Below are 72,089 nucleotides of genomic sequence, written 5' to 3'. Positions count from 1 at the left end.
AATGTAGTGTTGAGTTCCCTTACAACCAATACAAAGTAAGTTCCTTTTCATTTTCTACTTTTGATGAACTATCTAAAAATAAATATGCTTCATGTACTTTGAATTAATAAATATGTGATGTATCATTTTTTAACTAGTCTATAATTTATAATTATCACCATTTTATCATTTGTAGCAAAGTACTTCCATTAGATCTGCAAAAATTCATTAAAATGACTATTAATGGTTTTTTTTTCTATTTATAGCATTGTACTTTTAACAAAAAATATTGATTAAACTTTTGTTGCAACATGCGGGCTTAGAACCCTCGTAAATAACAATAATTAAGTCACATTCTTACTAAACATATAAATTAAAATATACCATTATTTTTAAAAATCACAACAATGTTAGGAACATAGAATATAGAAGTTTCCAGAAGTGATCAGTGAGCTTCAACGTCATCGATTTGGAAAAGCTAATCACAAAAAAAAAGATACATATAATGATGCATTCGAACTACAAAGTCTTTTGGTGGTCCTTTGAAATGTCACTAGACAAAAAAAGAAAATAATGTGATGGACATTGTATCAAAATCATTTCAATGCTCGATGCACCTTTATGTCAAATGTAAATCGCATAGTCAAGCTGTCTAGTTTAAAATCCAATCAAATGTGGCTTCTGTACGAAACTTCCATGTCGCATCACACGTATTGTTGTCTTTACATGACTTGCAATACTTGTTGCTTGACACTCACAAACCATGTACCGAAGCCAACTTATGATTCTGTGCAACTTCCAAGTTATCGCCTATGTTGTGTAAACCCTACTTTTTTATTGATTGTATGATGGCTTACGTGTGTGAATCATCATGTCATATAGCAAGTCGCCAAAACATGTACAAGGCACCAATTTATCAAAACGAAGAATAAAACTGGCAGGCAAAGGCAAATCTAGGATGTATATGTTGGAGTTATTAAAAAATATATGTTGGGGCATTAAGAAATATATCAAATAATTTTTTGGGGTCGGGTCAAAACAATTTTATACTGGTCACATAGCCTAAATGAAACCTTGATTTATCGTTAACAGAACACATAAAATTATTGTTCACATTACACAATAAGAACTAATCAAAGCTCACATTAAAGCTTGGGTTCAACATAAATGTTTATCATTAACAATATTCCGGTTATCTCCTTTGGTTTTTGAGACCGGTTAATTAATAGATATAAATATTTTAGACTTGAAATGCAAAAGGAAACTTGATGAACTGGACTTGCAGATTAAAAGATGGTATAGGTACAAGTTTTGATACTTACATAGAAGTATTTGTATTTTAGTTTCCTCCGATATCTCAAACTAAAAAGCGAAAACAATCGTCTTAGAGCAATGATAAGTAACAAGGACATTGCCATTCTCATCCTCAAAATTAATGCAAGATTTTTTTTTTCATGTATGAAATTATCCAACCAATGTTAATATATGAAAGTGTCATACTAAACGAATGACAAACTACTATAGCCATGAACATATTGCCTTGTTTGGTTCATGTAAGATATGTTTGTAGTGATAGCAAAAATTCATTAATGTCTTGTAGATTTACAATAACCGAAAAAATAGTTTTTGCAATATATGTAACTTTAATACATTTTTATAGTCGGAAAAACAAAATGGTACTTCGTTGTGTTTATCTGAAATGATCGTTTATAACATCCTCTTCCTATAGGATATGACTAAATATCATCGGAGCTCATCATTTGGTTCATTGTAGATGCATTTTAGTAATTAGGATATGTTTGACAAAACTAGTTGATAGTTGAAAGTTGTATCTTTTACTTTTGTAGAACTATTCGGCAAAAGCGACTTTAAGATTTTTAAACATATAAAATTAAATAAAGGCTCTTAAGACATATTTTAAATAGTTTTTGGATTACGAACTTTTTATTTTTGTTTAAAATAAAAGATTGAAACTCATAAAAACTTTCAAAATTAAATTTTTAAAAGGTAAAAGCTCCTAAATCTCTCAAAATCTAGCTAAGGAACATACCATTATTTTGGATTGTTCTTAAGTACCATTATTTTTTTTCCTTAGGTTTAAACACACCAAACTAGAAGATAGATTTGCAAAATGGAAAACCTTCCGTTTCATCGATTATGTTCAATTTATGGGTTTACAAAGACAAATGTTCCTTGGATTTACAAACAAAGTGAGTGATTATGACAAATTCTAGACTCCAAACACTCACATACACATATAAACATGTATTAATTCCACTTTATAAAAAAACAAAAAACATAACTCAATCTCATAGGGTGTGAAGTCAAAGAGAAATCGAAACACACACACACACAAATGATTTCAAAAATGAAAAACCATTGAACAATGCTTTCATGGAGAACAATGATTTTTACATAGAGGGACAACTAGAAAGAACCAAAAAAAAAAAAAAAAAAAAAAAAAAAAAAAAAAAACAGAGTTAATTTTTTATCACCGTCCCGATCATCACCGAACACCGTTTTCCATTTCAAAAGATAGAAATTTCATAATGTGGAGTGAAATCCCTAGAAGAAAACAAAAACCATCTAACACTATTCTCTACTAAAAATCCTCGTACAGTGAAATCCCCAAAAGAAAGGGATTATTTGTCAAATGACCAAAATATGTAATGGGTTTGAAATAATGACCAAGAAAAACTGGTTTTCAAAAAATGACCAAGGTTTCCTCAGAGGAGGCCTCTGTGGAATTCATTAATGCTCTGTGGATGTCAAATTACTCTGAGGAAGTGACGTTTCAGGGGCATAATAGTAAAACTACATAGGTAAAATAGAAAAGGGGGAGGGATTTGCGGTATTAAAGGGCAATGTTATTTGTGGAAGACGAGAGAGCTATGGAAATCGGAAATTTCAGGGAAGTCAATGATCGGAAATCCAAACTCCAAATCGATCGGAGATGGTGAGAAAATCGGGACAACAGGAGCAGCGGCTTAATGATGATGTTTTAGCAGATGGCTATAGTTAAAATTTGTATATTGAATCAATGATATGCGCTTAATAGGTGAAACCTCGTTAAATAAACAACAAAACATTTAACAAAGTCGTCAGAATCTTTGGTTATGTGAAGATTAGTTCTGCAGAGGGTTGCTACCTGAAGAACAGATCCGCAGAGGGCTGCTCTGCAGATCCACATGACCTCTGTGGAAATGTGTTTTTTTTTTAAATAATAATCCAAAAAATGTGTTTTTGAAAACGTGTTCAGTTCCACAGAGTGAAAGACAGTACCATAGAGGCCTTACACATTCCGTAGTGAAAGACAGTACCATAGAGGCCTTACACATTCCGTAGAGACCCACTCTGCGAATGTATAACGTCAGACGTCAGAATGTTGTCTCTTTGCACACGTGTCCAGTTCCACAGAAGAAAAGGCTATTTCCGCAGAGGTGTAACATTTCCGCATAGACGGGTTGTACGGAAACCTTGGTCATGTTTTGAAAACCAATTTTTCTCCGTTATTATTTTCAAACCCATTACATATTTTGGTCATTTGACAAATAATGCCCAGAGAAAATCCATTATGTCTTTTTCTCCTTGTGTGTTTTTTTGAGTTCGTCGTCGAGATGGTGTCCAGGGGATGAACTCATATTTGAACCTTTTGAGCTCAAGCTTCCAAATCATCATTAGATCTAGTAGAAAGAAAGACATGCGGTTTCAAGTTTACAAGGATTTATGTACAAACCGCTTTTATAAAAAATCGTTCTATTTTTGATGGACCTCCTATCCTTAATGAAGTGCTTGTATGGATAAAGAAAAGAAAAAAGAAGGGATTTACTTTCAAAGTCGAGCTTGAAAAGGCCTTTGACAACCTCAGTTAGGAGTTGGGAGTATCTGGAATCGATCTTACAACTAATGGATTTAGGGGTCAAATGAGGACAGTAGGTCCATGATGCTTATCATAAGCAAGAATCTTGGTTCTTATAAATGGGTCTGCAACCTTAGAATTAGGGGTGTTGATCGGGTAATTATTTCGGGTTTCGGGTAATTCGGGTTTTTCATGTTAAAAAAAATACCCGTTACCCTACCCAAATTAAATTCCGGTAATTCGGGTTTGGGTAATTCGGGTAGTGGGTTCGGGTATTACCGAAAATATATAATTTTTTTTGAATGACACCTGAAAAATAAATTTAATGAAATAAATATGTCGTTCTCTATTAGCATTGTTTATATAAACAAACGAGGCTTACACGAAGTTACATAAACTTTGAACATTGAGATTTTTTAGTCAATAATACTTGAGATATCAAGTAATCTTTAACAACTTAATCTAATCTAATAAGATGTTAAATAAAAAATACTTAGAGATCTTAGTTTAAAAGTTAAAATGTTTAAGATAATTATAGCCATAAGTTTTGCCATGTTCTGAAGTTTCGTCAAGATAATGAGTTTGTTAGTTGCAATAAAAATCATAATCTAGAAAATAGTTAAGTTTTAAAGAACATGGTGACATATAAACAATTGTTTTTAATATTGTTGGTGCCATACTGTCATAATAAAACAAAGTCATGTTTTACAATAATTATAGTTAGTTTAAGCGTGATCAAATATCTGCTACAGAGTACAAGCTCTACGAAAGAAAAAAAAAATTAATAATTCGGGTATACCCGAAACCCAACAAACGTACCCTATACCCGACTTGAAAAAAAATCGAGTTAACCGAATACCCGAAAAAATTAACCATATACCCGATTAACCCGACCCGATTTACCCGATACCCGAAAAATCGGACAGATAATTCGGGTACCGGGTATTTTCGACAGGGCTACTCGGAATTATGTATGGAACGTAGGGTTAGACAAAGAGACCCACTATCCCCATTTTTATTCATCACCCCTGGTGATAGATTACATATTGTGATGGAGATGGAAAAAGAAAAAGGTATTTTTGAAGTCGTCCAACTTCCTTGACAAGGTCCTGTTATATCGCATCTCTAGTATGCACTATGCGGACGATGTAATCTTCTTGGGTGCCCGGTTGATTGAAAACGCACAAAACCTAATCAGAATCCCAAGATGTTTAGAGCAGGTTGTTGAGAAATAGAAACAAATCTTGTTCAATCATAAACTTGAAAATGTGGTAATTAAAAGTCATAAACCTTGTTTGTTTGAAAGATATAGGATATAAATTGTTAGATATAAAAGATATGGCTACTAATGACAAGTTGTACAAAGCTGGAGGTTACGAAGCTATAAAAAAGGAAATAGGTGTGCTATTTCTATAAATTTATGATGAGGGTTTAATGGTCTTGTTTTCGTCTCACTTTATAAACTTTAAGGCTCTCACTATCTCTTTTTGTTTTCCTCTTCTTCTTGTGTTAGTTCTTTGTAACAAAAACTCTTTTAGACTTGTTTAATTCATAGTTAGTTTTTGTCTATATAGTTTTTCCTGTAATAGATTAATTTGAGTGATTGGAGTTATTAGGTCGAGAGATCGTATTGAGGTTTTAATGTAAAAGCATGAACTGATTCTTTATTGGGTTAATGTTGTGGTAACCCATCGAAGTATATGTTTTCATCCGATTTATTCACTAAAGTTATTTTATTAAATCATTATGAAACAAATGAAGCGGTCAGCCGGTTTCGACGCTGACTTGGTATTTAATTAAAGAAGGATAAACTTTATTTTATCTATGTTAGCAAGCCACGTACGTACGATTGAATGAGGCGTCAGATGTTAATATTAACAGGTTTTCTTCTCTCATACATATATACAATCCTTCATTTACATATGCTCAAACACTCATGATGCCTAAACCTAGAAAATTAAAACAAACACAAATGATACTAAACCTGGAAAATTAGAAAAAACTCTCACACACATCTGTTCAAGAACACACGCATACACACATCTTCATCTTCCCGTTTGATATCATCTTGCATCAGGTCCGATTTCTCATTTTTAGAACTCAAGAGCTCATTTCTAAAACATAAGAACACAATGAACTCAATAACTAATTTCTCGTTTCACACTATCGTTCACCTCCCACCGCTACTATCCACATCCATCTCCCACCACCCACATCAATCTCACACATCAATTTTTTCTCTTTGCATAACAATACAAGCTTGCACATGTTTGTTTTAGTAGATGCTATGATCCGTAAAAATGATGGAGAATGGTCAAGCAAGAAACACCTCAGATTCATTTTAGCCGAGCTAATAAAAATCTTCATATCCATGGATATCTCAAGTAACCTTTTTTTTTCTTTGGAGAAATACCAAGAACAATTGGTAGACTCAAAGCTTTGCATACTCTCAACGTATCAATAATGAGTTCAGATGCTCAATCCCACAAACTATAGGAAATTTGAGCATTGGAACAAATTGAACAGATTGAATGGAGAAATTCTATCGCTCTCACAAACCTTTCATTCAATTCTATATTTAATTTTTCATACAATCAATTTCAAGGACTCTTTTTAAAAAAAATTATCTTTCCTCTTTCTAAAAAACTTCAAGGAAGAATCCCAATAGGCTACCATTTTCAGAACTTCACGGAAGGATCATATAATGGAAACAATGGATTTAATCCTTCTAGACTAGTCTTGAGTCTACTCCGGCCACAATCCGATTGAACTCATTAATGTATTCAATCGTATCTCTGAGGCTGGAGGGAGTGGTAGCATGTGGTAACATGTGCTAAAACATTGACATGTTATATTTTTATAAACAAATAAACATAATATGATGATATGGAATGGTGATGTGATTAAAAGGTAAATATTTTTTTTCTTAATCAAATAAAAATTTGTTTAACTATTTAAATAAAACAAAATTATAAAAAAAGGTACAAGTTGTTAAAGTTGAAGTTACAAACATTTAAAGCCGAATTAATAAGATGGGACCACCTTTCTTCTCTTTCCTCTCGCCAAGCACATAACGAGCCACTACTATCACATGTCCTTAGCAAACCAAAGGGAGTGGTAGCGCGTTTTTAAAATGGGCTTGGCGAGCCACTCCCTTCAGCCTGACAACCGATGCCCAAGTTCCAAAATCGCTCTCGATTACTGTGGATTCAGGTGCAAACAAAGAGGAAAATGTAAGGGAGGCATGAAGAAAAAGATAAAGTGGAGGCTTGAAGAAGAAGAAGAGGGATAAGCATGACTACTCTAGGGTTCATGATTTATTTATTTCAATTTTCAAAAAGATTATATATATTTAATATCTAGTATATTAACTAGATTATGACTCGCGTTAAATGCGGGGAACATAAATTAAATACATATCACATTAATAGGTGACATTGTCTTAGGTGGAATTTTAATAAAAAAAATGTTAGTTAGATTCATTTTTAGAGTAAGATCACTCCTCCCCCGTTCCCTTCAAAACTAAGGAACAATAAAAGAGAAAGAGAGGACCAAGAAACCATGGACACTTTTCGAAAGGTTAAGTTAAACATTCCTTTCTTAGATGTTATTAAACAAATTCCCCGTTATGCAAAGTTCTTAAAAGAACTATGCATGACAAAAAATTTTTGAAAGGGAATGAGAGAGTAATTGTTAGTGAGAATGTGTGACATCCCCAATTTTCACGGTCAAATGAAACTTTTTCTATATGCTTATTTAAAACAGAGTATTCTTTAAAGAATATATTAGTGTGGAATTTTTCCTAAAACATTTTCATTGTAAGATAAAATTAATATCAAAACATTTTCGAACAAAATTTTTTCATTAATATTTAAAAACCTTGGATGTCGTAACCGATACAGAAAGCATAAGCATAAACTAATCATTATAGGCCTTACATTCTCTAAATCTCTCAGCAAATTTAAATCATTATTGTTGTGTCTTCATACCGCTACATGTGATACAAAGAAACTGAGTGGGTCGGGCTTGGGAGTCTGGTGAGCACATAGGGTTTTCAACCCACAATAATATAATTATATATTATTTGTGTATATATATACATATACATATACATATACATATACATATATATATATATATATATATATATATATATATATATATATATCACCAAATAATTAACTCGATTACCCATTCCTGTTATTTTCACACCATGATCCAAATATGATGATCTCAAGGGACCTACCCTAAAGGATCACTATTAGTAATGAGTAGACAATAATGCTTTGTAGATTCCATAACAATATATTTCAATAGGAATGGAGTACATGTATGAACAATTTTTCCTTTTTCGTGAAAAGGATGATCATTAACACCTACAGGTGGCGAGCCTGCTAGTGTTCCTCCAGACTGTCTAGAATAGTCAGTGGTCGTCATTTATTCTCCCATAGATAACTAGTCATAATAGTATAAAAGTACGATGCATGGCCTCTCACCATTATTATTTTCCCACAACCCTTCACTACCTAATACAATTTAAATATGATAAAATGAATACACAAGTAAAATCATATCATATTATTACATCCAACACAGATATCAAGAACATAGAGAATAAGCACATATAACATTTAATCATCTAAATACTTTATATTTATGTGTACAATGAAATTAACTAGGTACTCACTTGTTAAAAGTGGATGATTGGTGGTTAGGTCAGTGCTTCGCCTTACACCTTAATTTTTCCTTTCAAAAGACAGGATTTTCTAGTGAAACTTAGAAACTATGTGGTAGGACTTAGTTGCTGAATCTTTCTTCTAAAAATATTTTTCTAGCACTTCATCTCTCATCTTACTATACTAATACTACAGAAAGAGAAGTTGAATCGCGAGGGACCGAAATTCTCGGGGATGAGAAGAGAAAAGCTCTTGAAAGAGACTTGGTGTAAGAGTTATGAGAGCCTAGAGCCTCTTATTTATAGTAAATGGAGTTTGAAAAATCTCCTTTATAGTTACTTAAATGACTAAATAACCCTTTAGAATACTATTTTAAATATTTTTAATGATATTTGTACTACACTAATCTCAAAAGTATTCAATACTAGTCTTATATCGACCGCATTGTCGATACCTTTCTATATATATATATATATATATATATATATATATATATATATATATATATATATATATATATATATATATATATATTTGTGTGTGTATGTGTGTGTGTGTGTATATATATACACACACATTTATATAATATATGATTTATACTTTATTTTACTGTGTAATTATTCTATTATAGATTATAACTTCTGCATATGAACTCTTTTCTCGATGTTCTATATATCAACGGATTCATATTTTCGAGGACATCAACTTTCATTTGGATTGTTTTTGGCTAACAAGCAACCGATCTCCATTTCACTTTTTATGAAAAAAAAAATCATAACTTCCTCATACGAAGTCATATTTGAGTGTTATTTATATCTATGAGATCATCACCACGACTACTATAGCTTTTGTTAAGATTAGTTATCCTAAATAATCTTTTATTTTTTACACTTTATTTTATCGCTATAACGATAAATTCTATAATAAGATTTTATCCAAATATTATATATTTATAATATTTGTTCCCATAATGTGCATATATTAAATGGATATTTATATAGACCATAACGAATAACTATCATATTCGACGGTTTAATTATAAATAATTCACTTATTATATTTTAAGTTTCTAGCCCGAATATGCGGGTATTACAATTATCTCTAACTTAGGATGATTACTTCCCGAAATTATATAGCAGCAAAACAGTTATGAATAATGATTCATCAATCACCTCTCGATCCCACTGTTTTATAGACTAAATAATATTTAAGCTTTATTTATGGTAGCTTAACAGCCTATCTACCTAAGTCCATAACATTAACTTTATCTAAGGTCTCATCTAAGCTACCTCGTTACGATGAATTCCTCACACGACCATTTCTACATATCCAAAAATTTGACAAAGTTCATGAACATAACTGTTCCGTACTCTTTTCGGGTTTTGACTTTGTCAGACTATAACGGTTTTCACGTTATCATCATCGTAAGTATTCTTAAGAAGGTCATAGAAGGGTCTTAGACCAAAATCTTTACTAATTCTCGATAACGATTCTATGAAAACATTCTCTACAGACTAATTCACTACATATGTGATACCTTGGAAGGTATACTTTTATCGCTTGGTCAATTCGGACCCATAGAATATCATGTTTCTACATAATCATGGGACACTTGATGATGAGATTCTAAGGCAAGATCGTTCCATTTACCCATAGGCATAGGTAAAGGTCTTAAGTTCCCTCACGATATTTGATGTTGTTTTCTTACTTTCTAACAAAAACATCCATTCTACTATCTACATAACAGTAACTAAAGCTAATAACTCTTCTCCTAGCTTCTTGTGTTGCAACTTTCTTAGGTCTTGACGTTGAATCTGAAGTCGAGTTGCCATTCTCATTATTGCCTTAAGGGTTTGTTTTTCTTGTTTGGGTTTGAACCCCTATCTACTTCTACTCACAACTAATTAAATCCTAATTGGTTCGACTTATGTGATTTTTAGCTCTTTTTTCTTATTGGAAGAAACTTTCGGTTGTCATATTAATGACTTTAACATTCTTAACATAGTATTACTGCTTGTGTCTATAACGTGTGATATTCTCGCATAACATGATCATAGTCTAATCAAGATTTTGACAAGCACGAAGTCGTCCATTAATGCACACATATGTAAAATGGTTATAAGAGAATATTACTAATGTAATGGAAATATTAGCAATAACGACAGTTTCTAAACTCAGTATTATTTTCCCTCTTTTTTCTAGGACGATTAACCTTGTCGCGCTCAAACTGATCTTCTTGTAATGATCATTTCGATCATTTCTTGAAGCATTTAGGTATACTTACAAAACACACTTTTATGCACCTCATGTACTAGCTACAATGTTTGTATCTCCCCTGGCTTCCTGAACGAAAATCAATGGGTTTGAACCTATTTGTTGATGGTGGTGCTTCAACCTTCACTTGTTCTTTTATCCATCAATGGACCTTCAGTACTTATTCTCGAATCACAACTTGACTTTCATCAGAGACTACAGCTCCTTTCTAAATTTGGTCATAATCTCAACCCCTGATAAGGTCTTTACTTTGGCTATAGTAAGAAACTGAATGGCCATATTCTAATGACCTTCTATCGCATAGTGCAACGAACTAGATTCTTGTTTCTATGAGTTAAACATTAACATAGAAGAAACCTTCCTTCATGTTATAATGTGGTACCATCATATTATATCAAGTAGTATTTCTAGCTACTGTTTGCTTAATCCTAACGATGACAAAAATTCTTTCATTGATCACTTCAATCATATCTTTCTCGATCCTTGACTAAGATCGATATCTACACTGGACATTGTTTCTTAAACCAATTGACTCACTTATGCAGATGTAGTCACACTCGATCCTTCATGACTACTTGGTTTGAAACAAAAATCATTTTCCTAATCATCACCATAACGCAGGTAACGATAGAAAACAGGTAAAATTGACTCAACTACTGGTACCTTAATAACCTTGTGACTTTTCATGGTTCAAGTACGGATCATGTGCTTCCGTTAGTACATGCCTATACTACCTTTCACACATATGAATACTCGTCCCAAGAATTGCCTCGCAGTTCTCATGTCATTATACATGATAACCACAAAAAAATTTAACACATAAATGTGTCCAAATGGGAACATGCAACAAATTTTCCTAGACTCCACTAGGATTTTCGCGTCTTTATCAGGCGCTCTAACAACAACCATGTGTTTTACCAAACACGTACTAGAAACTCTTAGATTCCTCTTCAAGGATTCTTTTCGTGCATATGCTTGATCTGGAATATCTTACGCTTTTTCTTAGTTCTCTTTGAACTTTACTTCCAAATCTTTGTGTTCCTTCTAGAATAGTCCCTAGTCTGTAGGGTATACTATGTTTGAATTCTCTATGGTGGTATGGAGACAACGCCCTTCAACTATTTGTACCACATGTTGACATATGCAAGACATCATGCATATCGTCCTATCTTTGTACTTCATCATCCTTTTCTCTATAGGAGTAAATCCTAAAAGTCTACTTCTCAGCTGCATGTCTTTCATGTTTATTTCATATGACTCATCTCTAGGAAGTCTGCATTTTAGTAATATCTTAACATGTTATACTACCTTCTACTTAGATCTATGTCATCTCCTCACATTAGCATTTCTCCTTATGTGATACTACTGATGTATCGCCTCTTCAGCTAAATACCCTAACTTAAATATCATTGAAGTATTTATCACCATCTTTTGTACTTCTAACTCTGGGAGCAATCATTACATCAAACTGGTCGGGGGTAGAATCACCTAGCAGTAGGATAACTTCATGGTTCTTGCCAAAGTCCTGTCATCCCTCCACTTTTCAATGTACTTCAATCGTAGGATACCTTTCCGAAGGTACTATCACTTTTTCAAACACAATCTAAAGGTACAATACTACTCTATTGGTATTTATACACTATTTACAAAGTTATCGATGTCAAATATCGTAAGTCTTCTTATTTTATCAAAAACTTACATGCCAGTTCTAATACGATAATTAAATGTTGAGAAACATGTACACTTAAAATTTCTAAATCAATGTCGGCAATAGACCTCAAATTTCTTCAATTAATAGCAATCTAGGTAGGCAACCTAAAGCATGTTATAACGCATAACAAACACATATTAGCATATAAGACATTATTCCTAAAGTATTCTAATACACCTAATAGCAAGTAAGGTATACAACCTAAGGCTTGCTATAAAATAATTAGTACATAATATTAATGAAGGTATTTACACTAAAATATTCTAGTGCTTGTGTCCTCATTATTAATTTAGGTATACAACCTAAAATATTCTAGACACAACTTTCACCATCATCGCTTAATCTTTAATTTTAGGTCTAAAAATAATCAATGTTCCTACTTCACTTAACGTAATGATCTGATACCAACTGTGACATCCCCAATTTTCGCGGCCAAATAAAACTTTTTTTTTATTCTTATTTAAAACAAAGTATTCTTTAAAGAATCTATTAATGCGGATTTTGTCCCAAAATATTTTCGTTATAAGATGAAATTTAAATCAAAAAATTTTCAATGAAATGCTTTTCATTAATATTTTAAAAAAAACCTCGGATGTCGTAACTGATACAGAAAGAATAAGCATAAACTAGTCATTATAGGCCTTACACTCTTTAAATCTCTTAGCTCATTTAAATCACTATTCTTGTGCCTTTGTACCGCTACGTATGATATAAAAAAACTGAGGGGGTCAGGCTAGGGAGCCTGGTGAGCACATAGGATTTTCAACCTACAATAATATAATCATATCTTATATATATATATATATATATATATATATATATATATATATATATATATATATATCACACCAAATAATTAACCCGATTACCCATTCCCGTTATTCTTACACCCTGGTCCTAATATGATGTCTCAAGGGACCTATCCTAAAGGATCAGTATAAGTAATGAGTAAACAATAATGCTTCAAGATTCCATGGCTATATATGTCAATGATGATGTAGTACATGTATAAACATTCTTTCCTTTTCCCTGAAAAGCATGAGCGTTAACACCTACAGGTGGCGAGCATGCTAGTGTTCCACCAAACTATCTAGAATAGTCAACTATCGTCTTCTATACTCCCATAAATGAATGGTCCCAATAGTATAATGGTAAGATGCATGGCCTTTCACCATTATTATTTTCCCACAACCCTTCACTACCCACTATAATTTTAATATGATAAAATAAATACACATGTAAAATCATGTCATATTATTACATCCAACACAAATATCAAGTACACCGATAATAAGACAATATAACACTTAATCATCTAAATACTTTATGATTATGTGTACGATGAAAGTAACTATGCATTCACTTGTTAAAAGTATATGATTTGTGGTTAGGTCAGCGCTTCGCCTAACACCTTAGCTTTTCCTTTCAAAAGACAGGGTTTTCTAGCGAAACATAGAAACTCCATGGCAGAACTTCGTCGTTGAATCTTTATTCTAAAAAAGATTCTTCCAGTGCTTCAGCGCTCAACTTACTATACTAAAACTACAGAAAGAGAAGTTAAATCGCAAGGGGACGAAATGCATGTGGGTGAGAAGAGAAAAGCTCTTGAAAGAGACTTGGTGCGAGAATTAAGAGAGCCTAGAGCCTCATATTTACAGTGAATCAAGTTTCAAAAAGCTCCTTTATAGTTACTTAAATGACTAAATGACCCTTTATAATAGTATTTTAAATAGTTTTCACGATACTTATACTAAACTAATATCGAAAGTATTCAATATTAGTCTTATATCGACCGCATTGTCGATACCTTTCTAATGATATATAAATATGTGCGTGTCTCTCTGTCTCTCTCTCTCTCTCTCTCTCTCTCTCTCTATATATATATATATATATATATATATATATATATATATATATATATATATATGCTTTATACTTTATTTTACTACGTACTTATTCTATTATAAATCATAACTTCTTCATACGAACTCCATTCACGATGTTCTATATATCGAAAAATTCGTATTTTCGAGGACATCAACTTTCGTTTAGATTGTTTTGGCTAACAAGAAACCGATCTCCATTTCAATTTTCATGACACACGTTGTCGTGTAAGGCTGAACGCGAAACTTTGAAAAATCGTAACTTCCTCATACGAAGTTAGATTTGAGCATTCTTTATATCCACGGGATCATCATCACGACTACTACAACTTTTGTTAAGATTATTTTTCCGAAATAATCTTTTATTTTTTACACTTATTTTATTGCTTTAACTATAAATTCTATAATACGATTTTCTTCAAATATTATATACTTAAAATATTCGTTCACATAATGTGAATATATTAAATGGATATTTACATATCCCATAATGCATATAACGAATAACTATCCTATCCGACGGTTTAATTATAAATAACTATCACTTATCATTATTTAAGTGTCTAGCCCTAATTTTCGGGGGTTACAAAATGTTTGTAACGCCAAGTTTCTGGTATGTTCTTCTTAAGGTGTTAATGTTTAATTTTTTTGATTTTTAGTAACCGCAACGTGGTGAATGAATTCCCACGACGTGGCCATGGCCTGAGAATACACTAAAGTTAAGTGAGCGCCACGGCGTAGCAGCCTATTGGCCATGTCGTGACAGCCATTTAATGAGAAACTCAAATTTACAAGGTTTGTGCCCTTATTTAAGGAATGTGATGGCTAGGGTAGCCCACCCTCATCCTCTAACTCAAGCAAACCCTAGCCTCCATTGCTAAGTTTTGAGCTTGTGTGGTATTTGGTGGTGTCTTGAAGAATAAGAAGGTGACCCTTGAGCTTTTTTTCAGCAAGCAACTCTCCCCCATCCTCTTTGGGCACACCTTCTGGACTCTTGTAAGTCCTCAAGCCCAAGCTTTATGAATCCATCTGCTTAGATCGAGGTTTTCTTGAGATTTTCTTCATATTTAGGCTAACTGGAATTTTGGGATTCCATAAAGTTGCCAACTTTGTGGATCCTCAGAGTTCCGTTATAGTTAGAAGTGATGGATCTGAATTTTGGTAGAGTTTTGAACTCTTACATGTGATCTTGATCCCATTTTTACACCTTTTTGACCTAGCATGAGCTCTAGACATGCATTGGACATGCATGTCTATAACGCTATGATTTTTATGATCTTTTGGGAGTATGGAAGCATTCTGGAAAGTTTAAATGAGTGGGGAAAATGATTAAGAGCTTAATGGATTAAGTTTGTATGGACAGTTCCCACGGCGTGGAGGTTTAGTCGGGACGCTGTGGCGTTTGGCAGATTCACATCTATTTTGTCCTATTATCCCCACGACGTGGAATAAGCTTGTCCATGTCGTGGCGACTAGGTGTCGAATTTTGACCTTTGACCGTTGACTTTGATGATGTTTGACTTTAGGTCAAATTGAGGATTTTTGGGCTGTAGTTTGAGACTCGATCTGTGGTTGTTGTTTAGGTGACCCGTAGAGCCGGTATTTAGATCTGTGATCAGTTCGTCTATCTTCTAGACTTTGAGGTGAGTTTTCTCACTATACTCGTGGTCAAAGGCACTAATTTCGACCCATTAGTTTGTGTTATATATCCTTGTGTATAGGATGTTTCCATGCTATAGTGATCGGTTAAATTGGCAGATCTGTATGATTACCTATACTCGCTAGTAATTGTTTATTGTTTGCATATGTCGACATGGTGCGGTTAGGTTGAGGCGGTACTGCTTTGTGTTGTAAGCCAACAAACTCGAGTGCAATCCAGACATAATTTGAGGGTCGGGAGGGCAATCCAGTCTGATTTTATGGTCTCGGGAGCAATCCAATGATAATCTGAGGACTGAGAGGTTAATCAAGTCTTATGTTGTGGTCTCAGGGCACTCCATTCTTTTGTTGTGGGCCTAGTGTGCATGCATTATATATATATATATATATATATATATATATATATATATATATGTGTGTGTGTGTGTGTGTATGTATGTGCGTTATGGAGTGGGGTATTTTGGGGGAACTCAAGGCTTTGGCTTACAGTTGTTTATTTCAATGTTTCAGGTACTTCGGATGATCGGGGCAAGGCGAAGGCGTGATCATATACATCCTCATACAATTTTTTTGTTATGAGAGATTTACTTGATACTCCAATTTTCTTGGACGTGATTTGAAAAAAATGGTTGTTTATCTATGGATTTTTATGGAAATGTTTTTATAAAATTAAAAAATTTATCGTGGTTTTTGGGATGTTACAAGTTGGTATTAGAACCCTGGTTTGAGTGAATTGGATAAACACTCGTGTGATTCCAGACTCAAACTATGGAACTACAAAATATTTTTTTTATAATTAAATCTAAATTAAAAAAAGGTAAGGATGCTATGTGTACAATTAGTCAGAGTTCAAGGAAAGTATTCCCCAAGATACCCACACTTGTTTTGTGTATTGATGTTATGATAGAATTTCATGCTAGTTTGTAGGCTATGGGTCTTCAGGAATTGCATGATAGAATTGCTTGATTTAGCCTAGGAGAATTTCTTGATGTGCTATATGGAACTGACATTATATTTTAGTTTGTTATTGTGTGCATCATGGTTATACATAACTAAGATTTTATAGCCTGAGAATGTTTGATTTAGCCTTATTTTATGTTCCTTGGTTGGTTGTGGGCTTAGGGTGGAATCAATTATTAGATTGTTTATCGAATCCAGTGTTATGTATGATTAGCATATACAAGCTGGTTACAGAGTTGGTGGAAGTTTCGTGAGTGAGTATGGTTGTTAGGAGGGGTAATGTAAGGAATGATTAGCCACTCTTGGGAGAGTGAGTATAACATGTATGCGTATTGTAGTTGCTTGGGTTTTGTGGATGGGAGGTCCGTGGTGATACTTGATACAAATATGGGTAGGTATGGAAGGTAGTATGGGCCCGTACTACTGAAAGCACAGGACACGCACGTGTATCAAGGAAGTCACGAACTCCAAGGGTTTAGTGATCCAGTAGTGATGTGTTAGTATAAATTGTAACTTTTCTGATGTGTTTCGATTTATTTTCAATATGGCGATCAATAGAGGTTCGGGATCAGGAGCTGACGGTCCGGATAGACCACGATTAACAGACGATGAGATTCATGAGATGATCACCACTCAGATGACCATGTCAGTTAGGGAGGCGATCCCGAAGATGTTTGGGTCTTTCAAGACCGCCATGATCGACCTGTTTGGTGAGCATTATGTTGCCATCACTAAGGTTGTGGTTGCCATGTCCACTACAACCATTGTTGTTGCAGTAGTTCAGGGGAGAGGGATAGTGCAGTGCTAGGACTTCAACAACATGAAGCCCCTGGATTTCGACGGGGTCAAGGACCCGATCATTTCCATGAGGTGGATATCTGATGTGGAGGGTTGCTTCTTCACATGCTCGTGTCCAGAGGACCAGAAGGTCAAGTTTTCCTTGGACCTTCTTCATTTGGGGGCGGAGGATTGGTAGAATCTGGTGACTGGTGCTTATTTTCCCACAGAGAAGGCCACAGTAACTTGGGAGCAATTCACAGAGATGTTCTGTACTGAGTATGTCCCATTGGTGGAGAGGGAGAGGTTAGGCCATGAGTACCTGTCGCTGAAGCAGACAATAAAGTCGGTGACGGACATCACCAAAATGTTTACTGAGAGAGCCATTTTCCGCCCCGAGTATGCTGCTTCGGAGCAGGTTTATATGTCCTGCTACTTGTGCATGCTCAAGACGGAGATCCATGAGTTTGTGTCGACCCAGAGGTATAGTTCTCTCTCCGAGCTGCAGTCCTTCGCTCAGAGGAGGAAGATTGAGATTGAGACCCAATTGAAAGAGAAGAGGCAGACCCCAGTTTAGACACAGCCAAAAACAATGCATTTTAAGCCCGATGATTCACGATCCAGAGGTCAAATGATTCGTACTTATGGAAAGTACAGGAAGATGCATGAGGGGGTATGCCGATCAGCGGTAGGGTGCCACAATTACGGAATAGAGGGTCATTATATGAGGGATTGTCATTAGCAGGCTCTGCTGCCGAGCGATTGGATTTGTTACCACTGTGATCTGGTTGGCAGTGTGAAGGCCAAATGTCCCTTGCTCGCCACTAGACTAGTGCATGCATCGGCTCCAACCACTCTTCAGATCACGGACATACGTCATGGGAGGGTCGAGGCCCCGAAGGCCAGGGTCGTGCTTTTAAGCTTACAATAGAGGATCCATGGCAGCACCTGATGTCATTACTGGTACCTTCTTAGTGAATTCTCTTCCTGCTCTTGTAATTTTTTACTCGGGTGCAAGTTGTTCTTTTGTATCTCAGTCCTTCAGTAGGGATTTCAAAATGACCCTTGGGGATTTGGAGTGTCCATTATGAGTTTCCATAGCAAACGAACACAAGGTTTCTGATTCGAGTATTTTCGTGATTGTACCTTGGGAGATTTTCGGGGTGCCATACCCGATTGACTTGATTCTTATTCCTATGGGGGATGTGTGTGTGATCGTAGGAATGGACTAGCTGAGCAGATTTGGAGCCTTGATCGATTTCGAGAGGCAGCTAGTGGTAGTTCGAACCCTAAGTAATGAAGAACTGACCATTTGTGGTGAGGTTACCAACGTTGGATCAGACTTTTGTTTGGCTGCCAGGGCTAGAAAGTATCTCCAGCATGGTTGCGCGGGTTACCTCAGATATGTGGTTGACACTTGATATGAGGGGACAGTTTCGGTTTCAGATGTCCTAGTGGTCAGGGAGTTTCCAGGTGTTTTCCAAGATGATTTATCTGGTGTGCCTTATGTGAGGCAGGTGGAGTTCATGATCGATTTGATCCCTGGTGCGGCCCCGATTGCCAAGGCACCGTATCGCCTCGCACCATCAGAGATGCATGAGTTGTCCTCTCAGCCCCAGGAGCTGTCGGGAAAATAGTTTATCAGACCGAGTAGTTCACCCAGGGGAGCATCGATTCTATTTGATAAGAAGGAGGATGGATCTCACCGTATATGCATAGATTACCAGGTTTTGAACACGTTGACGGTGAAGAATTGTTACCCACTTCCTAGGATTGATGATCTTTTGAATCAGTTGTAGGGTGCATCTTGGTTCTCAAAGATTGATCTTAGGTCAAGTTACCATCAAATGAGGGTCAGAAAGGAGGATGTGGAGAAGACAATGGTCTGAACTCGTTATGGTCATTATGAGATCATCGTGATGCCATTTGGGCTCACCAATGCACTAGTAGCATTTATGGATTTGATGAACCGGGTATGCAAGTTGATGCTTGGCCGGTCGATTATTGTTTTTATTGATGATATTCTTCTCTACTCCAAGACTGGTGAGCAGGATGAGGAAAATCTATGGGAGTTTCTTAGGGTACTGAGGTAGGAGAAGCTTTATGCAAAGTTCTCCAAGTGTCAGTTCTGGTTATGAGAGTTCCAATTCTTACGACACCTCATCAATTAGAATGAGATTCTAATCGGTCCATCTAATATTGAGGTAGTTATGAAGTGGGAAGTCCTGAAGTCCCCATATGAGATCAGGAGTTTTCTAGGATTAGCAGGTTATTATCGGAGGTTCATCCAGGATTTTTCCAAGACTTTCATTCCTCTGACTCGCTTGAAAAAGAAGAGTTTAGATTTCCATTGGGGCCTGGGTAGTAGGCTACATTTGAGACTCTGAAGTGGACGTTATGTGAGGCCCCGGTCTTGACCCTTCCTGAGGGAGTTGAGGACTTTGTGGTATTTTTGTGATGCGTTAATCATGGGTTTGGGGGCGATACTTATGCAATGGGGTAGGGTCATTGCATATGCATCAAGGCAGTTGAAGTCTCATGAGGTTAGGTATCCGACGCTTGACTTAGAGTTGGGGGCCGTGTTTTTTTCCCTCAAGATTTGGCAACACTATCTCTATGGGGTCCGTTGTACCATATACACAGATCATAAGAGCTTGATATATCTTATGGAACAACTAAATCTGAACATGAGGCAATGCAGGTTGCTCGATGTAGTCTAACATTATGACTGCGAGATTCTTTATTGAAACATCCCAAAAATCATGACCAAAAATTTCGTTTTAATTATTACTAAAACCATAGTTATCAAAATCATCACATCAAATCTTAAGTCATCGTATCTCAAAACATCATAAACATCTGTCAAATATATATATATATATATATATATATATATATATATATATATATATATATATATATATATATATATATATATATATATCAGAGTAACATCCCATGCAAAAACATAATGGTCTGTGCAATGCAGTCATCCCGAGCTCTTCCGTTTGCTACCGGAAGTACCTGAAACCAAAACTGAAAACTATAAGCACGAAGACTAGTCAGTCTCCCCAAACTACCACATACCATACACATAAGCACATAATCACATATAAACATATTGTGGGCCCCGCCCCTTCATCGGGCCCCGCCCGGCATCGGACATAGTCCGACATAGGTCCCCGCCCGGCATCGGGCCCCGCCCGGCATCGAGCAAAGCTTGGTATACATAATAGCATATCAACAAATACACATAAAATATTCACATAACATAAACATATAAACATTCATCGGGCCCCGCCCGACATCGGACCGATATCTGGAAGCATACTAACATTCCTCGGGCATTTCCCGGCATCGGACCGTAATCCGGAAACATACAAATACAGACACATGCAAGAATCACGAAGACATCAAGCATATAAACATTCCTCGGACATCGCCCGACATCAGACTGATATCCGGAAAGCATATAAACATTCATCGGGCACCGCCCGACATCAGATCGAAATCCAGAAACATATAATCATACATACAGGCCGGCATTGGTGCCTTCGACCCGTTCCTATAGGTGAAAACTCACCTCGCAAAGCTGAATGCAGAATCTCACGGTAAGGAATCTCTAACGGCTCCTCCGACGACTCCCAGAGCTATCATTACCACAATAACACTTAGTCAATAACCAATAATCCTTCTTAGGGTAAAATGACCATTTTACCCCTGATCTAATTTGGCCCATGTCTAAGGCCCAAAACCATAACATGAAAGGCACAAATCTAGATAGCCTTCCTAAGCCCACTAGTGGCCCAAAATTGGGCCCAACTCCTCAAATGGACCTTCTCTTAATCCCAACATATTCTTAGCCCAAAATAACTGATTTCCAAAGCCCAAACGACGTAAAGCCCAAATCCAGTGAGTACGCGGGGCGTACTCCTCTGTACGCTAAGCGTACAGGCTGCATGGCTTGTACGCTGCATGTATGGGCTTGTACGCCCATCGTACTGCTCTGTTAAGCCACTTATACCATTAAGCATTTAATACTCTATTCCAAAGGATAAAATCACAGATCCAAGTCCTCTTCAACCTCTTAATCCATAAAGTCACAGACTTGGTGACTTTATATGTCCCACATGAACCCAAACTCAAAGTATAGCAATCTACTTCCATGAAAATGGCCATAACTCTTGCATGAACCCATTAAGACCTTCAAGATGGAAACATTCTATCGTAGGGACTCAAATAGCACCAAGGGTGGCAACCCTAAGCCGAGAAACGAATTTAGAAACATAAAGCCCCATTCTTGGGACCAAAAAGTCCAAAAGCTAAAACCTTAACTTATTAATCCATTAAGACATTATGACACTCTCATGGAAGGTACAGAAGGATCAAGATTACATTTTTATGGATCCTAAAAGATCCATAATGGATAAAGTTTCCAACTTTATCCATTAGAATGGTCCAAACCACCAAGATCTATCCTTTAAGCATCAAATGGGACCAAAAGTGCATCTTTTTCAACTTAATCCATTAAGTCTAAGTCTCCAACCTTCATATCTGAATCACAATGATGTTTAGATGGATAAAGTTTCCAACTTTATCCATAACAAGGTCACAAACTTTCAAGATATAAACTTTATGCACTAAAATGACCAAAAGCTAATAACATCCAAAACTAGCTAGATCTAACAAATGCATCATCAAGATTTAAACTTTATACCTCTAGAAGATAGATCAAGGTGAACAAAGTCCAGATCTACAAGCTCTAATGCAACCAACACTTCTACAAGAAGTTCCTTCTTTTCCAAGGTGCACCATGCATACTCTAAAGCACTCAAAATCACCTTCTTTTATCTCAAAAGGCTCATCTAAGATGAGGGTTTCATGAAAGGGGTGTTGGAGGGGTGGAGGCTGAGAATGGAGTGGGTTTGGGGGAGTTAAGGAGCTTAAATAGGGCTTAAACCACGAAAATAGGGTTTGGGCACTGATTGGGTACGCCCAGAGTACTCATGGTACGCCCAGCATACTCAGGATTCCATTAGTACGCCCAGCGTACACCTTTTTGTACCCCCAGCGTACTCAGCTTGGCCCAAAACCACCCAAACTTCAAACGGTCATAACTTCTTCGTTCTAACTCCGTTTTTCAACGTTCTTTATATCCACGGAAAGGTATTGAGGAGCTCTACAACCCTATATAATTAATTTTGACTTAAAACACATCAAACTAAAATCCAGAATTCATAAAAGAAGTCTGAAACACTACATTCCCATTTTACCCTTTGACTCCAAAGTGAAAACCAAACTATTGGGTCAGATATCTACATTACCCACATCCAAATGGGCCTAAATCTTAACTTTTCAAAGGCCCTAATCCCTTATGACAACTAATGATTGGGCCGCAGCCCCAAGCAATGAAGCAAATCCGAAACTGAGTGTTACAACGCTCCCTCACTTAAATTAGATTTCGTCCTCGAAATCGCTCCTTACCAATACTCATATCAAAACTACTGATCTGAGGAATGCAACCGATGATCCTGCGCGTAAAATAGCCTTCTCAAGTCAACCGAAACCCAAACCAAACTTCCATCCCGAAGAAAACTTCATACCCCCGCAAAACCACTTCTGCCTATCTGTAGTCTGAAATCCATAATCGTCTGTCTCCCTGACAGACTGACCACGCTGAAATGTTGTCATGCGAAAACCTTGTCGAACGACTGGCCAACCATAATACTTACAATCCTGATTATCTTGATGCAATCTATGAATACAATGCCACTAACCATAACAATCTGCAGATAAGTTCTACTTGACAAAAGGCTTAGATAATCCTTCGAGTAGAAGATTCATCCCTGCAACGGTTAGACTGAGACGAGAGTTGTGCAACAGAGTTAAATCAATTACTCTGAGATTATTTAACCCTACTGAAAGTGACTTAGCATTCCCAACCAACCAGTTACTCCACACACACACGTAACCCAAACCAGTAATACTTCCAAGCATATCTGGGTGCTAGCCTACCCCTTCGGTCTACTTCAACCGGATATTGTCGAGCATATCTAGGTGCTCAACCTACCCATTCGGTCTATTTTAACTGGATACTGCTGATCATATTTGGGTGCTCGACCTACCCCTTCGGCCTATTACAACCATATATTGTCGAGCATATCTGGATGCTCGACCTACCCCTCCGGTCTAAACCAACCGGATATTGCCCGAAACACTGGAACTGTCCGGAACAGCATGCTGCCTCCTGGCTGATTTCCATAATCCACCAAGACCTCCCTGGCCTCAATTCGTCTGCCAGTCATCTGATATATCGGATTCCCACCCGGCTGCTGCCAACGAACAACCTCACAGTCGCCCTACGCTACTTCCGAAAGAAATTTTGGCTAACATTAACTGCCCCAGCTATATCGCCACTCATGGCTCCATCAATCCTTCTGGTCCCTCCGATCCTAATAGCCTGACAACCTGTCACCACCAAATCCAATGCGAAAAGTGAATGCTACCAGAATAACTATAGTCTTACCTCATGCCCGGTCTCCAACGACCAACTTTTTCCTGGTTCCGATCATGTTGTGGCCTTTCCATGATCCTACGAACTGACCCACCCTGGCCTAACTTATCTAAAAGAATATGTAAATGCTACGGCTCATTCTGTAGTCTAACAACACTTTCCCACACTATCTGACCGTATGGTGAATGCTACGGCTGCCCTGCAGTCGTACAATACTTTCCACACTATCTGGACGCTAGTGAATGTTATGGCTATCCCGCAGTCTTACAGTACTTCCATACTATTTGTTCGCTAGTGAATGCTACGGCTATCTTGCAGTCTTACAACACTTTCCACGTTGTCTCGCTACTGGTGAATGTTACGGCTATCCTGCAGTCTTACAACACTTTCCACGCTGTCTCAATCGCTGATTACCAATCCGAACACATCCAACGTCGAGCACATACATGATCTAACATCCTAAACTGAACTCATGTCTTGACTAGAATCCCCAACCTGATTCCCTAAATCCTGATATCAAACATTCCGAGAATGCGATCTCATTATTGGCAAGTTTTCCGAACTTCCAACTCACACTATCCTCAATCCATACAGCCGCTTGGGCTGTCTTTCTTCCTGACAAGGATGCGAAACTTATCCCAGTTTCAAAACTGCTCCTGCTTCTGAATCCCTGGACGATTCTCCCCCACTATGATTCGAATAAATCCTCAAAGCACATAAGAATTGAAGGATTCCCGTTTCTTCTTTCCTTACACGATTGACACGCTGACTACCAATGCTTAACCTTGCTAGTGATCCATTACTAGCACATTCCAAAGACCGCACAATTACTGAAGACCAGATGAATGCTTTTCGAATCCTAACAATACTGATAACTCCAGATACCATGAAATGATACCGTACTCAAATCTTGGAGTCCGATTAACCGATGCTCAAAGCAAAACTTCAGTAATAGACCACTTCCCTTGGCGACCTCATGAGTCAATCTGAGCACAATGACTGAACCCATAGAAACCTGTCAAGGGTTTCAGTAGGGTGGATAACCACCCTAATGAACCCTGACTGCAGACCTTCCACATAATTCCCCTGAACTGATATCGACCATAACCAAGATAACATTGAACACTGCCATCCCGAAAAAGGGAAATAACCTTGTACTAACCACTAATAATTCACGGTATGCAATTGGAATATTACATCACTTGAAAATATAATCCAAACACAGGTAGAGAATAAACCTAGAGATACACTTACCCAAACCCTTGGAACGAAAAAGTCCATCGTGCAGTTTCCCGCACGTGCAACACTGACTTTGGCCCTGCTGGCCTCTCATCAGCTGATCAGAAGTCTTGGGTCTCTTCGCGGGACCCTCCAAAATATGCACATGATCTGACCTCCTATTCTCAAAGTGATCCAAATTAATCTCCTGCCCTCGGGCTCTAGATATCATATCATTCAGGGTCTCGCATCCTGAAATACTCACAAATTTCCTGCTATCATTGCGCATCATATCATGATACCTTACTTTCTTCATCTCCTCATCTGCTGTATACCGTGGTACCAATAAAGCCCTCTCCCGAAACTTGGCAGTAATCTCTGCCACAATTTCCGTAGTCTGGTGGAGGTCCTGGAACTCTCGTGCTAGCTGTTGCACCTCAATCACTGGCGGAAACTCGACCCTGAACCTGGTCGAGAAGTCACTCCATGTCATCGCATCAATAGCGGAATCATCTCCAATAGCGTGTCCAACTTCCTCCTACAATCACGTGCTCTGTCCATCAGGAGGCAGGAAGCAAGTCAGACCTTGTCCCCCTTATGGCAACGGCTGGAACAAAAGGCATACACCTTTTTGTACGCCCAGCGTACTCAGCTTGGCCCAAAACCACCCAAACTTCAAACGGTCATAACTTCTTCGTTCGAACTCCGTTTTCAACGTTCTTTATATCCACAGAAAGGTATTGAGGAGCTCTACAACCCTATCTAATTACTTTTGACTTAAAACACATCTAACTATAATAAATAATTCATAAAAGAAGTCTGAAACACTACATTCCCATTTTACCCTTTGACTCCACAGTGCAAACCGAACTATTGGGTCAGATATCTACGTTACCCACATCCAAATGGGCCTAAATCTTACATTTTCAAAGGCCCTAATCCTTATGAAAACTGATGACTGGGTCGCAACCCCAAGCAACGAAGCAAAACCGAAACCGAGTGTTACATCTATCATCTAGGGAAGGCCAATATGGTCGCTGACAATTTAAGTCGCAATGCGGCTAGTACTCCCATTCGAGAGCCCTGTTTGAGGATGTCCATTGACTCACCACTCTTGGATTTGACCAGGGAGGCTCAGGCTGAGGGAATCAGGAGGGAGAATTGTAAGAAGGAGAAGATCAAGGGTTAGATTGGTAGATTTTCCACTGATAGTTACAGGATTATGACCCAGTGTGGTAGGGTTTGGGTCCTAGTTTTTGGTGGGGTCCGACAGAAATTGATGGAGGAGGCACATAAGGCAGAACACCTGAGGCCGCATGGCAAGCTGCAGCCTTTGTAGGTACCCTTATGGAAATGGGAGCTGATCACCATGGATTTCATCACCAAGTTGTCGAAGAAGGCCAAGGGAATTGATTCAGTTTGGGTTATTGTTGATCGTCTGAACAAGAGCGCCCATTTTCTTTCCATTCGAGAGAGTTCTTTGGCTGAGAAATTGGTTGATGTATATGTAAGTGAGACCATTGCTCGCCACAGTGTGCCGATTTCTATCATATCTGATCATGATGTATGATAATGCACTTCATCATTGCTTATCACCCTCAGACTAATCGCCAAAGTGAGCAGAGTATTCAGACACTCGAGGATATGTTGAGGGCTTGTGTCATTGATTTTGGTGGGAGCTAGGACTCCTATCTTCCTTTAGCTAAGTTTTCCTACAACAACAGCTATCACTCTAGCATTGGTGCACCCATGTATGAGCTTCTTTATGGTAGGAAGTATCGTACTCTAGTTTTTTGGAGAAAGGTCGACTATAGAGTTATGGGGAGGACTGAGGTGGTTCTCCAAACGACAGAGCTTATTCAGAAGATCAAACAGAGGTTACAGATAGTACAGAGCCAACAAAAGAGTTACGCTGATAGACGACAGTCTGAGTTGGAGTTCTAGGTTGGGGACATGGTTTTGCTGAAGGTATCACCTTGGAAGGGTGTTATACGCTTTAGAAAGAGGGGCAAGTTGGGCCCCCGATTCATCAGACCTTTTCACATAGTGGCTAGGGTAAGCAATGGCTTACCGGTTGAATTTTCCAGAAGAGCTTAGTAAGATTCATATCGCCTTCCATGTTTCTCAGCTTCGGAAGTGCTTGGTTGATGATATGGCTATGGTTCCGTTAGATGACATTCAGTTCGACGAGCGCTTGAATTATGTGGAGAGGTCGGTGTCTATTCTGGATAAGAAGACGAAGGCCTTTAGCAACAAGGTGGTACCTCTAGTTAAGGTTCAGTCACAGAATCATAAGGGTTCCGAATGGACATGGGAGCTTGAGTCGGAGATGCGCGAGCACTACCCAGATCTGTTTTTAGCTGAGGATTTCAATGACGAAATCTAGTTCAAGTAGGGGAGAATTGTAACGCCAAGTTTCTGGTATGTTCTTTTCAAGGTGTTAATGTTTAAAGTTTTGGATTTTTAGTTTCCATGATGTGGTGAATGATTTCCTATGACGTGGCCATGGCCTGATAATACACGAAAGTTAAGTGGGTGCCACAACATGGCAGCCTATTGGCCACGTCGTGGAAACCATTTAATGAGAAACCCTAATTTTTAGGGTTTGTGCCCTATTTAAGGAATATGATGGCTAGGGTTGCCCACCCTCAGCCTCTAACTCTCTCTCTCTCTCTCTCTCTCACTCTCTCTCTTTCTCTCAACCTCAAAATAAAACCCTAACCTCCATTGCTAAATTTTGAGCTTTTGTGGTGTTTGGTGGTGTCTTGAAGAAGAAGAAGAAGGTGACCCTTGAGATTTTTTTCAACAAGAAACTCTCCCCATCCTCTTTGTGCACACCTTATGGACTCTTGTAAGTTCTCAAGTCCCAAGCTTTATGACTCCATGTGCTTAGATCGAGGTTTTCTTGTGTTTTTCTTTATATTTAGGCTAGTTGGAATGTTGGGATTCCATTAAGTTGCCAACTTTATGGATCCCCAGAGTCCCATTGTAGTTAGAAGTGATCGATCTGAAGGTTGGTAGAGTTTTAAATTATTGCATGTGATCTTGACCCCATTTTTACACATTTTTGACCTAGATTGAACTCAAGACATGCATTGGACATGCATGTTTATAAAGCTGTGATTTTTATGATCTTTTGGGAGTATGGAAGAATTCTAGAAAGTTTAAATGAGTGGGGAAAAGGATTAAGAGTTTAATGGATTAAGTTGGTCTGGACAATTCCCACGGCATGGAGGTTTAGTCACCACGCCGTGGCATTTGGCAAATTCGCGTCTATTTTGTCCTATTATCTCCACGACGTGGCATAAGCTTGTCCCTGTCTTGGTGACCGAATCTTGACTTTTAACCCTTGACTGTTGACTTTGACCAAATTTGACTTTATGTCCAATTGAGTATTTTTGGGATGTAGTTTGAGATTCGATCCTTGTTTGTCGTTTAGGTAACCCGTAGAGCCGTTATTTGGATCTGTGATCAATTCGGCTATCTTCTAGACTTCGAGGTGAGTTTTGTCACTATACTTGTGGGTTGAAGGCACCAATTTTAGCCCATTAGTTTGTGTTATATATCCTTGTTTATAGGATGTTGATATGCTATAGTGATCGGTTAGATTAATGGATCTGTATGATTACTTGTACTCGCTAGTTTTTGTTTATTGTTTGCATATGTCAACATGGTGCGGTTGAGTTGAGGCGGTACTCTTTGTGTTGTAAGCCAACAAACCTGGGAGCAATCCAGTCATAAGCTAAGGGCCGAAAAGGTAATCCAGTCTTATGATGTGGGCTCAGGAGCATTCCAGTCATAAGTTGAGGGTCAGGAGGGCAATCTAGTCTTATATTGTGGGCCTAGAGTACATGCATTGTGTGTGTGTGTGTGTGTGTATATATATATATATATATATATATATATATATATATATATATATATTGTTCTCATGTATTGGAGAGGGTTGAGTTGGGATTGTAGATGAGATCCGTGCAGGTGACTTCTCCTGATATCACAGTGCAAAAGAGAAAGAGGATCGTTAGTCAACGTCCGGGAGGAATTCCCGGGACGAAGCTCCGACGATCAAGTTAGTATGAGATCTCAGAGAGATAAGATTGAAATCACAGGAAAAAGAGTTTTTTCCCCTTCTTCGTGAGGAAGAAGGATCTTTTTATACCTGTTTGAGAGGCGTGTGCCTCTCAACTGATTCTGTTGAGCATTCCCTCGTGAGGTGCGACATGGCAGACCCATATTGGAGGATCTTTCGTCACGCCTTTTTGCCTCGTCCCCTCATTGGCTAGAAGGGGATCTTTTAATTATTATGAAGATCGTGGCTATCGTCTAATGGGAAAGTGGAACTCTTTGATTGGTCCCATGTTTTTCGGGGTGTAATTCCTTGGAGAAGAGGTTAAGGCGCAGTTATGCATCTTAACCGCCACACCAGTGATCTTCGCTTTGGCGAAGATCCGGCCTTGGCCTCGGACTGGGTCCAACTGGTTTCTGACCTGGCCAATGTAACCCCCGTAGATTCAGGCTAGTCAATTTAGAGACAATAAGCATCAAAAATGAGTTTTTATGGAAGATTATTTAGAAGGATTAATCTTAACCAAATGGTAGTATATGTTACAAGGGTTCTGTACATATAAAGAACGCCGAAATCCGAGTTATAACGAAGAAGTTATGGCCCACCGAAGTTTTTCGGCAAAACCGGCATGGCACCGGCAGACGTAAATAGTGAATTTACGATGGAGGACTTTTTAGTCTTAGAAATATAAGCAAAAGTTGTAGTATACGTTAAACCGAGAACATACAAAAAAAAAAAGAACGCCCAAATCTGACTTCGTATAAGGAAGTTATGAATTTTCTAAGATTTGGCATAGCAGTGTACGGCCCGAAACTCGAATTTTAGATCGAGCGGTTTTTGGCATACGCGACCTAAATGATAAATGAATATCTCATTAATAGGAACTCAACGGTAAAAAGACAGACGAAAACGGAGCCCATATGTAGAAGTTATGAATTTTACGCAGACATTTAACAGTATAATCTCCTCGTACTGTTAAATTTAAGATCGGTCGAGAATTAGCCAACGGAGTCAAAATGAAAGTTGTAGATCTTATTTTTACCTGCGTGTGGATATAAAGAACGTCGAAAACGGAGCTCGTATGCGAAAGTTACGGGGTTTAGAAGTCGGCAGGGTGCTGCTGCAAAAGGGGTGGCGACATGGCACAACCTTGGTCATTGCTTTCTCCCCAAGGCTTGCCACTAGATGGTGACATGTGACACTAATTTCAGCCATATTTCAACCTATAAATACAACCCCTTCCACCCTCATTTCTTCACACCTCCACCCTTCTCTCTCTACTCTCTCTCTAAACCTCCCAAAACTCCCCTAGCGCTAGAAGAAAGCCCCGGAGCGCTTGACGGCTCCGAGAAGGAGAGCTTTCGGCTCGGAAGTTCTGCCCCTACAGAGCGCGGCTTCTAGCCAAATCCCCTCGTAGGTAAGATACGCCTACCAAATTTTTAATACAGCTTTTATTTAAATATAGTAACATTATTAGGACCTTATAATAATTATTTGAGCTATTATTACGGGTTATATAAGTGTCGTTATAATATCTTTTTAACCACTTGCGGTACGGGGAATCCGGTTTGAAGTGCCGCCTGGGTTGTTGGATTTCAGAAGTGCTATATGCCAAAATTATCTTGCCCTCGGGTGTTTCATGTCTGGCCCCTGTCTGTACATAGTGGGTGAAGAGTATTGTTTAACGCTTATATAATATTAATAATAGTTAGACTATTAATTAGTCTCGTTGAACATTAGACTACACTCTAGTGGAAATGATACTAGGTTTTGTCAACGGAAATTCGTTTTAAAGTAAACGAAGTGTTGTCCGAGTACCGAGTCACCACCATTGCAGGTGAGTGCATAGTTACTTTCATCTTACACATAGATATGAAGTATTTTATATAAATTACGTGTTATGTGTGGATATAACCTGTATACTTGCTATCTATGCTGGATGAATGATTTGATACATGTTTTAAATAATTTAAACTGTATATGTATTTTATATCTACGAATATGTTGGGTAAAACATGGTAGATGAATGATGAGAGATGAAAGATGATATGAGTGAACATTGACAACTATAGACTTAGTGCCTAATAAATAACATCGGCAGCTATGGACTTAGTGTCTATTGGATAAACGTCGGTAGCTATGGACTTAGTACCTGATAGATAAACGTTGGTAGCTATGGACTTAGTACCAGATAGATAAACGTGGGTAGCTATGGACTTAGTACCTATTAGATGAACACTGGTAGCTATGGATTTAGTACCCGATGAATGAACTTTAGCAGTTATGGATTTAGTGCTTTACAAATGAGCATTGGCAGCTATGGACTTAGTGCCTGTCTTATAAACCCTGGAAGCAAGGGACTTCAGAATGAATGAATGCAGGATAGATGACTCTTAGGGTAGACCCTTAAGAGTGGGGAAGATAATGGGGATGGGTAATTGGGTTGATTGTTTGATGTTTAAACATAATAATTAAATTATTGTGGGTTGAAAACCCTATGTACTCACCAGGTTTCCCAACCTGATCCACTCAAGCTTATTTGTATCACAGGTGTCGATATGAAGCTACTTTACACTGAGGGATTTAAAAGAGATGTAGATCACTAGTGTAAATGAATGTAAGTTCTGTTTATGCTTATGTTTTTGTATTGACGATGACATCCCAAATGTTTTAAAATGGATAAAAATACATTTCTTCGGAAATGCTTTGATAACGTATTTATCATGTTTTTCTGGGAACAAATTCCGCAACATTTTTATTAAAAGAGGTACTCTGATTTTTATAAAGCATAAACAAAATCGGTCTTTTCTGGCCATGAAAAATGGGGATGTCACAGCCAAGCCCAGCGTTAGTTTGACTTGTTCTTTTTGGATGTTCTCCCTAAGGGATACGTTAACAAGTCCCTTAGGCTTGTAGGTGTATGCGTAGGCTTTACAGCGTCGTCGTTCGAGCCTATATTTCAACATGTGTAAGTCTGGGATTATCTCTACCGTAGAGGAATTCCAATTCCTGCAAGATCATTTCGGTTTCTTACCGGAACACAGTGTGATGATTCCGGCAAAGGGGTTATCGATCTACGATTGTCCTCAAGGGAAAGTGGGGGTTCCGATCCCTCTGTTCGAAGCGAGGTTGCGCCTGACAACCTCTTATTTTATTGACATGATTGTGCATCATTATGGCTTTTCCATTGACAAGTTAACCCTGAGTGCCGTCAATAAGATTGTGGGTTTTGAACTGATTTGCCGATCCCTGGGTTTTATACCCACTTTTTCGGTTTTCAGCTGCTTTTTCTGTTCAACTACAAATTCTGGCGTTCGCACTCTAGCGAAAAGATGGGGTATTCGTCAGTTGATCTCTGAACAAGATACTTCCCAGAAGAATTAGCAGTGGCAATGGATTTGGGTTAACCGAAATCTAGTGGGACGTGAGTTTTGTAAAACCCAAGACTTTCCTGACCGTCTTCCCAAGTTGTTTGGGAGCAACCTAACTCTTGGTAAACGACTGGGAAACATCACTATCGTTGGGGAGAACTGGGAAGATTTTATTCTTGCGGCGGCCGGTATGAGCGCCGCCTGGAGGGCACGTGGGAAGATGGCGCAATTGTTCGTCGTGAGATGCGGTATTAACTTATCTCCTTTTCCCCCCTCTTTTTTTTTTAAAAAAAGAATGAGAATAGGGCATCCTATCAGCTTGCGAGATCTTATTCTTGGCGTTTATTTTTGCAGGTGCTGAAGCTGAGATTTCCTGAGAGATGGCCCTGCATGGTCACTATCGGGGCAAGCTTTTCCACCGGGAGATCGATCTTGTAGAGGCTCTTCCTCCTCCTGTGTCTGAAAGACGCATGCGAGAGCTCACTGGGTTGCCCTCGGTAGAAGGGGAAATGCTGGTTCTAGCGGACCTGCTTCGCCTTCCCAGTCGACCGTTGGAGTCGTTTCCCCAGTTCGTTCATTGGTTCCGGCTTCTTCTGGTTTTCCTGCGGGAGTACAGGCAGAAAAAGGTAATGCCCCTATTCGTAAAAGACGAAGTTTACGCATGGTGCCATCGTCAGATGAGGAGACTGAATCTAATGATGCGAGTCTCCGTCCTCGTAAGGTGCGTAGGACTGTATCCGTGACCAAGCTTCTTGGTGGTATCGGGGATGCTCTTGGTGATACGTTTTCTGTGCCTAAGCAGAAAGAGAGGGTTGTGGTGCCTAGTTCTTAAATGACACCACCTTCGTCGTTTGCTGGTGCACTCTCAGTTGATCCTGATTCCGTCTTCGTGCTTGGGGGTGCACCGAGCTCACCTGGAGGTTCTTTCCAGCCGGGGAAGCCTTCTCCGGTTGGCGAAATAGGAACTTCGTCTCACTCCTTGTCTTTCGAGGCTTATGCCTCGGGATGGGCAATTACTAGGGATTCCTTGCTATCGGACGACATTGCCGCCTAGGAGTGGAGTAGCTATGCTCACCCTTGACTACAATGAATTCGCTTGCAGGCCAATCAAGCGCTCGTATGGCTGGTGACCTTTGTTATGTCGCAGCTCAGACTTCTGCCTTTATAGTTGCTACCTCCGACCGGGTTTGCCGCGCCGACGTGAATGAAAAAGAGTTGAAAACTTTTCAAGGTGCCATGGAAATCATAAGGGAGGGACTCCGTGATTCAGAGGATGAGCGTCGAGTCCTTTCAGAGCAGAATTATATTGTGGCCTGCGAGAAGGCCGCTTTGGAAGACCATGTGGCCACTTTAGAGGACCAAACGGAGCGACTCGAAATCCAAGTGAGTTCTCTTACTCGGGAGAAGGGTGTGCTAACGAGTGAGTAGGCCAGGTGCCAACATCAACTGGCCCGTGCTCGTGTTGATGGTGCTTTCGCCCGAGGTGGTTTGCAATGGATGCTGGAGAAGGGGGTGGTTCGCTTAATTGATAAAGTTATCGAGAGCGTGGAATTTGCCAGCGGGATCCAGGGTGTTCTCTTCCCCCTTTTTTGTTTTATATGTATACACATATTTTGGATTGTCCTGTGATATCTTTAAGGATGGGCTATTCGACGTTTCTACTGTAATTCTTTTCTGCACACTCCCTTGTTCTAGGGTTTGCGTTAATTGGCTAATGTGTGCTCCAGACGTCGTATAGATGCTACTTATTGAGCTATGTTCCGTTGACTTGTATGTTTAATTGGGCTTATTGTGTTAAGCTGTGAAATGTTAGTCAATGTTGTTGAATATACTGTATGGTTTAGCTACCAATACATTGGCCGAGATCGTCACCTCAAGACCTTTTACTGTACAATTTGCAGAGGAAAGGTTATGAATCTTTTAAAACCCCTTGTTCTGTGCCATTAATTGGGATTGATACATTCTCAGCTCTAAGATGTTATTGGCACATTGTAGGTAAAGATTATGACTCTTTTAAGACCTACATTTGCATCCTTACATAAATTTTGCTCAAGTAGCGTAGGTGATCAGCCGTTTTTGCTACTTGGAAAATATGCACAAACTCTATACTTTGTGTTTTTGCAATTGGTTAAACAGAATTCTGGAAAGCTCTTTCAAAATGCAAGTTATATTATTTCTAGAAAGAAAAAGAAAGACATGAAATAATAGACCCTGAATTTCTACGTATCAGGGTGTATGCCCGGTCTTCGCTTTGGCACCTGGAGTATGGTTATCCTGTGTGGAGTTTGACCATACTCCTTTTATAAGCCTCCGCTTTATTTTTTTGATTGAGTGCTCTGCTATGGCTACCACGTTGGCAGTGTCTCTTTTCCTCATCTGTTGCAAGTGCTTCTTGATAGGTTGGGGGTTTCCTCTCGTTTCCACCATCGGTGCCCAGCGTGAGAGAGCTGAATTTCGTCTTTTCTGCTCTGGAGGCGCTCGCACTTTCCTTCTTTTCGACCCAGTGTGTACTGAGATTATGGGAAGCGCATCCCTTTGGCCGAGTGAGGGTACCACCCGCGCTTTTCTGCGCGCATGTCAACCTTACATGTCACGCTGTCACCTGGGGTGTTGTTTAGCTCATCGGAGGCCCTTGTCAGTTCTCTTCTATAGGAAGGCTTGTGTGTTAAAATGAGTGGCATTATGCCTCTATTTTTGTTGCACCTGGCGCTTGTATCTTTCATCGCACTAGATTTTGGCTTATGTTTGACATTGGCCAAGATCTGCTTCGAGTTCCAAATCGCTCTTTGGCTGGGCATGGTTCGGTCATCGATTGTGGGCCAGGCTGGTGCCCGTGCCCATGGGTAGACGCTTCTTTGCTTCGCGATTTTTGCTCTATACTCTGGCTGAGCCATCCTCAGGTCAGCGCACGCTCCTTTCTGTGGGGGATATGTTGTGAGCCGACTAAAAACATCTCTTTGTCTTTTCCTGGATTCGTGGATCAGCACTTGTGTTGCCGCAGACCTCCGCTGTGGATCCTCCACCTTCTGACAACATTCTCTTCGACACAATTGGGTTTCTTGTTTCCTTTCTCGTTGGGCGTCACACCCATTACCTGGATTGGTTGCCACTACCGTTTCCGATCTGTCACTCGTGCTGAATTTGAGAACACCGTGAAGAGTAGACGGAATCGCTTGTAACTCGAACAGTGTTGGCCGGCCTAGTAGAATATTATGGTCAGTCGGGTGGTCAACAACCGAGAATTCGAGCAACCTTGTTATCTGTTTGGTTCCATCATGACCGATCAATGTAAATGGGAGCGTGACTACTCCTGTTAGCCAGATGCCATGACTGGTGAACCCGACTAGCGGGCCTTGGCGTGGTAGCTGGAGGTGCTTTTTCCATTCAATTGGTAACTGTCGAAGGCAGTGTTCATAAATCACGTTGACCCTGCTTCCGATATCGATGTACACTTGTTCAACACGGTTTTGGCTAATGAAACCGATGATGAGCAAAGGATCATATGGATCCCAGTGCTCTGGACTGGGGTCGTTCATTGAAAATGCTATGTTGAGGATGTTTTGATGGTATACCTTCGCGCCTACGTGCTGGCTCTGGCGATTTCTACATGAGCGGGGGCCTTCGATGGTAAGTATCTCTGCCCTTCTTTCGTGATCCTTTCCCCCATCCTTTTGATTTTTAGGTTGGTGCTTATCCTCATCAAATTTTTCCCTAAGGTCTTTTGCTATGTCGACTATGTTTCCCACTAGTTGTTTCTCATCGATCTCCCGCTTCAATACCGTGCACTAGTTGGTATCATGCGTTTTGCGTTTATGATACTCACGGAACTTGGTCTTGTCTTTGTTCTCCTTTGCTAGAGTCTTATTAATTGCGTGGACATCGTTATGACCACTCCTGCTATCATCTTTGTTGAAAGGTCGATACCTCCATGACATGTGCCTAGAGTGGCGATTGTGCATCTGTTGGTTTCCATCTTGCCTCTCTTGTTGGGTTGAGCTCGGTCGGGACGCCGCTTCCTCCTGTTTGATGTACGCATTGGCTACAGCTTTGAGACTGGCCTCCTTTCGCTCTTCCCCCTCGATTTGTATTAGGTATTTTTCCACACGGAACATGAGTTCGTCTCTGGATCTAGGAATTGTTCCTTGCATCTTCCTCGATAGGGGTCCAGGAAGCAGACCTTAGGCGAAGGCGCCTATCACCAGGAACTCTTCATGTCCTGGGACATTCAAGGTAGCTAGCGTAAATTAGTCGTAATAGTCACGAATCGATTCTCCTTCTTTTTGCTTGCACTCCATCACAAAGTTGGCGTCCCCTTTTCCTTTACTCAACTGCATGAAGTTGTTGAGGAAAATGTATTTCAAGTACTCAAAACTCGAGATACTTCCCGACCTTAGAGACTTGAACCACTTGCATGTGTTTCCTGTTAAGGTCCAGGGGAAATACGTGCAGGTGAAGCGACGATCCATCTTAATAGATGTCATCGTCCACTCGTAGTTGTCGATGTGGTCATCTGGTTCTATAGTGCCATCATACTTTGGCATGTTTGGTATCATCGCAGTGTGCGGGATCTCGTAATGGAGCAATTCATGGCTGAAATTGGAGCTTGCGTTGTGCATGGGGTTATCCATGTATGAGTAATACATACCACCATAATCCATGTGTTGCTTCATCTGGTAGGGGCTGGCGTACATCTGGTTGTGCATGGCTATCGGCGAGATGTACGGTTGATACTGATGTAGGTTTGGCAACAATCCAAAGTGTTGGATTGCGTATTTCCCTACCGAGGGAGCCATATATGGGCTTGCTCCTGCGTACTGTTGTGTGTACAGGTTGAACGGTTGAGCAGCTGTCATTAGGGGGTTGAATTGGGGTGCTACTGAGAACTAAATACCGGATCCATAAGATTCGAATCCCTGACTAGTCGAGGTCTGCACGCTTCTTACTTGCGGCTGAGACAGTGCAGGGATTGAACTTGGCATCTGTTATACAAGCTGGTTGAAGATCGGCGGTTGTTGTACGAATAGTGGCACATGAGGCAACCCTGCCATGGTGACGTGTGGGTGGACCATCGGGGGAAATTGTGGCTGCGGCTGAATAGTGTGAGGGATCCAGGTTCCGGTGCCTGAAGTTTGCGGGAAGGATTATTGTTGTGAAACATGGATCTCTGTTTGTTGCGTTGCGATAATCTGTGGAGTTGTGGTTATGATTGCTACTTGTGGAGTTGTGCTGGCTGTTGGGCGCCATAGATTGGCTATGTAAATTGCCGCCGTCTCAGCTGCAGAACTGGATGGTGTCTGTGAGACTGGTATGCGGTTTGAAGCGTGTTATTACTGAACGGAAGTTTACCCGCCATCTAGTGACTGCATTAAACGCATCAGACTTCTCTCCGTTGTCCCTGATGTCATTGGCATGTCACCTGCCATCGTTGCTTTTTGGGTTTGCTTCATGGATGTATCATTCTAGAGATACGCCCGGATGGCGCCAAATGTTGTGATATATTGGAGAGGGTTGAGTTAGGATTGTAGATGAGATACGTGCAAGTGTCTTCTCCTGATATCACAGTGCACAAGAGAAAGAGGATCGTTAGTCGACGTCCGGGAGGAATTCCCGGGACGAAGCTCCGACGATCAAGTTAGTATGAAATCTCAGAGAGATAATAGTGAAATCACAGGAAAAAGAGTTTCGTCCCCTTCTTCATGAGGAAGAAGGATCCTTTTATACCTGTTTGAGAGGCGTATGCCCCTCAACTGATTCTGTTAAGCATTCCCTCGTGAGGTGCGACGTGGCAGACCCATATTGGAGGATCTTTCGTCACGCCTTTTTGCCTTGTCCCCTCATTGGCTAGAGGGGGATCTTTTAATTATTATGAAGATCGTGGCTATCGTCTAATGGGCAAGTGGAACTCTCTGATTGGTCCCACGTTTCTCGGGGTGTAATTCCTTGGAGAAGAGGTTAAGGCGCGATTCTTCACCTTAACCACCACACCAGTGATCTTCGCGTTGGCGAAGACCCGGCCTTGGCCTCGGACTGGGTCCAACTGGGTTCTGACCTGGCCAAGCCCGGTGTTAGTTTGACTTCTCCTCTTTTGACGTTCTCCCTGAGGGATACGTTAACATATCTATATATATATATATATATATATATATATATATATATATATATATATATATTATGGAGTGGGTTATTTTGGGGGAACTTACTAAGCTTTGGCTTACAGTTGTTGATTTCAATGTTTTAGATACTTCGGATGATCGAGGCAAGGTGAAGGCGTGATCGTACACATCCTCCTATAGTTTTATGTTATGAGAGATTTACTTGATACTCTGATTTTCTTGTACGTGATTTGAAAACAATGGTTGCTTATCTATGGATTTTTGTGGAAATGTTTTTATAAAATGAAATTTTTTTATCATGGTTTATAGGATGTTACAACGTTTCAACGTTTTTGCAAAGAAAACGACCTCCAAAATGTAAGGATCTAGGTGCATTCACCTTTCCTTGCATGTTGAGGAGTATTTTAATTGAACGTGTCATCCTAGACTTAGGGGCGTCATATAATGTTTTACCACATTCCATTTACAAATCCATGAATTTTGGTCCATTAAAACAAACAAGGGGTGATCATACAACTTGTGGATAGGTCTATTGTCTATCTGAAAGGTGCATTCAAAGATGTTTTAGTACAAGTAAATGAAATTATTTTTTCCACAGATTTTATTGTGCTTGACATGGAAGATGATCATTTATCCAAGTCTAGTGCCATCATATTGGGACGCCCCTTTCTAAAAACTGCTAAAACCATAATTAATGTTGATAATGGTACCTTAACAATGGATTTTGATGGTAAAGTTATTAAATTTGATATCTATGATGCTACGAGGTACCCAAGTGATACTTCCTTGGTATACTCGATTTACGTGGTTAAGCCTATTAATTAAGAATTGCATGAACTAACCATCCAAGATGCATTAGATATTGTGTCAAAGGGGAGTATGAAAGCAATGGATGTGGATGGAATCAACGATCAACATGACTTCATGGAAAATGGTGAGGTGATGGTAGTGAAATGTGCAGAATAGGAAGTGAATGTGGCCTAAGTCTTAGCCAAAGACATTAAAGAAAGGTGTTGTGTGTGAGGCAACTTGTGTTATTTATTTTAACTCACTTATTTTTGAAAAAAAAAAATCAAAAAAATATAAAAATATAAATGCATCAATTTTTTTTATTTTAAAATACCTATATTTCTTTCAAAAGTTTTGTTAAAAAATTTGAGTCTAAGTGCAATCTTTAAAAGGTTTTTGACGTTAGAAATCAGGAGCTCAAAATGGACGTGTGATAACTATCAAAGAAATCAAAACGGTCATGTTGCTTGAAATTTTGTTTAGCATCCAGATCTGTGAAACAACTGTGTTTAGCTCGCTGTCCAATTTGAAAACCGACGTGTGCGCTACCTGATTGCTAGACTTAGAATAGATGAAAAAAATGCATGTTCCAATTAAAAGCTTGGTCAAAAGGGTCCCAAATGTCGTCTCTCTCACCTCCTCCCTTCTCCTTCTTCCATCTTCGGTGAGAAGGACAATTGCTGCCTACATGCCTCCTAGACATCGCTGTTGCATTGTGGTCGACACCTCCGACCTGTTTCCTTCACTTTGTTGACAACCCCCTACCAGAAACCTCCTTCACAGCCCCGATCATAATCATCCCTCTCTCCCGACTTTTGCCGCCGTGAAAACCACCGTCGACCTTGCTTCTTCCTACGCCGCTGACATTCTACGGGTTTGAAAATTTACCCCCCGTTCGCTCCATTACCAGTTGTCGCCTCTGTCACCAAGATCTGATGACACCGCCGGCCAGTCAATCCTTCTGCCCCACCCCCCCCCCCCCAACTGTACCCCTTCCCTATTGTTAGAAATTATAGGGTTTATGGTGGAGATCTGGATACCAACTTGGATCGTGATATCACTTTCCGAACTGATATTTCTACCCTATGTCTGGGTTACAATAAATTCAGCCTAGGATAATCCAAGTGGACACTTACGATTCTAGGCACAGAAATTGCAAGCCAATATGCTAGAGGATTCTAAGAGTATGATGAAAACGAGAGCTTAGGATCGTATCTCTCTTCTGAAAAGAAGAGTCTTTTATATAATAAACGATATTAGGGTTTCATTAGGGTTGGGTCGTCATTAGTTGCTTTGGAAGCAAGTCATAATAATCCGGATTTAATGAGGATTTCGGGTTACCAAAACTAATGAGTTTCGTTAGTTTTACCATAATCACCCTCAAGAAATTGAAAACATAATCACCCCAGCCAGGGGCTCTGCCCCTTGGACCCCGCTAGGGGCGCTGCCCCTAGACCCCGCTAAAGGGGCGCTGCCCCCGGACCCCCGACTAGTAGTCGAACCGGCTTCTAATTCGATCTTATACATGTGTGCACTTCGCACAACCCCGTACATATATTAGAGTACAAACCAAGAAGCCCCTTAGCTCACATGTTAGTTCCAGTTACTTAAAATGACATGGTGACACTAAAATCACCAACATGCTACAGTAACAAGACCCCTGTGAGATGAATTGATTTTTATTCTATAAATTCGCATGTTTTGAGACGATAAGAGGAATAGATTTTCGAACTATAAACAAAAATTTGGGAACATTTCTCTGGTTTTCAAATTAATTAGCAAATGAAGCATATTTACAACTACAAATACTGATTGTCAGGATTGAAACGAGAATTGGAACATTTTGCACTAAAAAAATCAGGACTTCAAGTCTTTGAAGTATACACATCTAGTTCTACAACAATTAAAAGCCATTGCATTCAATTTCAATATCAAGTATACATGTTTTGATTTTATGCTTATGGTGAAAGGCAAAAGATTCTATTTTTGTTGTCTTTACAAATTGAATGGTCTATGTTTCAAATTATTGAAATTGCTTGTTGTTAGGAATTTAGGAACACACACAGTACACTCATATGCACATGTCACGAAATCTTGGCTCTCTTTGAACAAAGTTTACCACATTTATCCTGGTTGACATGGTTTGATTTGGTGACTTCTCATTTATGTGTGAATTTAGCGTCCTTACTAATGTTTAAGTCTTTCATAAATCTGTTAGGACCGCCAATATTGGGATGGTGTCATTTGTGTGTGCATTGTGTTCATAATTCATGTTCTATTTCACACGCACACATCGGTATGTCAACATAAGACACCTATTTTTCTAGTCGATCTATATTACCACCCCCGCATGAGTAATTATAAGTTCCTTTTTTTCCCAAGCATCGAGGACGATGCCAAATCTTAAGCTTGTGGAGGGGGTATGCATTTCATATAGCTTAGGTTCCTCATGCATTAAAAAAACATTTCAAAAGTTCCAAAAATATTTTTTTCTTCTATTTTAGTTTTTAATCACTTTTTCATTTCATCTGAAAACCTTTTCAAAATCCAAAAATATTTTTCATTTCATATTTTCATTTTTTAGTGCATTCATTTCAAAGCATCTAAACAAAAAAAATTCAAAAAAATAAAAAATATTTCAATCTTTTGAATTTCTTTGCATTTCACATTGTTAATCACCAAAAATTACAAAAAGATTTTTTTTCCAACTTATTTCAGTTAGCATTTCATTAAAAAAAAATCAGAAAATCGATCCATCAATCATAAGGGGTACAAGTAGTTGACCGCCTTGAAGTCCAAACACATAAAAATAATAATGAATAATATAAATAAAATAACTTCTCACCTCAAATGTGTCTCACACAAATAGAGAATGGTAGACCTGAAGGTGTGCTCCTCGTTGTGGGTTTGGTAACTCAAAAAATAGAGGGTATATGATTTTCTATGTTAAGTTATGGAGTATAGGAGGGTAAAACAACTTTTAAAAATACCACGCTCTTTAAAACCCGATACTTAACACCAACTCCTGTTTGAAAAGACCGGACATCCATCTTTAGAATTACTTCTGGGTAGACCTCTTTAAGGGGGATTTCGTTTCATCCACCCTTCCACACATTATCTGAAGTATTGAAGACTTGGTTGGCCATTTCACTTAATCAGGACAAATCTACACAAGCAAGTGGTTCAAGAATAAATAAAGGCACAATTAAAGAAAGAATCCTCGAACCAAGTCTTACACCAAAGAGATTTAGAAGTAAGGAAGTCATCAAAAGAAAGCAATCTCGAAAAAAAAAGTGACAAAAAGAAAGCAACTTGAAGAAGCAAAAGACAAAGTTCATCAAAGCAAGTCAAAGTAGTCAAGTTGAAAGTTAAAGATGCGAGCAACACAATATATCAGGTGGATGTAACGATTGGTACCTTTGGGAGTAAGCCTGATATGGACAGTGAGACTGGGATGGAATGCAAGGTATGTTTAACCTTGAGTACACCGAGGGAGTTTTAGAGAAGCGGTCCCTTTTGAAAAATATGATACCTTCCCGAATAAAGCAATTTGGCATCAGAGTTGTCTACATTTTCAAAACCACTAAATCGGTGACTTTCATATGACGTCTCACGACCCTCTAACTTTGAACATTGGTTGAACGACTGTCATTTTAAGGACAATGACCAATGTATGACTCTGTTGAGACTTTCTTGAAGTGGGAACAATAAATGGATAACATTTTGTGTTTGGAAAATTAGTGCTTGACTTTCATACCATGTGATCGGAAAAAGTAAGAATTATGAAATTTGGATCAATAATAAAATTTTCACTTTTACTTTTTGAAGCTTTACTAAGCTTATTTTCTTAGTTTTTTTTTGTATATATATGTTATTTTCATTGTTTTTATTGCATACATTCGTTCCTAGATCCTTTAGGTTCTTTCCGTCCCTTTTTGTTCAATATTTATTTTTTTCATCTAGAAATCATCTCGTTTTATCCGATTCTCATTCTTTTATGAGGAAAATAAAGGTCTAAGCTTGGGGAGGTTTGTTAAGTGTATTTTTATGCATACTTTTCCATATTTTCTACATTCATTTATATTGCATTTTATGCATTTATTTCATACTTTGTATATCATTTTGTGAAAAAACACACTTTGGTGGAGCACAATCTACGTTGGGGTATTTTTGGTTGTTTTTGTAGGTTTGGAGCGATTACAGATGATTTTGGATACTAAAGGAAGGCCGAGAGATGATTTTGGATGCTAAAGGAAGATCGGGTGATCATTTTGGACATTAAATTTGAAGTTGGAAAATGCAAGGCAACAACTCCAAACAGCCGTGTTTAGTTTGCAAGAATACCACGCGGCCATGTTGAGGAAGATTTTGGAGGCTCTTTATGGACCACACGATCATGCTGATTTTAGCCTATATAGTAGCACGACCGCGTCAACGCGAAAACTGCTTGTAACCACCTCCTTTAAACACGATTATTGGGTCATTTTGACCACACACTTCATTATGGGGCGATTTTCTGGAGCATTTTGAAGGAGAATTCATCTAGTTTAAGTGAAGAACATTAATTTCTTTTGATTTTACATTTATCTCTTAGATTACTTCAAGATTTAGTCATTATATGTGGCTAAATCTCACTAATTCCAACATTAAGGTTTATCTTTTGAAGTATGATTCAAACTTTTATGTGAAATAATTATGTTAGATCTTCTTGTATGTTTTCTTGTATTCAATTCTGGATTATGAATGGAAACATTTTAGATTATTAATGAAATTGATCATTTTTTTAATTTTCTACTCCCATTCTTGGGAACAATTAATGGCGTTGTTTTTTTCTATGAATTCAATTCCATTATAGATTCATACAATATAATTAAAGCATTCTAAATGGCGTGAATGGTTTATTATAAATGACACTTCCATCATCATCATTGCAATGTGTACCCTAAGACTAGAGCTGCTAGAACTTAGTGTTGCATATTATATTTAATCAATGAACTGTATTTTGTTAAATACATACGTGGAAGATTATTAGAACGGCTAAACATCACGTGTCAATACAATTCATTCTTCATAAGATCATTGCACCATAATTATTGATGATCATAATTTGAATCATAACAATAGATAACTCTTATGTTGAAATACTTTTTATTATTTGAATTTATTTTTAATATGCTTCATGCTAGTTGTAGTAGTTTCTAAAATGCAACTCCTCTTGTTTTTATTTTGTTTAAGTGACAATCATACTTGTAATTGGAAATCTTTGGTATAACTTGTTAGCCTGTGTTTCCCTGAGGACACGAACCTTACTTCCATTCATACTAATCCTTAGTGTGTCTAAGTTGGTTTAATTTTTTATCATATTTTGATAATTTATTTTGTTGGATTCGACACTCCAACATGGGGTATCTATGGAAGTTTAAAAACGATAAAATTTTTGCTTGAGGAAAGCTTATAAAAGATGAAAATTTCGACTCCATAAGAGAATTCTCTTTTCTTTGGTATTCTAATAGGAATCGTATGTGTAATGTTAGCTGGGTGTCTTGGTTACAAAACTATCTAAACAATGTGTAGTCGGTGCCCTTTTCTAGCTTTGTGCTATTTTTTCTTATTTATATATAGTTTATTTGGTTTCGTCCCAAAAAAAACAAACAAAAAAACGACACAAAAAATTCAGTTCATATCTATTTAGGGTTATTACATCAAGTTTATCCCAAAAAAAATTATAATGCACTCAAACTACTAAGGCCATACTTGGGTTCTTTGAAATTCGTCTATAGAGAAAAGATAAATAAATGTGATGAATCGTATGATAAAACATTTTTAAATACCCTCCTTACGTCACTTGTAAGTTGCGTTGTCAAGTTAATTGGTTCTGAAATACATCAACTGCGGCCATTGTACTAAACTTCCAGATCGCATCATATTGTATGGTCTTTACAGGATTTCCACAAGTCAGGTCACACTAGTAAACCATATCCCGAGGCCAACTTCCAATTCTACGCTACATGTTATGTGAATTCCAAGTTATCTCCAATGCCATGTAATCGCAACTATACACTTTCCTATTGACAATTGTATGACAGATGTAACGAATGTCTTACCAAGTCACATAGCAAGTCAACTAAAATATGTACACGACTTATAATAAAACCCACATACCCATCTTGTCACCATAGCAAAACTGATGTAGCAAAAGCTACATAATAGGCAATTTTAACTCGTGTATTGTATTGGAAGTGTTAAAACAAGGGGATAATAATGTTTATCAATCAAAGATCAAAAAAGGTTGAGAAACTTTCTCTGACTCTTATATTTTCACTTAGAAAAAACAATACCCTAAAACCTAAACAATTGAACCCTATTTAAAGGACATAAAATATATCTTAATTAGAATATAACTCTTAAATATAAGAAAATAATAATTGCAACACATGCTATTTAACTAAAAGGAAAGATAATTTCAATATAAATAAAAATAATTATGATGACTCCTTAAGAAAAAAAATAGTTTTATAGAAATTAAAAAACTACTAATTAACCGAAATATTTCCCATTGTTTATAAAAAACACTTATAAAGCATAAAACAATAATAAATTATGCATTTATGTTTTACATATATTATTCTGAGTTTAGATAAAAATAAAGGCTCTTTTATGCTTCGCTCTCGTTTTCAGTATTTTGACAAGAGGGGAACCCCTTAGTTGATTGAGTTGTCCTCTCAAAAGAAGAGACTCGCTAGAGATCTTTTTATCAAAATCTTTGGAACAAATGGTTTCCCTTGAAAATTGGTGTTTTTTTGTGGAAACTAAGACTAATTAAGAATGTCATTGTTGTTGGTAGCAGTTTTCCAGGTTTGGAATGAATTTTGCCTCCAAATGTGTTTGTTGTTCCTCTCCTTGCATAGAAAGAGTGGATCACCTCTCTCAAAGTGATATTCCTAGGATAATAGGGTCTCATTTATCTCATAGTCTCAATGTGGATTTCTTTTATAAAGCTCCTCTCTTCACCATTCATTTGTTATGTAGTACTTCTTTTTTGTTATTATTTGTGTTTCTTTTGTTTTTATTTGTGTTCCGAAGATCGGTTGTGAATTTCTTTTGACAAATTAAAATCTATGAAATTTATGAGTTTAAGAAATTTACGAAGAACAAAGGTTTGAAATGGTAAATCAACCTTATGAAATAAGAACAAGAAAATATACCTCTTTGACAGTCTCTTAGTGAACATGATTAGTTTTTAAGACAATTAATTAACAAATATAACTATATACAATTAGAAATGCTAAAGGATACTTAATGAACTAAAACTATTGATTTAGTGATAGTGGATGGAAATTTTTAGCAATATATATAAAAATGTTTGTATTTTAGTTTCTTCCAATATCTCAAAACAAAAGAAGTGAAAACAATCATCCAAAAGAAACGACAACTAACAAAGACATTGACAATCTCATCCTAATAATGTATCTAAGATCATATATATTTTTCCATGTACTAAATGAGGCAACCAACCTTAATTAATATATGAAAATGTCATACGACAGCAATGACAAACTACTATTTGTCATGGACAAATTGCCTTGTTGGGTTCATGCAACACATGTTTGACAGTAAAAGGAAAAAATACACGCATATCTAATGAAATTACAATAACTGTGAAAATGGTATTCACAATAGAATCTAATTTCCACATTCAAGTAATGAAAACATTTCAGGCTCAAATTACACCAAATTAACTAACAACTTTGTTGATGAAATCTATAATTGAGTCTAGCGCATGAAATGATATCATAGTAAAATAGGATTGTTTGAAAAGATATTTGCATTTATCTGCTATTATATGAGTGTAACATACCCATACAGATTTCGATAAAAAAATAATATAAGTTGACATAAATACAAATAATATAATTGGATAGATTTTGCAAAGTACAATGTTACAATACAATACTATACTTGGGTAGATTTTTCAAAGCACTATGCCTTAATAAGAACAAGATGGAAACAAACAATCATATGTATGTCCGATGTTAGCTAATGTACTTCATAAGAACTAAAAGAGACATGAAAATAGTTGAAATATTGTAACATATAAGTCCATAATTACTTAATTAATTCCAATTATTACTACCATCCATTTTAAAAAAAAATACTAAAACATTAATCCCCTCAAAAATCCTAAAAGAAGAAAGTTCAAAAACCGCATATGGAAGATGCAGAAAAATAGACATGTCAAGAGGGTGTGTACAATGTACTTGCATTAGGCTTTAGCTTTTTTGTATTGTTTGATTTCATTAATGATTCCTTCTGTTAGAGCATCCACATCGTTATTTTTCCCAAAGAATTTTATAAACTCCATATTCGGATCCATCAAGTACCTAAGTAACATACGAAAATAGTAAGAATTTAATAAAAATATATTTACTTTTTTCAAATCAAAGTCAAAAAAACAGAATAAAGATATATACTTACATAATTATGGAGTGATCAACAAGGTAATCTGAGCCCTCTTCCTCTGTTTTCATATAGTAAACTCTATAAGCACGAGCAGCCTTTTTAATCTCATCCGGATCACCCGTAAGCCCAATCAACTTCGGGTGAAACTCTGAAACAAGAAAAAAAAAATTAAAATCCAAATAAAATTATCAAGTTCCTACAAAAAGAAGAACAACTTTTTTATACCTTTGACATATTCAGAAACTTGTTCTACTGTATCCCTTTCTGGATCAACCGAAATAAAAACCGGGACTATTTCAAAACCTGATTTCGCCTCTGCGAATATGCAAATAAAATATTGTTTTTTTTTTATAATGAGTAACGTGTATTTTTTTTTATGAGGAAATATATTATTTATGTGCTTACTTATTTTATCGATTGCAGCAGCAAGTTTTTGAAGCTCATCCGGGCAGATATCCGGGCAGTGGGTAAAACCGAAGTATATGAGGGTCCATTTGCCTTTGAAATCATTCTCAGTGACAGATTTTCCATCATGGTTAATGAGGTTGAATGGACCACCAATGGCTGCTTTTCCAGCAGAAGGTCCTTGTTTTACTGCAGTGGAAGAAGTATTTATATCTGCAGAAGAACAGAATGCTCATTAGATATGTAATTAGATAGTATAACATACAAAGGACTAATTAGAAATATATAAAAACTGTTAATGTAATGTTCAATCAGAAATATAGTTCATACAAAAGGCAGGGAAATGTATATTACTAACAAGATGCCAGATAAATCAAGTAAGTTTTCTTAGCCATTTAAGTATACTAGCAATTGCAGGAAATACAGTTGTTATTATAGTCTACAACTCTATATCTAATCAACCCTAAAACTAAACATATACCCTACTCACCGTAGTTATCTACCTTCAATATGTCGTTTCTTTTCCTGATCATAGTAGAAGATAACTCCTGCTCCAGTGGCAACCAGCAAAAGAAAGCTCAACCAAGAAATGGGCTGTAGAGTGTAGATCATTGCATTATCAGTTAACTTATGCTTGGTGAATTGAAGTGCAAGAAAGCGTAGATGGAAAACCAACATCTCATCTAGAATGGATTGATTAATGGAAAAATAGCAGTTCATTTTAGCTGATAGAATAGAGGTTTTCAGTCGTAGTAAAACCAATATCAGTACAGAAATTGACATAGAAAATCAAAGATGTAGTAAGAAGATTACTCCGCCTCGAACAGATTTTCCCTGTTCTGAACTCTGATGTGAATCTCCGGATTGCTTCCCCTGATCAGAGTGAGAATCCGATGCGGTTGCTTTCAATTCTGAATCAGCTTGAGTATTAGCATTAGTAGATAGAAACCTAGGGAGCTTCGTAAATGATCCTAGACCCTGAAAATTGAAGAAATAGAGCACAATTTCACAACATAATTATCGAACTGATACAATAGATAAACAAATGAGAGCGAACCGATTGAGGGAGAGGTCGGTGGAATGGTGATTTAGGAATTTCATTGGAGAGCTGTAGTGTTAGGCGAGATGTCGTGTGAGAAGATAAGAGTCGGTAAGCACGACGGAGATGAGCAGTTTTTGATAGCACGGCAGCCATGGCTGGCAATGGTATCGCGGCGGCTGTGTGGCGGAGTTACGTTTTAATTTGTAAATCGGCAGTCGGAGAGAAGAACCGCATATAAATCTTGGTGCCTGCGCGATGGTTTTGTGCTTTTTGAGTGAATTACACAAATTATCCTTACTCTTTGAGTAATTACAAGAATCATCCTTCATCTTTGATTAATTATAAGTTTTGTGCACTTTTGTTTAAAATATTTTTACTTGCTGAAACTATAATCTCTGAATCTCTGATTATCGTCATCAGTTCCAGCTCCTTCACGCATCAATGGCGGCGATGAACCTCTCATCATCTACTCACACCACCACCACCTCCTCTTCTCTCCGGTTACTAACCACTTCTCGCACTTACACCTCCCCTAAATCTCTTCCATGTTTTCACTCAACCCACATCAAAAACCTTTCCTTCTTCTCATTCCCTTCTTCAGTTTCGCTCAAACCCAACCACACAATTAAAGCCCGTCGTCCCCATCTGTCTCTCGTCGTTTCTGCTCTCGGGAAGCTGTCGGATACGGAATCGGTCCCCGTTCCTCCCGAATCCGACGCTGTTTCCGCCGTATTCCCCCCGGCTTCCGGTGTTTACGCCGTCTATGACAAAAACGGTGATATGCAGTTTGTGGGATTGTCCCGTAACATCCAATCCAGCATCCTTTATCACCAGAAATCAGTACCAGAGCTCTGTGCCTCCATCAAGGTACATACTTCACTTTTCCCCAAAAAAAATGTTCTTAATTAGGTCTTAATAGCTTTCGAGATTAATTTGAAATCATATAGGTTGGAGTGGTGGATAATCCCGATAGATCAGCACTAACCCAAGCTTGGAAATCATGGATGGAAGAACACATAGAAGTCGCCGGAAAAGTCCCTCCCGGCAACGAGACCGGAAACACCACATGGGTCCGGCAAGCACCCAAGAAAAAAGCCGATCTCCGGATTACCCCTGGCCGACATGTTCAACTAACAGTCCCTCTAGAAGAACTAATCGATCGTATGGTGAAAGAAAACAAGGTGGTGGCTTTCATCAAAGGGTCAAGAACAGCTCCTCAATGTGGATTCTCTCAAAGAGTTGTTGGGATTTTGGATTCAGAAGGGGTGGATTACGAGAGTGTGGATGTGTTGGATGATGAACATAATGGCGGATTGAGGGAGACATTGAAGAGGTATAGTAATTGGCCTACTTTTCCTCAAGTGTTTGTGAATGGTGAATTGGTAGGAGGGTGTGATATATTGTCCTCTATGCATGAAAATGGCGAGCTTTCTGGTTTGTTTAAGAAGTAGTGTATCTTATTATATCATTTTATTTGATGAAATATAAAGAGAAAAAATCATGTACTTGTTCATTTGAGAATTGAAATCATCATATTTCAGTATTTGATTTTGCTTTCTCACATTAGACTTTAGAAGTGTAAAATATAGCAGTTGTTTATTGTAGCATCCTACTATAAAGTACATCTATGATTAAAATAAAAAGGTAAACAATACAATGTTGCAATAGAAATAAATGAAAGTACAAAGCTTTATTTAATACACAAATAATCGAAAGTACGTTGCTATTTCAAGAACAATGAGTTTGCATGGTCATCACTGCAATAGAGACAAGGATGTTGCACAAATCCTTGTATCTTTAAAACATTCCTAGCCATCAACACAACTTCTTTGTTACTCAAATCACCTTGATTCTCTTTCAACACAATCTCAATCGCATTACTAAAAGCACCATAAGCTTTCCCTTTACCCCCATTAGGGTTCATATCTGCGGAAGTTTCATTTGCTTGACACCCACTTAGCAAAATCCCGGTATCTTCATGTAAGGATGGAATGGAATCAATTTCGTGCGAAGGGAATCGGAATCGGAGACTTGCAGTGTCTCCAAAGAGCTCGAGAAAGTGTGTGGCAAGATCGGGTGTGTTTATGTGTGTTAGTGATGAAAGATGGAGTAGAATTGATTCAAAAGGAATGGTTTTGGATTTGGTGATGGTTGGGATGGAGGTAAGGGTAGGGGTAAAATTGGAATTTTGGAGGGACGATGGGCCGATTTGCTCTTTTTCTTTGTCGATTAGTCCGCCACTATGGCAAGAATCAGAAAGAATGGTGAAAGTTGCTCCTTTTGGCACTCGATTCACTATGTTTCGGAAATCCAGATCTGCAAAATTTATATAATCATAGTGTATGTTCAAAAGAAAATACTTAAATCAACAATTCTTTATAAAACTAACCTGTAATAAGATTAAAATCGCAAGGAACGATGGCTTCATCTAGACGATGAAAAGTGTGTGGTGGTTTAATTGAAGGAACTCGTGTCCCATGACCACTATAGTGAAAGTAAAGAACATCACCTGGCTCAGCTTGGTCAACCATATGGTCAAGTGCATCCTTTATGTTTGCACCGGTTGGCATGACAAGTGAGCCAGGTGCATCGGTTAGCAGATTGATGCGATTTGGGTCGAACCCAAATCGGCTGATGAGAACTTGTCTCATGGCTAACACATCATTTATGCAACCATGTAACTCATTTGGTGTGTTTGCATAGTTGCACCCTACTAAAAGAGCTAATTTCTTGGTTTGGGTGTCTTTCATGTTTGAATTTTGATCGAGTAGTTGGTTTTTTTGTGTGGTTGTTGTATGTGGATTTATAGGAAGAATGTGTAGGTTTTGGTGGTTGAAGCATATGCTTTCTTGTCTTGGAAGTGAACTTGGTTATTAACTTAGAAGCATAAACTGTTTCTATTTTTGTATTTAATATTTTTAGATGGTGTTTGATAAATTTGAATAAATAAATAGTGAAAGTTGAGAGATAGGAATGATCAAGACAGGGTGAGATAATGTAACTACACAAGTCATGAAAATGGAAGATTTCTCAATAAGCACTAACTTTTTATAAAGATTTATTTCTCACGTCATCATTTATTAAAATATTTTTTAATCATCATTTATCAAGACAACTTTATTTAAACAACACTTAACGAAAAAAAAAATACATTGTCTTACACAAATGAACCACCTAAATAACACAACAATTTCCACAACACATTCAAATTACAAACGGCTGATTTGGGGCTTCTTTATAACGGGCTTAAAACTAGCAATACCCGTGATCTCTCTACCAGTCACCAACGTGTTAATGTCATACGTTCCTTCATATGTATAAATCGGCTCCAAATCTCCAAAAGCCTGTCACCAAAAAAAAAAAAAAAAAGTCAAACACATCAAACTTTATACAATTTAACACCAAAATTTAATGAAAAAAGTGAATACCTTTGCAACTAAAAAGTCGGATATTATTCCATTCCCACCAAGTAACTCACGACCCAATGCAACGGTTTCTCTAGCCCTCAAGGTGATCCATGACTGTATGTTTGATAAGTAGGCATTAGATCAACATAGTATTTAATAATATAAAATAGGATTTAATGCATGAAATAGTAATGTACAATATTGTAATAATAGAAATTAAAAAAGAAATAAACAAAAGTAGGTTGTTATTTCTTCCATACCTTTCCTAAGCTGGCTTGACCCGGAGTCATTTTACCACTTTCATACAACTTACAAAGCCGCCAACCAATCAAAAACATGGCTTGGATATTAGCCAACATTTGAACTAACTTTTGTTGGTTGATTTGAAAAGCTGCTAATGGAGCTCCAAATTGCTTTCTCTCTAATAAATATCTACAAAAATTTAATAAAAAAAACATTAAGAAAATACTAAACAAAATCAACAGTATGCTGGACATGATATGACATGACAGAACAGGTTTTACTGTGTCTAACATAATTGTAGTGGAACAGTGACCAATGTCAAAAGGGAGGTGATATTTCCACTTATGCTTTTGATTCATCCACTTAAAAAAATGTGTTTTGACTTTTGACTTTTGACTTTTGACTTTTATACCACTTCTTTTAAATGAGGAGAGAATCATGTTGAGGGGTATAAAAGTCAAAAACACATTTTTTTTAAGTGGATGGATCAAAAAACATAAGTGGAAATATCACCTCCCCATCCATAAAGTCATGTGAAAAAGACGTAAATGCCCTCATCATCCTCATTACCTATGGCACATATCGTAGACACCCATTGTGATGCCAATAGGTTGCCAGGCAACCATGACACGGGAAACCGCAAGCACCTACATTCGGTTCGGGTAAGGGTAAATACGTAAATTTAAGTGTATTTGTTTTCAACGATTATGAAAAATAAAAATAAAAAATAGGAAACTACTTTGCTTGTATCTTGGAAAGAGTTGACCCCAGGTAACCTATCTTCATCGGGGACAAAAACTTTTTCTAAAAGAATATCTCCATTTTGAACCATTCTGAGCCCGATTTTATTTTCTATTTTTGTCGCTTTTAGCCCTTGTGAATTCTTCTTTACAATGAATCTGTAACAAAGTATTTGTTAAAAAAAAAAGACCTCATGGTAAATTTAGACATGATTGAAATATTTTTTTTTACCCGTTTATCTGGTTTGTGTTTTTGTTTTTAGCAAAAATAACCAAAATATCTGCAAAAGTGCTATTTCCAATCCATCTTTTTTGGCCTTCAATCACCCATCCTCCTTCCACCTGATAATTTAATATCATCAGAAATATAAAAAAATAAAAATAAAAATAAAAAATGGGATCATCGTGTTGAGTGTTGACCTTTGTTGCTGTTGTTCTAAGGCCACTTGCATCACTTCCATAATCAGGTTCAGTCAAACCCTAATTAAAAAAAATTAGATTAAAAAAAAATAGATGAAAATAAATTGAGACTATTTTATATTATTAAATAAAAGCTCAATCACTCACCCAACAAGCTATAGTGTCTAGTTTTGCAAGTGATGGTAAATATTTCTGTTTTTGTGTTTCTGATCCACATAGAGCTGTTTTTGAAAGAATAAAAAGTTAGAAGATTTAAAAATAAATAAATAAATAAATATAAGTAGATTGTTATATCTTGTAATTAACCGATTTTAAAATTAAAATCAAGATCTTACATATGGTGAGCATTGCCAATGAAGAATGCACTAAAATAAAAGTAGAGCAACTTGCATCAACTCTGGCTATTTCTGCTGTAGCTAATGCATTTGCAGTGACAGAAAAACCTGGACACCCATACCCCTGAAAAGTGAAAAATTCAACTCTTTTAACAAACAATTGCAATATTTATGATCTAAAAAAATAATTTAAAACAGATATTATTTACTCAAAATACCTTGATAGTTCCACCAGCTATATTCAGAGCTCCTAATTTTGGAACAACTTCAAATGGAAACTCTGCCTTCTCCCAATACTGCATTGATTCATTAATACTTAACATCAGTTTTGAATATATCTAGTGGGGGTGGGTGGGTGGGGGTGGAGGGGGGGGGGGGTACCTTGGTCATTATTGGAGCAATTTCTTTCTCCACACATGCTCTTACTCTCAGTCTTAGAGCTTGTTCCTCAGGGGTAAGAAGGTCAGCAAAGTGATAGTAGTCTGAGGCTGCAAATATTAAGTAATAAAAGGGATTATAAATGGCAGAATAAAGGTGTTGTGTTTTTAAGCTTAAATAGTCTTTTCAATCTTACTGCAAGGTGGAAAGATTGAAGCAGGTGTAGCTTGAGGAAATGCAATTGAGACATCCATTGGTGGAAAATTGGAATATGAGCTCTCTGAATCGTTGTTCTGCTCATCTGTGTAAGAGCAAAAGAGAAAAATTGATAATTAGAATCCATGAATCAAGAAACTATACAATGGATTGGATCCTATTTCAAATGATCAGAAAAAGTGCAATTTCATGTCTTCTTTCTTAGGTTCTTAACCTTTTTACTAGAGTTAATATTGTGTGAATTCCTTGTCTGAAAGGTAGAAGAATATAAAAATAAAACTGCAAAAGAAAAGGCGACATCTTAACTTTCTCCCTTAACGGAAAGTAAGGGAGAAAGAAAAAGGATTAAGTCAACACTCAACAGGCCCTATTTGGGGAAGTTACAGACGCCTGTACAATTACAGAAAAAAAAATCAACTAATTTCAAACTCGAGATCGAACTGTAGCTCATCAATCACAAAGCGCATGCATGAATCATCAAATGGATTTTAAACCATAAAGTTTTAAAAAATAGTGATCGAATTGAGCAAATTTCAGCATAGAGTTAAAGTTCAGGTGAATGAACTTTGTCGGCGATTTTCGAATTGGAGGTTTTGGGTTTACTTTGCAAATTGCAATTAAATTAAGTACGCCTCATTAATCATAAAGCACACAAACAATCATTAACAGTATCGAAATTTCAAGACTCAATTGAGTTTTCAGCGTAGAGCTGCACATAACATCAACAACAAAAAAGCACATGATGATGATGAAGATGATGATAAGAACAAGTACAAAGAGAGTAATTGAAGATACCGCGAGGTTTAGATGATTGTATAGCCATGGTGATTCCCGAGACGAAGGATCAAGTCAGAGCTGAGGATCCGTATAGAGAGAAAGTGGTTGAAGCAAGACGAAATCTTGGTTTTCTATTTACTATTGTCTTCCCCCCTCCGGCCTCCGGTATGGCAAATAGGCCCATGATCATATTCTTATCCTTTTATGAAATCAATTTTTTTTGTCAAAATGAATAAATTGTATAGAATTATAATTTTATTATATTTAATTAATATGAAACATTTTAGACAGCTTTCAATCTTAGCAAGTCTAGTTAGGCTTAGTTTGACAATTATAAAGCTAGATTTTAGCTTATAGATTAGGTTAAAATTGTTTTATGAAACGCTTAAATTAGAATAAGTAGTTTGTCTTTGCCAAACATTGTATTAGGTTTTTTCGAATCTAAAACGCCTAAAGTCTGTGGATCACATCTGCAACTTTCTGCAGCAGATGAGGTAGATCAAACGGTTATAGTCTGTAATAAGAAGTTTGTTTGTTTTTAACGTCTATAGGTTGCTGTAATAAACTGAAATTTAAATAAACTGATTTTGCAAGCATAAAATAATTTTTATTCATTTATTACACGTGAATTTTTTTTTAATATATTATATTTATTTATTTAAATTATATTTAATTTTGTGGTTGTTAACCAAATTGTTATTTAACATACAAGATGTGTCACGTATTTAGAACAAATATAGAAGTCACTTTACTAATATTATTTATCTACACCGCATCGAATAAAACCAATTCAAATCATCAAATGTTTATTATTTGAATTTTCAATTTTCAATCATTGACTTTTAAATCTGATACCAAAATAAAATTTAACTAAAATTATTCCCTCGTTAAAATAATTCTAAATCAAAATTTTATTTAGTTTCAATAATAGTAAATCGAATATAAAGATCATTGTGATATATAATTTTTAAAGACGTTTATATAATATAATTAAACATAATAATTGTTAAATAACAATAAATAAAATTGTTTGATTTAGCAAACAAGATGTTCATTTTGTTAAATTTTCCGAAACGATTGTTATTTCTTTGGTTAGTTTTAATAAATTTGATAATTTTAGTAATTAACTTTATAATATTTGGTTATGGACAATATAACACAAAAAATATTTATATAAAATTTACTAAACGGTTTTGAAATTATATAAAATATACTTGAGTTTTTATAGTATCTTTCACAATATTATTAAAATAATAAACATGTTGAAAAAAATAAAACAAATCAATGTTAAATAATATAACTTAAAGTAAGGTGAGAAGATGTTTAAAGATGAGGGTCCAGTGTTGTGTCGTGCAGCACACACACAACAGTTTTTAAATCAGAAGTCTTTTAAAAAAACAAACAACTACAAAAGGTCAAGTGATGCGTGTGTTCTGCACGACGCAACAAGAAGTTGTTAGAAGTGGGTTTTAGAAAAACAAACCATTAGTATTTACCGTATCGAGCTTTTAAAATATTTTAGCTTTTAGCTTTTTAAAAAAATTGATTTAAACTAAAAGGTTATTGTATCAACATAAAACATATATGGAACTTTGTTAATATATAAAGGTATTTTTAACTATATATCACCTTAACGTTGAAGTATGTATGAATTATGATTGGAAAATGGGGCAACTACTTTTAGGGGGTTTGATTTCCGGAGGATAACAACTATGTCGACTTGAAAGTGGTTAGTATATAATGATATGTTCTAACTTATGGTTGAAGTTAGGGATGAGCAAAGGCGGGTAACCGGCCAAATTTAATGAAACCGAAACCGACGGTTCCTAGGATGTTGGAACCGGAACCGGTTACATCGGTTCCTAAAATTTTAGAACCGCTCCCGGAACCGCCGGGACCGGTTCTGTCCGGATACCCGCTTGCTAAAAACTTTCACACTAATTTAATTCAAAATTCATAGAATTATTAAAAATTGTCAATTTAAAGACCTCATAATCATTATTTTGAAAACTTCCAGGTGTAAAGAGCATGCCCAGTTCCCAAATACTCCAACCCATATAAAGTTTTCAATTCAAACCTTAAGCTGGAGTGGAAATGAAATACGGCATATTCTCCATTTATAGGCTAAGCAATCATTCAAACTTTGATGTACCAAACAATGTGGGATAGCCTGCATTCTCCTTATGAATTCTCTGTAGAGTCCATTTCCAGACGAATCTAGAGCACATCCATTGCATTGGTCTAATAATAAACTAAAGATAATTACAATATGATTTAATTGTATTTCTTATTAATTCTTGATAAACCTCGATACCTTATTAAAAAGTTTAAACCTGACTCCAATATTCAAGGGACTTGAGCTTTATTTCAATATAAACAAGCTATTCTTCTATATATTAGAATTCTTTTGTTCTATGTATTAGAATTCTTTACTAATACTCCTGAAGAGAATATCATTCATGTTTACTATTTTGTACGTATTATTTTATTGAATGAACAACAATGTATCCATAATTCCTATTCAATGTGCACAAATAATATATATATATATATATATATATATATATATATATATATATATATATATATATATATATATATATAAACCGGTTCTGGCGGGTAGCGGTTCCAAAAAAATGAGAACCGGAACCGGAACCGATTAAGGCGGTTCCAAAACTTAAGGAATCGGAACCGCCTAAGGCGGTTCCGGTTCCGAAAACGGGTACCCTGTTCCGATGCTCACCCCTAGTTGAAGTCATATATTTTTACAATAATTGAACAAAGACAAAATTGCACAAATGGTCCTTGTGGTTAGCTGAAAATTGCCACTTTGGTCCAAAAAGATTTGGACTAGCACTAGAGGTCCAAACTTTTCATTTTCTTGCGAGTTTGGTCCAATTTGCTTTAAACATTTTTATAATGACGGTTTTGCCCTTATTTTTTATTTTTTATTTTTCAATTTTTTTATTTATTTAAATCTTTTTCTTATTAAAATAAAAATAAAAAAGAAATAGTTTTCTTTCTCTCTCTCTCTCTCAACATATAACCCTCCCTCTCATTCGTATCTCACCAGCCAATACCACTGTTTCCCGACCTCCTTCATCCTCCTCCTTATTCAAACCAAGAACCACCACCGCCTGCTACCTTTCCTCTCCATTCACCGCCGAGGACAAACACCACCAAGGGTGGTGTTTCTGTGGTAACCACCGAGAGGCACAGTCACCTCCTATGGTGACCATCCATCGTGAAGGAAAAACCCCAAAGTGATTGGGTCGACATGATCTTGACCACTGTCCAAGACAACGATCTAAAATTGATTTCATCATCGACGAGATCTTGAGTTGATTTAGGAGAACGAAGGCGAAGATGGTATGGGAAAACACATTGATGATGGCAACAACAAATAGGGAAGATGGACTGTCTAAGACACGTTGTTCTTTCTTGATGTCGATTTCTGGATTTCTCGGTAGAGGCGAAGGCGGTGGTCGGCAAATTACAGTTTCCTACCCTCCAGATTTAGCGATTGTTGTGGAATTCGTCTTGATTGTTACGATGGAGAGATCCGTTTGGGTGAAGATCATCCCTACATCTACAAAAATCGATTTTAGGTTTAGGGTTCACATCAGAAATTGATTCAGATTAAGCGATGGTTATGGAATCCATGTCCTTCCCTCTTTCTTCTCCTTAAAATCAGAACATATTGTGTGATGGATAAATGAAGATTTCATCGGGCTTGTTTAAGATTTTTTTTCTAGGATTTTCGTTATAAATCAAGAACCATAAGTATAGATTTCACTTTCGTTTTGGTTTCCTTTTGATTTGGTGCAGGTGTTGGCGATGGTGGTTATCGGATCTGATAGGTGTTTCCTATTCTAATTTGGATTTTGATAGTTTTTGTGATTTAGGGTAAGGGTAAATGATGAATGAGATAATAGGGTTGATTCGACTGAAGATGAAGATGGGTCTAAGGAGAGAGAGAGAGAGAGAGAGAGAGAGAGAGAGAGAGAGAGAGAGAGAGAGAGAGAGACTTTTATTTTTATTTTTTTGTTTTTATAATCTGAAAATCAGGAGAGAGAGAGAGAGAGAGAGAGAGAGAGAGAGAGATTTATTCTTATTTTTTATTTTCTTGTTTTTTTTTAAATTTGAAAGTCAGAAAAACAAATAAGAAAAAAAATCATATTAACAAGGGCAAATCTGTCATTTTGAAAAAAATCATAACAAATTGGACCAAAGACGCAACAAAATGAAAGTTTTGAACCACTGGTGCTAGTCCAAATTTTTTTGGATCAAAGTGGCAATTTTCGACAAACCACATGGACCATTTGTGCAGTTTAGTCTTGAACAAATAAATTTTTGATTGCAAAGCCTCATAAAAAGTTTAGGTAAGCTTATATGGAACAATCGTAAAACTTGATTTTTTTTTCATTGATATTGTTGGTCCCAACATGTCACTATATCAGTATGCATAGCCGGATTTCTAGTAATTATTACGTGTTTAAAAACTTTTCATAAAAGTATAAAATATCTCGTAAAATTTATTGTCATAATCATACCTACTAAACACAATTAAACACCCTTTCAAGTCGACATAGTTGTTATCCTCCGGAAATTAAACAGCCTAAAGGCATAAAGTTTTAAAACTACAATAAGTTGCATCAAGTATAATTGAAAGAAAGAAAAAGTTGAGATCGGGATTTATATGACGTTTCATGCTTTCACATGGGTTTTGGAATATAGATACAGACTTAACACATAATAGTATACTACAATATTGGATATATCTTAGCAAAGAAATGTTTTATATATAACTATATATAAACTGACCAGTTTTGACGGACATCCAAAGAATAGCGGTTCCAAAAAAATGAGAATTGAAATCGAAACCGTTTAAGGCGGTTCCGGTTCCAAAAACAGATACCCTGTTTGGTTGCTCACCCATATATAATTTCGCTCGATGTATGCTATATTTCTATGCAATTATCCTTTTTATTAATTATAATACATGACACGTTATTTAAATAAAAGAAATAATAATGTTCAGTCGTTCACTTCATAAACAGGTTTACACGGTTTAATAAATAAAAAGAATTAAAAAAAAAAAGTTTATCTTCCGGAAACAAAACTTCTCCCATAACACGTTATTTTTCTATTTAATTTTCTTCGAAAAATATAAATAATTTATATTTATATATTATAGAAATGGGCACACCAATCAAGGAGGCGTTTCCCGTTCGTAAATCGTAACTTCGTATAAGAGAAATTGTGACTAAAACAATAATCTTTTAATGTTCTAAATTTCTTTAAATAAAACATAATTTATTAATTTAGTTATGAGATAGTAATTAACTTGATAGGTCTTTATATTTGTTGTTTTATAATTTTTTTCCAATTTATCATTAAATTTGTATATGTCATTTAAAATCTAATATTTCGACCAGCAATAGATGTCTATTTTGATGGGTTAATAACTTTACGTAGAGGTAGCAAATCGGACAATCGTATCATGTTTTTGTCGGACACGACATGACACAATTAGGTTTTACATAACACGAAAACGACACAACATGATGTCGTATTTTTTTAACTAACACGAAAACGAATCAATTAAAAACGACAAACACGACATAACAAAGATAACATAAATAACAATTTGTTTATTTAATTAATACTTAATCATACATAACACTAAAAACATGAAAAAACAAGACAAACAAATGTTAAATCGTATCAATTTCGTGTCGAATTTTGAACACGAACACAAATTCAAATTTCAATTTCATCCCAATTTCGTGTATTTTTATCTTATCATATCATCAATTGTCACTCTAAGACTCTAACTTTATAGTGTAACAAACTTTTGATGTTATGCACATTTAGTCACTCCTTTTCTAAACAAAATACTATTAAACTTACATTTTTGTTCAAAACCTACAATTAAATTTTGTTAGTTTTTTAAAAAAACATTTTTACAACCTTTTATTATAATTTGTTTTACACATATTAATATTTTTTTTTAACCTTTTTTTATACTTTATATATATTTTTTTACCTTTTTTATATTTTATATATTTTTTACAAATGTTTTTATTTTTTTTTATATTTCTACTTATGCTTTTACGTTTTACTTACTTATTTAGGTACATAATTATTATATCAAATAAAAAACTAATAATATAAATATTATTAGAAATGTCATATTTTATAAAACAAAATGTATTTGTAAATATTCCAAAGTACTTATTTAGGTAAATTGCATTTCTATTTATGTTATGTGAAAAAAAATTAATCATGTTTATCATATTTGTTTTTTCAGTGATGCATAAACAGAAATGCAATTTACAAACGTGTTGTTTTATAAAAAAAATGACTCTTTTTAGTAACATTTATATTAGTAGTTTTTTATTCTGATCTAAGGCTACGGGAATGGTTCGGCAAAGCATCTCAGCATGTTGAGGTGGCCTCGGTGCACACCGTCATTTGAGGTTGGCATGTCGAGTTTAGAGACTTCCCTCGGCAACGACTTGTAGAGTAGAGAGGTGATTGTTTTTCAAATTCAAAATTTTTACCCACTTTTCAAAAAACTATTTGTATTTTATTCAAAATTTAAACCACTTTCCTACCAAAATAAATACCAAGAATTATCTATGTTTCTCATCACTTTCAAACCTTCAATATTCATCTTATTTCTCTTAAACCTTCAACACTCATCTTACTGTAACGCCCTGTTCCGAATTGTTTCTTAATGCGGGGTGGTGACCGAAGATTGGGTATCATCAGGATTAGGCCTTTGAGGAAAAGAGATTTAGACCCATTTGGGTATGGGTAATGTAATTTAGATGATTCGGGAGTTCGTTTGGTGTTTCGGAGCCAAGGGGTATATCAGTAAATTTTCAGTTCGGGCTTTTATGGAAATTGGGTTTTAGTTCGGGAAGTTTTAAGGCAAGTATGAGTTGATAGAAGCGTAGAGCTTCTCGTTACCTTTTCGTGTATATAAGGATCGTCGGAAACGGACTTATAACGAAGAAGTTATGGCCTTCGAAAGTTTGGTGGTTTTAGGGTTAAACCGAGTATTCGGGGCGTACACAAGTGTACGCATTGCGTACTTGTGTTAAGGCCAGTACATGGGGCATAAATTGGTGTACGATGGGCGTACTAAGCAAAATGATCGCGGGTTCTTAAGGGAGTACGTTGGGCGTACTCCAGTAAGACCCAAACCTTAATTTAGGGTCTTTGGCCCTATTTAAGCTCCTTAGCTCACCACCAAACCCTATTATCTTCATCCTCCATCCCTCTAAACCCTAGAAACGAAACCCTAGCCCCCATTTCAGTGGTTTTTGAGCTTTTGGTGGTATTTCATGCCTTTTGATGTTCATAGAAGAAATTTGACGTTATTGCGAAATACGACCTTCTGAACCGCCAAGACTTGTTGGAATATCATATGTACTGTTCACGAAAAAATATGTTCACGACAAACCCAATAATGTTCATCAACCCTTGAATTCTTAACCATTTTAGAATTTGGATCAAAACAGTCATGTTGCTGAAGTTACAGGGACCAAAACTGCCATGTTGTTGAAATTATGAGGACCAAAGTTATAAATTGAAGTTTTCTTCCCCATTTGTTTGATTAATACGAGACACAACAAATGTATCAGTTTCGATTCCTTCATTTTGATTGCGTTCATAATTCATTTGTTCCGATCACAAATAGACACCCTTCGTTCTGATTCAAGCCATCCAACATCACAATTCTGAAATCTAATACCAAGGGTTCGATTCTCTCAGGGACAAATTTCAGAGGGGGGGGGATTGTTGGGGGTCAGAAATGGCATCGACCAAGTCCTCTCATGATGGCATGGAGTGCCGCAATCGAATGGTTGGTCCTGTAAGGCTGAATGCGCTATATGGGTAAGGTTACGCCCTTTCTAACACCAATTGGTTTTAGATCAACCGGTAGCACTAATGCTCAAGAAGTGGTATCAGAGCCAATGGCGAGGGTTCGATTCTATCAGGGAGCAATTTCAGAGGGGGGGATTGTTGGGGGTCAGAAATGGCATCGACCAAGTCCTCTCATGATGGCATGGAGTGCCGCAATCGAATGTCTGGTCCTGGAGGGCTGGATGCGCTATATGGATAAGGCTGCGCCCTTTCTATCACCAATTGGTTTTAGATCAACCGGTAGCGCTGATGCTCAATACTGGGCCAACCTCTCTCGCTCTACCAATGGAACATATCTCGAGCGTAACATCCCTAAGAACTGCTCCCATGGTATTGTAGCTCGCTGCTCTGGGGTGTATGAACAAGTAACCAGCCTCCACCAATCCTTCGCTCCAGACCGAAGAAGGTTCAGGGTGCACTTGTCCTTCTAGTCGGCTGGGCAAGAGCAGGTAAAAAAACATCCCTCCACATCTGACAGCCACCTCATAGCAATGATCGGGTCCTAAACTCCTTCAAACACCGGGGACTTCATATCATCGAAGTCCCGGTATTGAAAATCTCTCTCTCTCCTCGAACCCTAACGACAGCAACAATCGCAGTAGTTGCAGCAACAACAACCTCATGAAGGGTAGCATATCGGTCATCGAAGTACTCCACCATAGCGGCCTTGACAGGCCCAACAAGGTCTGATATCTGCTCCTAGAAAAAAGAAACAACCTCCTCACGAATGATCTCCCTGACCCGGTCCTCAGACAATCCTGGCCCATCCTGGCTGCCTGCTCCGGCTCCTGATCCTGAACCTCCAATAGCTGTCATACTAAAATATACCAAGAAAAGATCAAACATCACAATACAAAGCTCTGCACGCTAGGCCCTACTCCTATTAGTCACTTAGTAGCCTCAAAATTCCTCTTGAATCTCATACGGATCCTGTGCTTTCAGTAGTACGAGCCCATACTACCTTCCACACTTATCCGTAGTCGATTCATAATTCCTCCCAAGGTCCTAAGTCACTGCACTAGACCACTCCTAGATATGCTAATACCACTTCTGCTACGAGCTAAAACTGACTTCCTAGGTACTCTTCCTAGGATCACCCACGCTCTCGCACCACCAGTTGCTTTTGTGCGTGCTTGTTGTACACAACATGAGACCAGATAGACTATCGAATAATCAACTCTGCCCTAAGTCCACAACCAAACAAGGAACAGGAAGAAAGGCCAAGTCGATCATTCTAGGGCTATCCAATCTAGCCATATACAACTAATCAACAAGCAATCACAAATCAACTAATATACATCAAACAAGCAACTACCTATATCATAAGGCATCACATAAATCAGGCATTTCTATCCTGTAGCTTCCAAAATAACCTTACCCAATATCATGCTTTTCTAACAATTCACATATCAGCAAAATCAAAACTCAACAAACATAACCAATATGGGTATTTTGGGAGCTACTCTCTTGTTCGGGCTCTGGTTTACTGTACACACCACATCCTCCTGAAAAATTCAAAGTTAAGCCAAGATCCACGTTCCCGATCCCAATCCAACAATCAAACAAGAACATAACAAGAGACCGAGCCCATGTCCTTATCCCAACCCTTTTATTACAAATTATTTCTTTAAAAAAACATTTTTCAAAAATTTTTGGATCCTAGTTTGAGACTGGATTCACACGAGTGTTCCTCCAGTTCACTCAAACTAGGGCTCTAATACTAACTTGTAACGTCCCATTTTCACAACCAAAATTTTCATTTTTATTAATGTAAAACTTCCCAATTTATTAATCCATTATTTAAGAAAAACCATTTATTCCAAATTACATTTATGAAAAATCAGAGTATCGTAGAAAACACGGAATCTTCAATGTTGGTGATGAGTGTGTACAGTCCTGCCTTCGCCTTCCCACAATCACCGATGATACCTGAAACCATAAACAACGGGGTAAGCATAAAGTTTAGTGATTTTCCCCCAAAATACCCCATACGATAAACATAAAAGCATGTGGAACTTCCGCTCTTCGGCCTTCAGTCTATCCAGACTGAAATACTAGGGTTTGTTGGCCTTCCGCCTTAACCCAACCGCTCCTCTCGAGCCTCCATGCCTTCGGCTTACAGTCGGCCTGCACAGGGTATGTTGGCATACAGCACAAAGCAGGACCGCCTCAATCCACCACCACCACCACATATCGACATGTAAACAAACAAGGATCAAGCATGCACATAAAACAAGCAAATAACAATCATACAACTCACTCCCGCCTACTAATCCTCTCACAACACATAGTCCCACTACCTGCTAACCTCCATGAAATGCATAACCATAAGTAGCCAGAGGTAAGATAGCCACCCGAACGGATGATCCTACTCTAGAGCCACAACCAAACGAGGAAGAAGCAAGAGAGACTAGACCAAGAGTTCTGAGGCTATCCTACATAACCACAAACAATCCCTAGGGCACTCTACCAATTGATAACCAGTAAGTACAAATAACATACAGAGCCAACAGTGCACTATAGCATAACAACATCCTACATACCAGGATACTGATCTAACAGATCACTACAGCATAACAGGATACTCGATACCAGAATACAGATCTAACAGATCGCCATAGCCTATCAACGTACTCGATACCAGAAAACAAATCTAGCATATCACTACAGCATAGTAGCATACTCGATACAAGAATACAAATCTAACAGATCGCCACATCCTATCAACATACTCGATACCATAATACAGATCTAACAGATCACTATAGCATAGAATCATACTCGATACCAGAATGCAGATCTAACAGATCGCCACAGCCTATCAACATACTTGATACCATAATACAAATTTAACAGATCACTACAACATAACAGCAGACTAAGTAACAACAATCTAAGAATTGCATGACTGTATATAATTAGAGGTGAGATAGCCACCCGGACAGATAATCCTACCCTAGAACCACAACCAAACAAGGAATAGGTAAGAGAGCCTACATCAAGAGTCCTCAGTCTATCCTACATAACTATACACAGTACCTAAAGCATCCCTCTACTAATAGATAACTGAAAACTAGTGGGTCGGCATTGGTGCCTTCGACCCACGGTATAATGAGGCGAAGCTCACCTGGAATGAGAAACCTGAGAATATCGCGATCCGCTCCCTGCTACACTGCTTGCTCCCGCGGATCCACTGACATCAAAACCATATAAAATCTTAATTGCCAATCCAAACCCTCAAGTTTGACCTAAAGTCAAACTTGGTCAAAAGTCAACGAAATTCAAATTCCAAGGTCAAACTGGTCAAAAATCCATAAGTCAATTGAGTCAACCTAGCCGAGTCAACCCAGCCGAGTTAACTCATCCGAGTTGACTTAGAAGACGTACGCGGGGTGTACTCTAAATGTACGTTGGGCGTACTCCATCGTTGACCGCCATCGGGGGCTTTGACCACATACGTGCTGCATACTCAGATTACGTAGGGTGTACGCCTAGATCTTCCAAACCTCATTAAGTGCTTAATGCCATAAGTCCTTACATCCAACTTTCAGATCCACAACTAAAATACCCTCTAGAGTCATAAATTTTCCAACTTTATGTGTAACGCCCCGATTCTCAGGTATCGATTTTATATAAGAATTTTCTTGATTTCAAGGTCTACTCGACGAGTGGGTTTCCCTACTCGTCGAGTAGCAGCGGGTTGGTCCGCGTGTTTTAGTGACCTACTCGCCGAGTCCAAGAAGGGACTCGACGAGTAGGAGCTGGCTGATGAAACCCTAAATTCCGGGGTATTGCACCCTATTTAAAGGATCATTGGCCTCCCCCAGCCTCCCCTTTACAGCTCCTTGACACTCTTAAACCCTAAATCGTGTGTGTGTGTTTCTTTGGTGTGTTAAAGCTTGGAAGAGGGATCTTGGTGAAGGAACACTTGGGAAAAACAAGTAAATTGAAGCAAGGAACTCGTGGGAAGCAAATATCTACTTTAGTTGGCTTTCTCTTGAAGGTATTAGGTTGTTTCCTTGGCTCATTTCATCTTTAATCTCTTTGGGTGGGTTTTAGGAAAAAGGGTTCTTGTGTTTGAGCCAAGATCTGAAGTTGCAACTTCAGATCTGGACTCCCTTTGGCCTCTAGATCCATAAAGTTATCAGCTTTGGCAAGTATGAACCTTCCCTCAAGTGTGAAACTTCCTTACAAGCTTGGTGTTGTCATTCTAAGACTTTAGAGCTTTGCATGCACGTAAAGTTTGCAACTTTACATGATAAACATGCCTTGGGAAGCTAGATCTACAATTTGGAGCCTTAGCATGGCCTAAAAATCCTCTGTATGGATAAAGGACTGAAGGGACTCGGCGAGTCGCATGGTCGACTCGGCGAGTCCGATGAAGATTGTTGTGGGCTCGGCGAGTCCGATGAAGATTGTCGTGGGCTCGGCGAGTCAGATGAGAGACTCGGCGAGTCGGCTAGGGTTTTCCCAACCTTTGGACACGTATGAACGCGGCGAGTGTAAAGGGAAAACTCGGTGAGTTGGCCAAGGAGTTTCGGCCACTGACACTAGGAACTCGACGAGTCACTCAAGTGACTCCGCGAGTTGGTGAGTCATGCCAGGAACTCGGCGAGTAGCTGAGGGTACTCGACGAGTTGAGGTCAACATGGACTGTTGACCTTGATAGTTGACTTTGACTTTGACCAAAGGTTGGTTATTGGACTTCTGGGGAAATTTGGTCGAGAAGGTCATGATGGGTATTAACTTATTATTTATGGTGTGATAGTGTGGGATTCCGGGGAGACAGCAGTCAGAGATTTGTAGTACTTCACCACTACTTGCGAGGTGAGTTCTCCTCACTATATCAACAGGGTCTACGGCACCAAGGCCAACCTTTTATGATTTACATCCTGGTTTAGGATGGTTGCTATGTTAGATTTCATCCTGGCTTAGGATGGTTGCTATGTTATAGATCGGTTAGATCGGTATCCTGGTTATAGGATGGTTGCTATGTTATTGATCGGTTAGATCGGCATCCTGGTTATATAATGTTTACCATGTTAGTGAGTTGTTAGATCTGCATGTTTACTTGTGTATATGTATGTGCGCATGTTTGTTGGTTTAGGGAAAGGGTTGGGGCAGGTCCTACTGTGTGCAGTAGGCCAAGACTGTTGGATTAATGTCTAAGTCCATAACTATATTTGGTATGTACTTGACCCGACCCGACATGGTCCATTTGGGTTGCACTTCACCGGCACAATTTATATGGATAGTCTTTTGAGAATAGTATATTTATGATTTATATTAATATATTATAAGTTCTAATATATTAATATGGAATCATATTATTTAATTAGTATTGATCAAGAATTAATTTAGAATTAATTAAGTGATCAAAAAGAACTAATTAAATATGGACTCTTATATATATGGAATGGGCCAAGTTCATTTAGGTTGGGCTAAGCTTTCATGGATGGTCCATGGAGCTTTTAACCCATGGATCCTATGTAAATGAAAGGTCATGGGTATTAGGGTTTACATGGATGTAACCCTAATCCTCCATAATATATAAAGGGGTCCTTGGCTCACAAAATTGACACAAGTGTGTGAAAATAAGAATGGGTCGATATTAGTGTGCATACATATTCTCTCAAGTTCTTCCAAGGTGTTTTGGTGATTTGTGATTCCATTTTAGGCTTCCACACTATTGGGGCTAAGCTCTTAAAGTTTGAAGACATCAAGCTATATCAAAAGGTATGTCATCTAAGTAGAACTTTGTAGTATAGGTGCTTCATAATATGCTAGTTAGGATGAAACCTTAGAATAGTTAATATTTGCATGTATAATAGAGAAAACATAGATCCAAGGTTTATAGGGTTGCAAGTACACCGTAGGAGTGTTAGAATGCTCAAAACCCAACAGTGGTATCAGAGCCATGAGTTGTTTTCTGTTATATTGATGCAAATGTTTTATTTTCAAGTTGAAAAAAAAAGGAAAAAAAAACATGACGTTTGTCAAATTTTAAGATAATTACTTGTTTTGTGAAAAACGAATTATTTGTAAAATTTGAATCATTTGTTATATGAGTTGAATTAGGTCAAATTTAGTAAAAGATAAAATGATATGATTATTTTATTAGTTTTAAAAGGTTGATCTAAATGTTTTAAGGAGTTACAAATTTTGTCATAAAATTTTGGAGCTCAAAAGTTTTCTTTTTTTTAAAGTTGTGATCTTAAGAGTTTTGAAACTTCCATAAGTTATGGATATGAAAGTTTTTTTTAATAAAAAAAAATTGATTCAAAGTTTTTATGGAGTTACAAAATTTGGTGTTAATGTTTTAAAGAATTCCATAACTTGTTCTTAAGTTATGGAACATGGAAAGTTTCATCATAAAACACCATTAATTCCATAAGTTATGGAATCCAAAGGTTTTCAAGAATTACAAAACTTGCCCTCAAGTTTTGGAATTTGAGAAAAGTTTTTTATGAAAAAAAGAATTGAATTCTAAAACTCTTGGGTTCATAACTTAAACAATTAATTAAATGGTTTTAATTTTGAGTTTAATAATTGGAATTATGATGTTTTGTTGAATAGTTCAAATTAATTCTTATGGACTTTATTAATAGTTAATTAAAGCGTTTAATTAAAAGAGTATTATTAATCCATAAATATATGGTTTGAGTTTAATTAAATTAAAAGTCTAGTTTAATTAATAGATTAAACCACCAAGTATTTTAAATGTCTAAAATACACCCTTATACTATTATAATATTAAAAGTTTAATATATTATATGTATAAGAGCAAGTCGTCTTACCATTAGTAGGCCTCATTCACGAAGCCGGTCTATAAGGGGGGGTATAAGGTTACTGCCTATAAAATGGCAGTTTAATGGGTGTCCACTCTCACTCACCGTTTCCTTGACCGGTGGAGGGTCATTAGCCGAACAGGTAGGACAAGGACTATAATTCTCCCTTCATTAAAAGTATTAATGATAAATACTAAGTAACTAAACCTTTTATTAATTCCCAATCTTAGTTACTTAGAAAAATGTGAATAAGGTGCTAATCCATGACATTACACTTTGCACTTTGTTTAAACCGTTAGTGGAGCGTGTGTGGTTAACCGGCACACTAACCTGGATTTAACAAAGTAGGCAAAGGGTAACTTAATATTTATCATAGTATCGGTGGAGCTCGTATGGTTAACCGACACATCGATTGAGGGGTAAATATTAAGGGTACCAAGTATATTTGCATGGTTACTTCACACCTTGTTTTGTGATCCTTGGCATCCCAATCACAAAACCTGAAGGGCACACTCGAGATTGAAACATGCCATTGAAAAGTTCAATGAATCTCAAAAGATCTAGGAGTTTCAAATCCAATTTTAAACTTAATTATATTTCGTTTTTCATGGTGGAAATTGGTAAATCGTCATTTACCTACCTTCAACTATTTTATAACTCGGATTACGACATCCCTCTTCCAGTTATAAATAGGTTGTTGGATCCTAGCCTTAATATTTCATGTTGGGTGTTATATTAAGGACTTTAAATCAACTATCTTGAATATCTCACAAAAGGTGTCTAGCTCAGACATCTATGATCTTCCCAAATCTCTTGGAACTTTACTTCATCCACCTCCTCCAATTATTCTCCTTAACCCACAAGTTCAAAGGTCACTCAATCCCTATTGGCAAGCAAGGTCTATGTGTGATCGCATCTTGAAGATGAAGTCACATATTGACAAGCCGGGAGAGTTGGGTGTCAAAGTCTTAAGAAGGTTGGACGTTCAATCACTTTCTAAGTCACTTAGTGAGTTCCTTTGGGACTACTATGAAACAAACTATGACATGACCCTTAATGATCTTATCTATTTGCTTGGTCAGCAATGATTT

At 37.3% G+C, this 72,089-nt stretch overlaps 4 protein-coding genes across 4 annotated transcripts; 1 reads left to right on the top strand and 3 right to left on the bottom strand.

The window, feature by feature from the left end:
• Positions 1 to 47,932: 47,932 nt before the first annotated feature.
• On the bottom strand, positions 47,933 to 49,996 carry HCC1 (electron transport SCO1/SenC family protein). The gene is made up of 7 exons (XM_079064083.1): positions 49,772 to 49,996; positions 49,528 to 49,692; positions 49,218 to 49,308; positions 48,715 to 48,927; positions 48,535 to 48,624; positions 48,325 to 48,457; positions 47,933 to 48,230 (listed from the first exon to the last, which is right to left on the bottom strand). The coding sequence occupies exons 1-7, from the start codon at positions 49,907 to 49,909 to the stop codon at positions 48,113 to 48,115; spliced, it is 948 nt and encodes a 315-aa protein (XP_078920209.1). The 5' UTR covers positions 49,910 to 49,996; the 3' UTR covers positions 47,933 to 48,112.
• Positions 49,997 to 50,132: 136 nt separating this feature from the next.
• On the top strand, positions 50,133 to 51,299 carry CXIP2 (CAX-interacting protein 2). The gene is made up of 2 exons (XM_079064084.1): positions 50,133 to 50,623; positions 50,704 to 51,299. Exons 1-2 carry the CDS (start codon positions 50,198 to 50,200, stop codon positions 51,205 to 51,207), a joined length of 930 nt encoding a protein of 309 aa, XP_078920210.1. The 5' UTR covers positions 50,133 to 50,197; the 3' UTR covers positions 51,208 to 51,299.
• A 130-nt stretch (positions 51,300 to 51,429) lies between these two features.
• Positions 51,430 to 52,545, bottom strand: MC9 (metacaspase 9). Its single transcript, XM_079064082.1, has 2 exons — positions 52,146 to 52,545; positions 51,430 to 52,072 (listed from the first exon to the last, which is right to left on the bottom strand). Exons 1-2 carry the CDS (start codon positions 52,504 to 52,506, stop codon positions 51,480 to 51,482), a joined length of 954 nt encoding a protein of 317 aa, XP_078920208.1. The 5' UTR covers positions 52,507 to 52,545; the 3' UTR covers positions 51,430 to 51,479.
• Positions 52,546 to 52,782: 237 nt separating this feature from the next.
• On the bottom strand, positions 52,783 to 56,431 carry ACX4 (acyl-CoA oxidase 4). The gene is made up of 13 exons (XM_079069024.1): positions 56,291 to 56,431; positions 55,476 to 55,580; positions 55,283 to 55,389; positions 55,120 to 55,197; positions 54,902 to 55,025; positions 54,714 to 54,787; positions 54,567 to 54,626; positions 54,379 to 54,488; positions 54,146 to 54,305; positions 53,977 to 54,053; positions 53,424 to 53,595; positions 53,185 to 53,277; positions 52,783 to 53,100 (listed from the first exon to the last, which is right to left on the bottom strand). Exons 1-13 carry the CDS (start codon positions 56,316 to 56,318, stop codon positions 52,966 to 52,968), a joined length of 1,323 nt encoding a protein of 440 aa, XP_078925150.1. The 5' UTR covers positions 56,319 to 56,431; the 3' UTR covers positions 52,783 to 52,965.
• Between the last annotated feature and the right edge of the window lie 15,658 nt (positions 56,432 to 72,089).

This window comes from Lactuca virosa, chromosome 8 (assembly GCF_052849685.1).
Source record: "Lactuca virosa cultivar CGN04683 chromosome 8, Lactuca_virosa_CGN04683_v6, whole genome shotgun sequence".
Lineage (NCBI taxonomy): Eukaryota > Viridiplantae > Streptophyta > Magnoliopsida > Asterales > Asteraceae > Lactuca > Lactuca virosa.
Note: the sequence above shows the minus strand (reverse complement) of the source record. Positions and strands in the feature narration are given on the sequence as shown.

Coding starts and splice junctions, on each gene's coding strand:
- HCC1 (XM_079064083.1), bottom strand. CDS start 49,909: ATGGCTGCCGTGCTATCAAAAACTGCTCATCTCCGTCGTGCTTACCGA. Junction 48,928..49,217: donor AAAGAAACGACATATTGAAG/GTAGATAACTAC, acceptor GTTCTTCTGCAG/ATATAAATACTTCTTCCACT. Junction 48,625..48,714: donor TGCTGCAATCGATAAAATAA/GTAAGCACATAA, acceptor GCATATTCGCAG/AGGCGAAATCAGGTTTTGAA.
- CXIP2 (XM_079064084.1), top strand. CDS start 50,198: ATGGCGGCGATGAACCTCTCATCATCTACTCACACCACCACCACCTCC. Junction 50,624..50,703: donor AGCTCTGTGCCTCCATCAAG/GTACATACTTCA, acceptor GAAATCATATAG/GTTGGAGTGGTGGATAATCC.
- MC9 (XM_079064082.1), bottom strand. CDS start 52,506: ATGAAAGACACCCAAACCAAGAAATTAGCTCTTTTAGTAGGGTGCAAC. Junction 52,073..52,145: donor CGATTTTAATCTTATTACAG/GTTAGTTTTATA, acceptor TAAATTTTGCAG/ATCTGGATTTCCGAAACATA.
- ACX4 (XM_079069024.1), bottom strand. CDS start 56,318: ATGGCTATACAATCATCTAAACCTCGCG. Junction 54,489..54,566: donor TTAGAACAACAGCAACAAAG/GTCAACACTCAA, acceptor TTAAATTATCAG/GTGGAAGGAGGATGGGTGAT. Junction 54,306..54,378: donor AACACAAACCAGATAAACGG/GTAAAAAAAAAT, acceptor ACTTTGTTACAG/ATTCATTGTAAAGAAGAATT.